The sequence below is a fragment of the Camarhynchus parvulus genome, chromosome 1A (assembly GCF_901933205.1).
Source record: "Camarhynchus parvulus chromosome 1A, STF_HiC, whole genome shotgun sequence".
NCBI classification, from domain to species: domain Eukaryota; kingdom Metazoa; phylum Chordata; class Aves; order Passeriformes; family Thraupidae; genus Camarhynchus; species Camarhynchus parvulus.
The window spans coordinates 26032509-26104597 of NC_044586.1; the positions used below are offsets into that span (position 1 = coordinate 26032509).

Sequence of the window (72089 nt, forward strand, 5' to 3'; positions counted from 1 at the left end):
GACATGACTTAATTCTTTTACCTCTTAGCAATCACTCTATCCCTTCCCTTTTTTAGAAAGGGAATTATCCTTCAGCTGCCTCTCCCTGGAGGAGATATGCTGCCAAGGGTGAGCCAGATCTTCCATGGTGTTATTATGTTAATCATATCTAGATTTGACAAGAGCTGATATTTATATGAAATTTTAGTAGAAAATAAAACCACATATACATGAAAGTAGCATGTGAAATGCATACTCACATTGCATTTGCTGACATGTGAGTAATTTCCTTTGGTTCATGTTGAGACTATAGATACACATCCAAGGACAGAGATTTGCACTCAGCCACAGAGAAGGTGCACAGCAGACCATGTCGTACAGCAGAAGAGCATATTCTCACTGCTTAGTTTCACTTAGCTGCTTTAGGAGGGCAGCCTACATAAGCTTCTCCCATAAATGAAGAGAGAAGGATAAACTGGAGTAATCTGTAGTAAGATCAAAAATCAAGCCTGGGAATAATTACTGATAAGAACTTTACTCTTATTTACCATTAAGTAACGATATAGCACAAGGAAACTAGCTAACTAATTTAGCTGGCTAAATTGGTTTCCTGAAAAAGGAAGTGTAAACCATGACCCACTGTATCCATTTTGTCATCCAGTCTCCTTCCATTTTTTTTTGGATTCAATAAGTACTTAAGAGTTTATTCTGGGGAAGCAATTCCACAAGTGTGTTGTCTGCTTCTGTGGGGAAGAGCAGTACCAGCCTCCACTATCACAGCTTGTCTTCCCCTACACAGGGGGTGCAACAAGATCAGGACAGATTACAAATCATAGGCAGATGATGGAAATCACCCTGGATCTCTACAGATCGAGGCAAAAATAAAAAATTATTAAGGACAAGGTGTTGCTTCCACCTGTCTCACTGCAGAGCGGTGGGTAGAACACCTGGCAGAGCCAGAACACACAAAGCACTAAAAGCCACAAGGGGTTTTCCCTGTCTTCTTAACTAAGGATTTTGAGATTGCTTGCTGTGGAAGGAGAAAGTGTAAATAGCAGTTTTGGAAATATCTAAAAGAAAGCAAGAAAACTTTTGCTCTGCTTACACATAGAAGGATCTATGTCACTAACAAAAGCCTAGATTTTTAGCTAGCCGCCTCAGACGGCTTATCTGTCAGATAAGTTCAATTTGATTGAGAGCCCTTGCTGTGACTTTCAATGTTAGTGCAATAGAATACACTGCTATGGATGTCCACTTCATCAGTGGTGTGGTTGACAGGACAGATTTTTTTTTTGGTTGTCTGTTTAGCTGCACAAGATGAAGTAGGACCACTGCAAATCACTGCTTTAGAAATACCACAGCAGAGGGGCTGGGGAGAGTTGGAGCATACTGCATGGGAAACAGATTTAATTCACAACAATAACTCGTATTTACACTAGGGACTGCAACATCATTAAAAATCCCCACTGCAGAAAAAGCCCAGGAGAACAATGGCTATAAACATCTTCCCTGAAAAAACTTGGTGCAAGGCACTGAATGCCAAACTCTAGCAGAAAGCATTCAGAGTGTGGAACCTAGATGACTCAAGATGAGGAGTTATGAGTTGTCTTAGTAGTGCACTATAAATTTTAATTAATTATAAATTTAATTTTTTAAAAATACATACTGGTGACATATATTGGCATTTTAATGAAAAGACAAGTAGCTCAAGAAGAGACTGGCTTGCTGCATCCTACAGCCTACACAGGAAGACGTCTTTAAGCTTAACATCTTCTCTTCCCATCAATAACTGTGATATTCCAGCTGAAAAAAAAATTAAATAAATCCTAAAAGCTTTAATTTTTACTACAGAAGTGGAGAATGAAAGATCAGACTTCACAGCAGCATGAAGTTTACCCAGTCCTCTCTATTTAACCAAGTTTTCATATCTGATAAGGAGAGTTCTGTTCAGAAAACAGCTTTGTTGCAAGTGCTGACAAATGGATAACACAGAGTTTGCTACAGACCTTGACAAAAAATAATTGAGAGCATCAATCAAAATCTATTTGAAAACCTCACTGTGTATTAGATGCAAGTTATGGATGCCTCTTCCTAACTCAAACATTCAGTCAACAGGTGTGAAGACTGAGGTGCAGAGTGCCAGCTGCCTGAAATACGTAACCCAACGTCACCATTCACCAAACAGCTCCTGTCCCAAGAGCCTTGGTGCCATAGGTTTCACCTTTGCCTAAAAGTGTGCAGGCTCAGAGACAGAGAGGGGCTTTGATTTCCACAGCAGGGTTTCCTTGTACAAGATACAAGTGACAGAAGTACAAATTAAACCTCTAAAGAGAGACCTCTGCTCTGCAAGCAAAGCAGACTAAGTAAAGCCTTCCCATTGCACAGAGTAGGACAAATCCTCTCCTCAGCTCTGCAACTTTTACCAGTTTCCTGACTTACACATACTCCACACAAACCTCCAGAGTCTCTGTTGCCTCCAAAGGCCCAGAAGGCTGAGGTATGTCTGTCCCACCTTTGCAGATGCTGACGTTGGAATGTAGGGTAACCTTGCTCCCTTGCAAGAGGAACACATTCTGAATGCAGTGGGCTCCAGCAGGTGCCACCCAGGTTTGTCAGAATAAAATGAACAATTTAATAGGCAGCAAATGGAGAAGCTTAGTTTTCATTGTCGCTGGGTAACGTAGTCTTATTGAAAACTTCAACAAAATTTGCATGACTATTCTTCTTTTCTGAACTCACTCCTGACTTCAGCACATAGCCACACAAAGACTCCTAATTGCTGTCATCTTATTGCAAAGTTCCATACCTTCTCGGGGGTTTCTCATGGACAGATCCTTGCAGCACTGACGCCTTCTTCTTCACAGCACAACCAACAAACTCCAACTCTCTCCTCACCCAGCTAACCCACTCTTTTGTAGCACTCATCCTCATTGGACACAGCTGTGGCCTGTTAAGGGCAGGCCTGTTCCTAATATTTGGTAATTAGTACAGCTGCAACTCCTCAGGGGTGAGATTGCCTTCTGCACTATCTTCTTTTTCTTACATTCTATCCCCCCCGCCTAATGTTTTTACTTCTGTTTCAAAACATGTTTCTGTCCTGCTAATTTCATTGTTTAGCCCTTAATAATTTAGTCATAAGCAATTTTCATTGTTAAAAATAATCAAAGGATTTTTTCTAGTTCTTGGAATAGGATTATGAGCAAAAGAACAGGTACAAAAATAGCTGCTTTCAATTAAACAAACTTGAATTTGTTATTACTGAATTTCACTTGATGAATTGAATGGCAAGCATAGGTTTTTACTGCATTTTATGAGGTTGCTCATTAAGGTACATTTTTGCAACCTCTTGGGCTTGGGCTTAGCTTAAGGATCCCATTGGACTGAGTACAGCTTGAGAATTCCTGCTGTATAGGAATTAAGCATGCAGATAGAGAGCCTGAGCCTTGTTTCCTTCCAAAGAGCCTCTCAAAACACCACTACATATCCAGCTCCTCTTAAAACACTGAGCTCACTTTGCTTTGAGAGACATCACTAGATCTCATGTTTGTCTTTTACTTTATGAGCTGCAGAAATCTGTGAATACCCAGGCAATGTAACAGCACATGCCCTTGAATTTTTATTAGTCTATGCAGAATCAGATTTTATAGTGAGCAGTACTTGTTCAGCTAAAACCAAATGCTTTATTGTCACAATACCACTTCATTGTTTTCAAAGACACTACAGTACTTTCCAAAACACACATTCCTAATTTGGTTTTAAAAAACTCTTTTGTGTTTATCTGTGTGTCAAGGGAAAGGCAAACTAAGCCAAACATTACCATAATTCATTTTCTACTAGAACATTTGGTGATGAGAGTTTCCCAAGAAGAGCATTTGCAGAGAAGCAAAAAGCTGAGCTAAAAACAAGAGTGAGCTCACCTGCAAACCTTGCTTCAGAGAGATCTTACTGAAGTATCCAGCACTCCAAAGGCAACATCCTGTCATCCAACACAACCTAGTCACCAGGTTGTTCTTGGTCAAAATTGCTTTATTTTTTGGAGATAGATACAGATTTTTAATCTTCCAAATGAGACAATGCTGCCTGCCCCATAATGTGGTTGTAGGTTGTGACTGGAGATCTGGGGGTAAAAAGGGAGAAGGCAAGGCCTGAACAATGATGTTATAGAAACTTCAGCAAAGGTTTTTGAGATCATAGGTATGACCTCATGACTGCTTAATATAATTTCCTTATTGAGAGATGGGAAAGCAGTAAAAGACCTAAATTAAGCTTACGTTCTTTCTTTAAAGCTTTATAAAACCCTCTCAATCCCATTCTCGGAAAATCAATCGCAATGCCTTTTTGTGCAGTCACAGCAAGAGCAACACTCTCTCGGAAATTACAGTTCTTTAGGCATCCATTTCCATTAGAATGCCCACAAGGAATTTGTTGACCAAGTTGGTAGTGACTGGCTGAGAAGATGTGTAATAAAAGATGATAGTGAAGCATCAGTTGTATGCAGTTAGTCTTCATTGTTTTCTTCCCTTCACCTTTGGCACTATACTGTTAGGTTATAGCCCAAACCCAGCTGAATAACTCAAAAAATACTGTCTGAACCCAGCTGTATCTTTCACTAGTACAAGCACCTATTTTTGCTTGATTTGAACAGGAGCACATACGGCGGTGACATGGAGCAGAATAGCTAAATTGGAATGGACCTATGCCATTCATTTTGTCCAACAATACTTACAGAACTTGTGGAATACAGAGAGACTTTCAGTTTCATTCTACAGAATGTCTTCTTCAACATACAAAATAGTCAAATAATTTCAGAGGCAGATACTATAAGTTTAGGAAATTACAGCAATAATTTGGTCAGAGCTGCTTGTAGCTCCTAACTCAGGTATGTTACATGCATTTAAGATGAGATGAGCTGTAAATTCATGAAGTTTGGTTCTGCATCCTTGGAAGAGATGATGAGGAACATATTGAAGGAATACAGGAAGGCTGCATGATTTTCTCTTGCTTCAGGTAAAAAATTTATCTCTCTATGAACAAGATTTATATGTCCTCTTTCTTCTTTCTATCTCCCTGCATGATATTAGACAACTGAGATAAGCCCACCGTTTCACAAAGAGCTACTTTACTTTCTTGTTATAAGTGTCTGACTTAAGCCCATTACTCAAATTTGCAATGCTGCTAAGCACTCCCAAGATATAAAGCCAAGTCACCTGAAATTTCAAAGTTATTCAGTCTGGTATCTTCACACTATCACACCAACTACTTTGAAGTGCAAGTTAATTGAATCAACTGAATGGATACTTTAATCTCAGCGACTTTCAGCCCTGACTTTCCTCAATTTTAAGGAGATAAGCCTCAAGAAACATTTAGGGGCTGGGATGAGATCCTGCAAATGCCCATATGACAATGATTCACTGTCTTCAGCATAGGCTAGAAAATAAGGCAAGGAGCCACACACTGATGTACAGAGAGAATCCCCAATCCTGAACAACTGCCTTTGCAGGCAGAGCTGTCTCTTCTACAGCCTGAGAGAAACAGCATTATGATGAAATCATAATTGATAATGGACATCTGTGTCAAAATGATAGAATAAGAGAATGGCTTGGGTCAGAAGACCATCTAGCTCCAATGCCCCTGTCACAGGCAGGGACACCTTCCATTAGACCAGGTATCTCAAAGCTCCATCCAGCTTGGCCTTGAACACTTCTATAGATCAGGTAACCACAACTTCTCTGAGCAACCCATGCCTCACCACTCATAGTGAAGAATTCCTTCCTAACATCCAATCTAAACCTACCTTCTTCCAGTTTAATAGTTTAATGTTATTACCCCTTATCCTATCACTCACTACATGCCCCATGAAAAGCCCCTCTTCAGCTTTCCTGAAGGCCCTCTTTAGGTACTGAAAGGCTGCAATGAACTCCCCCCAGAGCCTTCTTCAGGTTGAACAATCCCAGCTCACTGAGAATGTCTTCATAGGAGAGGTGCTCAAGCCCTCTGATCATCTTCATGGCCCTTCTTTGGACTGGCTCCAACAGGTCCATGTCCTTTTTTCCTAAGGCCCCAGAGCTCAGCACAGTACTCCAAGTGCTTCATGTATGCTAGTGAAACAGTCACACCTACCCATCTGAATCACAGCTTTCCCTAAACTGTGAATGTTTGACTTCACAGACCTATCATGTTACTTTTACACACCAGCATAAATGAACTGTGACTTAAGGACCCAAGTCTCAGGGAAACTCATGGGGTTTTAAGAAGGAAATCACAAAGAAACTTCTCAATATTTTCCATTAAACAATAAAGCCCATCCATAATCTAGCAGACATTCTTATGGCCATTGTCATGTACATCACCAAAAATGCTTCTTCATGGATCAATTTGTAAATAATTTGACCTAGCAAAATATCCTACTACAGCTAAGAGTGTTTTATACGATTGTGTACTCAGAAAAACCTCCCAAATCTAATGTATTATACAGGAGCTTAATTCCAGGGCTATAGACCCCGACAAAGATATTTAGTTTGATTTTTATATAAACTCATTCTGCTGCTCTTTTCTTTGGATGCAGAAATAAATAACATCATGGTACTTCAAGGGTCAATGCTGCAATGTGTACACAAGAGAAGCAATTTATTATAGTTTTATTTCACAGGTGTCTATAGAGCAGTGTATTCAGCAAAAAGGAAAAAAAGCTGTGAAGCAGCATATTGTTCATCAGGATGACACATCACAGTAATTATTTCTGTTCTTCTGGGAATATAGGTTCTGCTACAAGGCACTTTTTGTTACAGCAGCAGTGCTTCAGAAAAGTAAATAATAATAATGCTTATATAAAAGTTCAGCAAATTACAAGATTCTCAACCTTAATTTCAACAATTACTTTTATTTTAAAATGCAAGAGGTAAAGTATATGCTTTCACTGTAAAGATGCATGTAACTGACTTTAACATGGTTCTTATGAGGTGCCCTGTCTGAGTATTTTGACAAACACTAATATATTCCACTTTTCCTGAGTGAATACCCTAACAGGGTGTTTGAGGAAGCATGCAAGTTTGGCTTTGGACCTCAGCTTTGCACAGTACTTTCTGACTCAGCACTATAGGCCAATTTTACATCAAAGTTCTGTGCTGCAATCTTACCTTCTAAAAACTCTTAGCACAACAAATCTGTCAATACTTTCTGCCTAGCTAAATTCTTTGGAGAAACGGCCAGCTGCTCCCATCCTGTAAGGTTTTTCTTCCATCTGGAGCAAAATACTTCACACAAAATGCCATAATAGCTTTGCTTTAGACATCAGTACCCCTCCCCAAGTAGAAAGCCATCCACTGCTGGCACTCCCACCAGCTGACACACCTGAAAGATCATTTCTCAGTTAATGGGGATTGCTGGCTAGCTAGATCTGAACTGTGAGCAGATCTCACCCCTCAAATATTTTAATTTTTTTTTATTAAAATGTAGGGAAGGTATAAGTGTTGAACTTATCTACATTTCAGACAATTTAATTTTTCAAAACTTTTAATAAGGAAGTATCTTCAACTTTGGCTTTTAAAGAAAAGAATGAAAAGGAAGTTTTCAAGAATGTACTTGCACAAAATGAAAGGGTCTTATAGCATTAAATGTCTCTTGCATTACTTATTTCATGCCAAATCTGGATTTTGCTAGCTAAAGGTTTTATTTGAATCAAAGAGAAAAGTTTTGTCTGTGCATTTCTAGAAAAGTTAAGGGGTTTACATTGTCAGAGTAGTCTCTAGAAAATTAACAGACACCGGATGACCCCATAGAACTCACCTAACAGATTTCACTTTCCCTGCAGGGAAAAAGAAAAGGAGCTGCCAAGTTTGATGTTCAAAGTTATGGGTGCTTCAAGTTTTAGAAGGAAAACTGCCCTGAAATTTGCCAGATAGATAGATAGATATGATTAGGATATAAAAAATAGGGTTAGGATACTTACCTGAGAAAATCTTGGACTGCCTTTACATTTTATTGGCCAGCTGTACCAGCATCTCTTTAAAAAAAACAGCTGCAACTAACACCTATGCAGAGCTTGGTCCTGTAGGAACAAGGATGGTAGATGCCACTTGCACATGCTTACTAGACACAGCTGAAGGGGAAGGGTAAGGCTGTGTGATTAGGCACCAGCACCAGACTGCCAGGAACTGAAGACACTTTGGAAGAGCAGACAAAGGCAGGATTTAAAAGAGTTAAAAAAAACAGAATAGGGAAGGGGGAAAAAAGTTTATCAGGTGGTTCCAGCGAGAACACCCAATTCTCCACCCAACAAACCTAACAAAATTTCTGTCATTAATGGCAACAGACAGAGAGATCTTTTGTTGACAAGATATAAGCAGGGAAAATATGGCACACAGATGCTTTATATTCCAAGTAGAGCTGCAGACACAACTTTTTGGTATATCTGGAACTACTTAGGCTCATTCCTAGATGAGGATGCCCCTTCCCCACAATCAGTCACACTGACAACAGGGTCAGAGTAAAAATGTCCTGAACTCCAAACAAAGCAATGGATTAGACTCAGCTATTTATGCCAGAGATGGAATCTACTATTTATGTAGTGGCAGAGGGAAAACATGAGCCTTCTGAAATGCATTCTTTTTCCCTCTCTGCAAAAAGATGTCAGGAGAAGAAACTTGTGCACATAAAAAGGTGCAGTGTATGTTTATTTTAAATAAGTACTCATACAGAGGGTGGAGAATTCAATCAGATTATCGCTCCAAATTATCTTTGCCTCATAAAAGGTAATATAAATTGAAGATTAGACTTGCTATTTGGCAACAATCATTGTAAAAATAGTATCCATTTCCATCAGGAGGTACTTTGTTACACTTTATTCTTGGCTCACCTCATGTTACATGACTATGCAGCTGGCGACTACAATTTCCACAGAAGTTGGATCACGCTCAAATACAGTATTTTTATAATAAAACCAAACAAGTCTACCCACGTGTAACTTTAGATTAGCTTATTAAGGTTTCAACTGTAACAGTATATGCATTTTTATTTCAGTTTTGAACTTTAAAATTCAGTTTATTACATGACATTATATATGACAAAGACGAAGCCATTTGCTTAATTTTCTCTGTAGTTCAGAAAGGCAGAAATTGCCTGAGACCATGATCCAAGAGCCTCAGTGTTTAAACTGATGCTAAGAACTTTGTAAATGGTTTAAAAGGTGCTGTGGGTTGACCCCACTCAGAAGCCAAGTACCTGTGCACTCCCCTCACTCCCCTTATCTCTCCTTCACCCTCAGCAAGATAAGGAGAGTGGAGCAGCAAAAGCAAAACTCACTGGCTGGGATAAAGAGTTTAATGAATGAAGAAAAGATATGAAAAGTAAACCACCAAGTGATGCAAAGGCAATCTTTCACTACTCCCACAGACAGACTGATGCCCAGCCAGCTGGCAAACAACCACCTTAGAAGCCACACAACCTTCACACCCTTCTTTCTCTACCTCTTCCTTCTTTTTGTTGTTGAGGTGATGCTTTATGATATGGAATAGCCCTTTGGCCAGTTCAGGTTGGCCAGTTCCCAGCCATGTCACTCCCAATCTCCTGCCTACTCACTGTGGGGGCAGAGCAGGAAAAAGAAAGACTTGACCCTGGAAGGGTTGTTCAGCAACAGCACAAACAACAGCACGTTACCAACATGGGCTTAGACTTTAATCTAACACACAGCCCCATATGGGATGCTATGAAGAAAGTTAACTCCATCTCTTCCAGACCCATTACAGAAAGAAAACTCCAAGAAGTCAGCTAATCTGCATGAGATATATCACATGTAACTCATCATTTGGAAGCCCAAAAATGAAAAGCAAGCCATCTACTGTAAAATGCTTTCAGCACATGAAGCCATGTGCCAGATTTATCAAACCTGACAGGAAACCACTATAGTCAATACTCTGCCTAACAGTGTAGCAGTGGCTCTGACCAGCGTACATATAAAACAAGCAAGCCCAAGGCCTTCCCCAAACAGACAACATTGGATGGGATCCTATGGGACTTGTGTCCATGTTATCAAAACAGATCTCTTTTCCTCCTACAGTTTGGATACTGGCATCTACTGCTTACACCCAGCAGGTTGTGAACAGTATTGTACAGTAGATATGCATAAATAGAATCATAAATTAAATAAAATAAGCTAACAAGGTGCTCAGAAAAGCAGATCTATGACTCTGCCACATCGCATGAGAACTCAGTTTACGATGTTTGCTTACTCTAGTTCCAGGAAAAAAAAAAAACAACTAAAATAAAACCCCTTAACAACAGAAACTATATATTCCATGGAACTCTTCTCCTTTTAAAAAGACTTCCCAGTTCCACCATGCAGGAGCCTTTATGGCAGTGACATCCACTCCTGCCCATAAATAGACTGGGAATGGAGGGCAGAAGTGATGGTCTGTGGAAACCACCAGTGTGTCTTCGAAGACCTTCAGAGCTCCTCAGAGTCTGGAGGGACAACTGTTCATTAACTCCAAAATAACAAAAACAGCACTACTCCCAAAGACAGTAGTTCTCAATCTACCATGAAGCTCACTTCCCAAGGGTAAAGGTGTTGAGCACCACAGATGTTTAACTCACTAAAAGACTTCAGGAGCTGGGTGTAAACAGTGCATAGCTTTCTGGCACTTTAAGATGTTTAAAGGCAAATGCAGGTTATATTACTATATTCCTCTTTGGGAAACTATTTCTCACCTCCAGAGAGTGATAGAGGAGAGCCAGGAAAAAGGTGTCCACAAACAAAACAAGAAAGGCCCCTGCAGACTAGAGTCCAACAAAAATTAACCCGTAGCACTGAGAAAAGTATTTGGCAATTCAGTCTTACATGCAAAGGCCACTCCTGCAGAGCAGTAAAGCTCTGCTAGAACAGGTCAGTGCTTGCAGCTCAGTGTTGCTGCAGCAGGAGCTGTTTCGGGGCTCCAGCCCAGGAGTAGAAGCTGGTGATGGGCTCCAGCCCAGGGACAAGTGTCTTCCCTAGAACTCAGAAGCAACTCTCCATGCAGCAAGAGCTTTCTAGGAAAGCTAGTCAGGTTTGAACATGGACTAAGCAAAGTTATCTGCCCTGGTTTTAAAGGTAGTATTGTTCACTGGAGAGTTCTGTTCTGAATTTGAGAGGCTAAGGCACAATGAAAGTGAGCAATCAAGGCCATGATTATCAGTGTCCAATTTAAACCAAACCAAGCTCCACTTCCAAGTGAGCTGAAACCACTTTAAGGCATATGGGAGGGAGCACAATGAACACTGATAACAGCATCTGTCAAATCTAAACAGCACTAGAAAATTCTTCTCTTTCCAAAGAACCAGATTTGGGTTCCAGGATACCAGTGAACAAAACCCACAGTTTTGTTTGAGGTATTAGAAATTTTACAGTTGTGCACAGCTCTGTTGCTTGCCACACATCTCAATGCAGATGTGCCAGAACCACCAGAGTTCTGCTGCAAAGCATCAGCCTTAATTCCCCTTTCCTCTCCCACACTTTTTTGCAGCAAGGATATTTGCCATTCCACAGTGCCACACAGCAAGTAAGCTCAGTTCTAAACATATCCAAATAGAAGTTTCTAAACCGCAAAATAAACACAGTTCTTACAGTAAGTTAGGCAGCAAAAGGCAGGTTATACCTAATATTTCATATTAAATGTAGTGTTATTTAGCTTTTTTCCCTTGTCCTCAGTGTAGCAGTTACAAGAGGCCCTTTTGAACAAAACAGAGACTTCCGCAGAAAGTAACAAATTAGTTTACTTTCTGGGCTTTTTAGTCCCTGTCATAACAAAATAGTGATCATCTTGCCTGCTCTTCGTAAGAGGAACTTTTGATGCACCAGATGCTCCTTTTTTATATGCCTGCTCCTTTGGGAGTGCTTTCTTGGCTGCTGGGGTCAAGCTTTTGTTTGTTTGCAAATTTTTGGTTGAATGCTGACCTTTTGTGGAAGGCTGTGCTGGCTTTTTGGTCACTGCTGCTTTGGCTGAAGTTTGAGGAAGCCGTACAACAGACAAAGGTGTGCGTTCAGCAGGTTTGGATAAAGAGGCTCCAACCTGAGGGGGATTACTGGCATTTGGCTGCTTGCTGCCAGCTGATGACACATTTTTGCTTGTAGGTAACAATGGAGGTGGTGACTTTGATGTTTTGCTAACGGCAAGGGAAGGTGCAGAAGCGGAAAGTTTTAGCTCAGAAGCAGTTTTCAAGTTCCTTGCTAGGTTAGAAGTTGTTTGTGGGGCTCTCTGAGGATGCTGAGACCCAGCACCTGAGATGTGAATATCGTTTTCAGGAGGTTTTGCAAGGAGTTGCTGGGAATGTGCAAACTTGGCAACAGTGCGCAGATTTGTAACCGGCAGCCGAGCAGCCCTGGGAGCAGCTGAATTCACCTTTGTTTTAGTGACAGATACAGGTCTGCATTTAGCAGGGACACACTTCTGTTTTGGAGTGGTTGTTCCAGCTGTCCCAGACAAGAGAGACGGTTGTTTTTTAGAGGGTGAGGGGGCACGATGGAGTGCTGGTGCTGGGGAGCCCCGAGGCAGGGCAAATTTCACCTTGGTATCATCAGGGGACCGAATACGTTTGCGCAACGTTTCAGAGGGAGCAGGAGCTGTTCTTGTTCCTGCACGTGAAGAACTTTTGCTTCCAGGCTGTGAAGGAGCAGAAGCTGGTGAGTTGCATGCAGGAGACTCCAGTTTCTTTGAGGTGCCAGCTAATGGTTTGAAAGGAGACTGCACACCTATTGCTGAGGACCCTTGTAATTTGGACCTGACTGTGGATGATTTGGCAGTGGAAGATGGGGTCACTCTGGGTGATGCCAGGGCAGGGGACTGAGGACGTTTAGCTAAAGTCTTCTTGGCACTGGCCCCAAGACCTAAAACAGGAGCAGGAGGTTTTGATGGCTGCTTTTGAAACATATTGACAGCTGACATTGGATTCATAAGAGGAGGCTCCTGATTTCTAGCTGACAAGCTGGGGACACTATCACTGGTGACCCCTTTCTGAAATGCCAGGATTTTTTGTTCCAGAGTTGCAAACTGAAGCACTCGGCATGGATCATATTTGAGCAGAAAACCTTGAAGAGTGTCCCAGCCTCCACCAACACGTACCATCACATGCTTGCCATGTAGCATCTGAGAATGGGGAAGAAGGAGGGGGAGCAGAAGAACAAGAGAAATTCTTGTTTTATTTTTCTTCATCTTACATTGCCACCTATTGAAATTGACTAAAAATAGCACTTCCTTTCTTACAGAGAAACATTTTAAAACAGAAATTATGTTATAAACAAGGATTTGCTTCCCAATTATTTTATTAGATAGCTTCTCCTGCACAGGTAGTATTTCTGTGTCAGAAAATAATGGAAACATCTTTACAGAAGACATTTTAACCATTCTGTAGGAATCTTTGCTTAGTGTATGGAGTTCTGGGCATGGGTTGAATTTAAATTACGTCCTTGCAACACAAATTCTTATGATTGCTGATGAGAGTACTCAACAACCCCGAAATTATAAACCCCAAGAATCTAGATTTTGAACAAGCAACACTCTTAGGATATTCTATGTCATTATCCTTATTTATGTTGCAAGTCATTACTGAAATTTTAGAGACACCACAGAGAAACATTATCTTAGTTTACTGTGGTTGTAAAATCAATGTTTGTGGATCGGAGATCTAAAGAATGGAGTAATTACACCTATTTAGAATAAGGGATTGAATGTCAAGTTGTCCCAACCTAAATAATTCTGTAATTCTAAAACAACTCCACAAAAATGAGGTATTTCACTTAAAACCATTTCTCTCCGCAAAATAAATATAAATTGGAGTTCTAAAAAACTACTTACTCTTATGAAGAGTATTTTATCTCCCAGCCTATAACGTCCCTCTGACAAGTATTCAATTGAAAATCGATGGGAACAACTGCAGGGAGGATCTTCTGCTATATGTTTTACCTAGTTATTAAATTGAAAGCATTTGTTAGTATTTTGACAGAAGCACAAGTTTAACCATCTATTGAGTTAATCTTCTGTTAATATGGAAGACCCAAGAAGGAAACAACTGAAAAAAGGGGAAAAGGAGTCCCCAAAGAAATGCTGAGTTAGAGAAGATCTGCCTCTAAGAGCCGCTTAGAAAAGCAACAACCTGGAAGGGTGCGATTATTGCCAAGAAGGAGAAATAGTGAGTTTTCAGAGAAAGTAAGGGCCTGGTGGCTGACATTCCCAAAGAAACAGAGTTTTTACATTACAACACAGAGGACCTTTAAAACAAAAGAATTTTTAAGCAAAATAGGAAAATTGTTCATCATTTCCTCTGGATCAGTTTACAAGTTGTACAAATAATTTCCTTTTCTGGATACATATTCATTTCCAATTGGTACAGCTACAGACATTTGACTTTAAACTCTTCTTTCAAAAGATTTTCATCAAAGCCTACTTTAACAGCTGATGAAGTTTTACGAAAAGATCAAATTGAAGAGCAACATTCATTGCAGTCATAGAATAGCGACACCAGAAAAACTGAATGAGAGCATTTCTTATACTCAAAGAAGCAAGGAAAAGGAAGAGGGGAAAGGAAATCAATGTAGGTTCTATGCACTCCAAAACATATAGAACAGCGTTTTAGTTACATTTTCAAAACAAAACAAAAAAAATGATAAAAAGATACCCTTCTGTTTGAGGAGGCTCACACATATTAGATGAAAACCAGCCTGTCCTTACTAAGCTGGATCATACAAGTTCATAACTAAGAGTTTAATTTAAAGCCCATATCACATTAAGCAAGTAGCACTTACTGCCTCATGTAGCTCCCCATGGTGACAACATGACTTTGGTGTGCTAAGAGGTGATGGTGGCCCAGAGGTCATCAGCAGGGTTTCTTCTAGCTCAATTTCCTTCTCTAGTTTTACAAGTACAGGAGGTTCAACTCCATACCTCAAATACCAAAGCAGAGTGTTTAATTACTTATTTACTAAAGAAAACAAAAAGAAATTGATGATAACAAACTTGCAAAATTATAAGTGGCTTGACAGACAAGGACATCTGAATCAATCAGAGGAGTAATTGCCTTAATAATCCAAGAGAAGGACCATCTCTGAGTTTCTAGCAGAAGTCCTTCCTAAGGTAGCCTTGGTGTTACCAGAGGATGCAGTAAAAACACTGCCAAAATTACACAGTTGAGGTCACATCCAATTTAGACTATCTTAAATCTTCCAGCTCTGCACTATAAATAAAGCCTACATTTAGATAATAAAGAGATACCTTCCAAAAAGTGGAAAAATTGTAACCCTTAAAATTGTACTTAATCGTACTCAGTGAACTCTTCCAAGAAGTACATATTATCTATAAGATGAATGTATAACTTAAACACACAGCTATAGAAACCAGCATGGAACAGCACCTCTCCAAGGAAAGAGTCCAATAAATATTTGAAAAAACATTCACATTGTATGATGGTCCTAGAAAAGCTACTCATTACTTTTTGCACAGAATTAACATCACTTGACAGCTGCAAATAATGTCCTATCTTTGTCCTAGCTTTTACTTAGTAGGATGTGCCCTTCAATTTCTTGTTGGGAGCATGTGTGGATCACCTACCCGGATACAATGCGTCCAATTTCCAGCAGACAAAGATACACTTGTCTTGGATCCTTGTGCAACACTAAAAGGGAAGAGAATAAATAGGAGTTGTAGTTCGTATTTATTGCAGGAGGCCTATGCAATTTGGTACAGCCAAGAGAAGGGAAGATGAGGCATCCATGACTATAAATTTCCCATCATCCTACTCAGAGGCAAGGTACATTATCATTGACAATGCACTACGTGCTTTACAACTCTAATTTTCTATTCCATAAAATCTTTAAACCCATCCTGGCACTCCTGAAACCACTCTTCCTCCTAAGAGAAATATGTTTTATAATCTTCTTTCTTGATGAGAACAGGAAAGAAAGAGATGTGAATGCTTCCCATTCCCTACTCCCAAATGCAATATCACAGTCTTAAACATGAAGAGCACTTAACCATGACAAAAAGGAAAATACACAGATCTGTTCATGCTCATGCCAATAGACACAGCTAGGTACATGCATGGAGGTTATCTACAAGAAGATACACTGCAAAGGCCCCAGCAAACAAGAGGATGGCTACACAGCCAGGCAGCCTGAGTGGTTTTAAACCTCTGCTGGGAAAGAACAATCTGGGTGACTGTTACCAGTTCAGTAAGCAACAGATCTGTTCTTATCACTGCTTCAAAAGTGCCAGCTCTATATTTACAGATGAAATCCAACATCCCTCTGATATCAATTTGATATTTGAAATGCCTTTGCTTTAAATGTTTCCTAAAGTATAATCCAAGTATGAAGTCAGATTTTATGATGATGTTTATATCATCTACTCCAGCTTCTAAGTCTGCTTTTTAAAAGATCTGATTACAAAGGGTAAATCTAGAATAGAAAGTTGACAAAGCCATAATCTAAAGCTACTTTTAGAGGCCAATTAATCTCTTTTTTAGCGTATGTGCATATGTGTGTGTGTGTGTATTAGCCAGCTGTAACAAAAGTGTTTTAATTTGCTTGAGTCCAAAAGGGAAAAATCCAAACACATCCCTAGCAAAGATCAAGACATTTGTTTTGGCTTGATGTCAAAGGGCACCCCATGATGCCTACTCTTCATTTCTGCTGTCTCAGGAGCCTCTTGATTTATTTCCTTCCCAATCATCTACACTTTTCAGGAGGTGCTGCTATATGTCCCTGATGGGAAAAAGACAATTTTGTCACATTATCCTTCCCCTGTTTCATTCATGAAGAATGGCTTCAAAGTCTGATGAAAAACATCAGTGGAAAGAATGTTTCATCTAGGAGGCTGCAAGTCTGCTCATTTCAACTGCCAAAAAGGCTCACAGAAGATATTTATGACACAAAGCAAGCCTGTGTCAAGAGTTACAGACTTCAAAACACTTCTTTGCAATGAGTGAAAGCCACAGCACTAGGAAATCATGTCTGCTTATCACAGGGAAGCTAAACAGGTTCTAGTTACCTGTCCACTTACAGGAACTAACATGTTTAAGCAATACAATTCATACAAGGAACTAAAAAAAAATTAAAATATTCTTGTAACTCAGTTCTACTCTGTATTTCCTGGCACTGAAGAAAGATACACTCACTAGTTAATCAAAATGAAATATGTAAATGATGGAGTTTTCTCAACTGTTTTAAAAGATGACTTATCCAGTAGAGATGCATGGGCAGTCCAGCCAGTATGTAAATAGCATTTAATTAACATTAATGCTAATTAATAGCATTAATGGAACAAAGACTTTGAAATACAGTAAATATTATGACAATTTCATACAATTACTGAAAACAAAGATAGTTCTCAGTTTTTTGCTAATCTGCTGACAGGCAGATATTTTGCTTACTAAAAAAAAAAACCCAAACAACAAAAAACAGAATTTGGCTTGTCAAAGAAAGTTTTGTATTAATTCATTTTTACTGACATAATAGCTAGTAGAAGAGCATTTCCTTATTTATTATGTGATGAAAGTACAATCCTCTTAACTAGCAGACAAAAAAATTTTATTCCATCGTGCCAATCTAGAAGATGCTATACAGCACCAGTTGTGCACTGGTTCAGGCATGCTCATAGTTGGTAATATTTATTTTTATAGCTATCTTACTAAATGGGAAAATACAAATGGTTTAGAGTAATGTTGTGTCCTGAAGTAAATGTTAATTACCAACAGGCTGTTGCCACTTCACACACAATGCCCTGATGTTGTTACCAAATTTAACCATATTGAATGTATTATTCTGAGGGATTTTTGCAAGAAGAATGAGCTGTAATGCCAAATAAAGGACCTTATTGTGAGTTGACCCCATGGCCCTGTGGTCTTCCCACACACAGAAAGTGAAACCACACTTTTCTCCTGTTTCTCAGTAGTTCTTTTTACTGAAGAAAAACACAGTATTTTGTTGCACAGCTCTCAGTCCCCACTTCATCCCACACAGTAACTTTCAAAAGTTTGGAAAAGCATTTTGCAAGTTATATTAGTCACTGAACTGATTTTTCAATGCTTGTACTTGGACACTGCCTTAAAATAAATAAGAGCTTGCACGACACATGCAGAGTCAAGAGAAAAAGTTCAAAAGTCTGTAACAAGGCATCTCCCTGACCAGGTAGTGATTCACACAGAGATCAAAGCAAATCTTACAAAAAGAGAGAGTTACCTAAGCCTTCGGATTCAAAGAGGTATGTCTCATCAACTCCAATGGCTCTACACCAGTTAAGAAAGTTGGCTGTATTATCTCTGGCAAAAAAAGATCCTGATGGAGCATCCTTCTTACATGGAACTTTTCTCATAGGAAAATTCTGGCAAGGGAAGAAAACAAAAAGTACATTGTACACATCAACATTGCCAACAGATTTCAAAGCATATTTACAAAGGAAAATACACCCTAAATTCAGAGTATAGAAACAGTTGTAACTATTTTGTGTTCACCTCACTATGCATTCCATGAAAAAAGCTACACTAATATAGAAGGCATTCTACTTTATCATTGTGAATAGTCACTGAGTGAACTGTCCTTAGTTCTGCAGCCTTTGTACTCCAAAGTAACAGAGACTTGCTTGAGATTCACATTTCAACTAAGCACTGCCTCTCAATGGAAACACTGCAGCCCATCTGCAGGTCTGGATACTTTTATGCTGACCTGTACACCCGAGTTCAGCCACCACTTTCTGGCATAAAACATACCACCAACTGCCAATGGATATCTTAGTAACAACCCATATTGGTGTCAGGGGAACAAACTCCAGACTTGGACTAGATCTTCCTCTGGCAAGATTTTTACTGAAATCAAATCAAGAACCTAGTAAAGACCTTAGGGTGTGATTAACAAAGCAAGCAATTTATTGGATGAGTTTATCCATCTATAAAGCCACTTTGTTGTTAATCAGTCTCTGGATACACAGCATACAAAACACTTCTTTGGGAAGCCTCACTCACCTGCTTTCCCTGTAACTACTACTTGAAATTTAGGACCTTGTATTTAAAAAATCATTATTCAACTCACCCTTAAGTTATTTGTGCTACAACATTTTTTAACTGTGTTTTGAAGAACACCAATCAATTGGCAAAGCAGTACCCCATTATCAAGTTCTTCTAGCAGCTGTTCTGCTTTAACTTCCATTCCTTTAAGAAAAAGAAGATCAATATTACAGTTACTCCACGGAAGGTAAAGAAGTTTCATATGAACTTACAGACAACTCAAACAGCATTCCAGTGTTAAAGACTGGAAGAAAAACAGAAGAAATATATTAGTAAAATAAAATAAAATATTTAGTTCAATCAGATTTTAATTACACGAAAAAGATTCATAAATATAAATTAGAATTATTAATTGTGCAACCCTTAAGAGGTGGCAGCTAATAAAACTGAAATCAAAGCATGTGTTTTAATGCAATTCTCCCAGCCATTCAAACTCAAATACACCAGCTCTTTATAGTACTACAGATATTACACGTCAGTGCTGACTAGAATATTGCAAGTGCTTTGAAATTCATGAGAGAGTGATTTATTTTTAAGCTCACCCATCAAGCCAGACAGCCAAATGGAGAGATCTTCCTGCATGGGCACCAAAGTGGCCTCGTGTCTCACAGATATCCATTGGTCATAGAGGCACACATCTGCCAGACCCGGCCCGTGCCTCGGAGTCAGGGGACTCCGGGGACTCAAGGGAAGCTCATCTCCAAACCACACCTGCAGAGGAGTCCAGTAAGTGGAAGACAGGAGGTTCTAATATTTGCAGTCAGATGACAAAAACTTGTGCTTCTGAATTAGACTGAAGAACTATTATTCAAAGAATGTTCACTTCCCTTTCAACAGATATGGCAAACCAACAGAGCAATCAAATGGTTCTGCTCTTGTTAGTAACCCCTGCATCAATATACCACTGCATTCCTTCTCTTGACTCCCTTGGATTTAAAATTACATACTTGCCTGAATATAGAATAAAAACAACATGCATTAAATGCTTTGGGTTTTTTAAACTCAGCCTATTTTAAGTCACGAAATCAGCAAATTATCGTATAATTTATTACTGACTGCTGATTTCTTAATCAAATGTTTTAGAGCCATTTTGTGCTTAAATCATTAAAAATGATATCATCAAAAGAGGAAATGCTTCCATGCAAGGATGTAACACATTTCTTGAACACAAATACTTAGCATTTCTCTTCAGAACTGTATATATTGTAAATGAAAGGTAATTTACGCTTCAAGAAAAGGATCACACTGAAATTTTGTGAAGAAAAATTTCCAGATTTTTTTCTGAATAATTTTTGACTGAATAATACCAGAATCGTTCTGGTATTCTTAACTATTTTCCTTCAGTTCAGTGTGAATGTAAAATACATTTATTTATTTATACTTAAGTGATTAATTAGAATAAAAGGTTACTAAAAAAGCACTTCTTAATCATGATGGAAATTTTTCAATAATCTCAGGCTTTGACTTCAAAACCTTAGCTAACAGCAATAAGAAGTGAAAGGGTCATCTATCTGATAATAACAGTGGGTTATCCTTGTCACATTGCTTCTTGTAAAAGGGGAAAACAACTACTTTTTTTTAAATCAGAGGTAACTGGGGAATCTAGTATTTTATCTGCTTCAGGGTAAACTTTTGTATTAAAAAGAGAAAGTATTATACATTTATACAGGATTTAAACACTTCAAAAGGCATTTACCTGAACTGCATTCTGCATGGTCACCTGCTTTACATTAGTTTCTCCTCCTGGGGAAAAATAAAAGATTTTTATTACAGTCTCTCCTGCTTTCATGAAAATCCTGAGGAAAAACCCATCAGTGCTGTTTTGGAAAAATAAGAATGAGTCTAATAGGAAGGGAAGGGAAAAGAGGGAAATATCTTAGTAGCTAAAGTTTTGATCCAGTACTCAGTCAAATTCAGTTCTCTGCCCTTCGATAAAAATGTAGTTATTACAGCAAAAGTGGCAAATAACTTTGTATGCATAAACAATGCTCCAAAGTTGGCAAGATTTTTAGGAGCTGTATGACATTTATTTTGTCAAAGAGTAATGCACATTCAAAGCATTCTTGGATTTAACGCTGTTGGCTCTGATTTTTCCTTCCAAGTTATCACAAGTGTATCTCATACATGTGTGCAGACAGATATATGCATACTGAGTTGACATTAAATACTTGGAATACCATGAAAACCTTAAAGCAAAGAAATAATTTTGACAAATAAGATTTTCTCTAACAGAATCATAGAACGGTGAGCCTTGGAAGGAATCTTAAAGATCATCAAGTTCTAGCATAGACATGTGAGAGAAATCAATGTTTTTATAAATCTCTGTTGCAACTGTGACTTTGCAGACAGCACGCATGCACTAAGTTTTCAACAGAATGCTGCAAACTATTGCAGCAACATAGTTAGCAGTACAAATCCCTGGCAAAAGGAACATTAAGGAAACTATAGATACAATCCAGTCAATGCTTTCTCTCCTGAAGCCCACATTTTATTTTCCAGCAATACTTTCAACCATGGGAAAATCCAGCACAAGCTCTACACTGGGCTAAAGATTAGTAAGTCTTTCCTTGGAGGCTCCAGGTCTAAGGATGTGCAGCATTGCCAGGTTAGCTGCATGCATGTGTACAGAGGGTATTTCTCTATAATCGTTTTCCAGTGGTATTTTACAATGTCAAAAAGTTCCTATCTGCATCTTGAAACCTGTTAAAAACTTACTTGCTCTGTTACTCAATAGCTGCAATAAAATATCATCTTACTGGTTAAACTGAAAACCAGACTGCTGACACTATTAGACATTTTTGACTCATCTGTTTTCATTTAAAATTAGGTATTTTTCCTCTCCTGTCCCAGATATTTAGGCTTTTTATGTAGATGGCATCTTCCCTCCTGCACAACCTGGCCTTCCTATGACAAAAGACTGAACCACCCATCACAGAAAACACAATTCTCATAAAAATTCTCACCTTTCATCCTACATAGAAAGCAGAATGGTGTCATTTTCTCCCCTTTGCTCCTTCCCACTGCCTTAAACCTCACAGACTATATGGGACCACACATATCAGGCATTTCAAAAAACTTACCTCTATGACTGGCAAATGAGCAACCAGTTTGGTTTCAGGTGAAGACACTTCCTTGTACCAGGACTGCTAGCACTTCTCAGACCTTATCAGAGACACTCCAGTGATATCTTTCCCCTTCCTTTTATTTCTAGGGAAGAAAAAAAAAAAGAAGAAAGGGACATCCTCTCCTTGATGTCATTTTTCCTTCTATGAATGAACAAGAGAAGGGAAGGGTATATACCAAGCATTACTAATGAGCATGTTATGCTTCCCACAGCTTTGTCCAGGGGAATACGTTTTCCTTTGGCATAAGAAAGCTATTGTCCTAAGAGAAGCTCAATAAGAGGCTTCATTGATTAAAAAAAATAAATAAAACAACAGCAGAACAGCCAGTAGAGAAGCTGGTCTCATTAAAATAAGGAGTTCCATATAGGCTAACAAGAGCTCTAGCATATTAACTGCCAAGGGAAAACAAAGAACAGCCTAATTCACAGGGAGCACTCAAAACATGAACAAAGCAAAATATTCACACTGCAGCTATCACAGGAATGCTCAGTATCTGCAGTTTTGTGGCATGCCTAACAAAAACTAGTCTTGACAAAAAAAAAAAGAGAGGAGATTGAGGAAAATAGTGGCACTTGAACTTCAAGGGCCTGCTCTTCTAAAACAAGTTATTTTGTAAGCCCATATGTCAGAGCTCCCTAGAAAGCCAAAAGGCTTCACTTATTATCAGGGCATCTGAAAAACACTTAACAAAAACCCCCTCTGATGATGCGAGCTACAGTACATGAATTTTGAGTTGAAAAGTAATGCAGTAACAATTGCCTATTTCCAGATGCCAAACTGTTCAGCTCAGAGACTGCAGGGAATACAGATTAATGGAGCCTTATCACTTACTGCAAGAGGCATGGGATGAGAAGACCCAGATCTGCCACCTTCAAGTAGTCAGCCTGTAAATGTGCAGAAGGTGCTGTGGTGAGGTGAATACCGCAGTACCAGGCAGAGTCATAACCAAATCTGACTTCTTCTAAAACCAGTTGGGTTCCCTGCATCAAAAAGCTGTACATAATGAATGAAGTAAGTATCTGATACTGAATTTTGGCAGCTCCAGATAGGACTGCATCAGCTTCTACCCATGCCAGTTTTATCAGCTCTCATTCAACAGGCATTTGGTGTTCTGACACTGAAGTCTGTGAAAGAAAGGAGCTCAGAATAAAAGTACACTGTAACACATCCCCCACACAGCTTCAGGCCGTGCCATCATCATTTCCAGGCAGACCTTGATACCCTCAAGGTCCCTTGGGACAGAAGACTGGATAAGCCCATCACAGTAGAAACAATTCTTGTAATATTTCTTCCTCTTCCTCCTACTGTTTCTGGTGCTGTTTCTTCTCCATTTTCCCCTCCCCGCTTCACCCCTTAAAACAAGGAAAACACCAGAAACATGAGCTTTTGCCAACCAGGGGGCAACCAGCCCAGTTCCAAGCTCAGTAAGCATAGAGATCCCCCACCACCAACCCCACTTTCAGAAAACCCGTCATTTTTGCTGGTACTTCTGCTGCCAATGGCTCGAAGGAGAGGAGCTGTCACCCAGCCACACCTTACAGCTGGATCAGTCGAGAGACACTGATTTACTGAGAGACAGGTGGTCAGCCACAAATGATACACCAGGAGAGGCAAGAATTGCCTTCAGCTGGTTGAGTGCCAAACCTCCAGTGAAGGACTAGAGCTATGGATCAACACCGGGTAAGAGAGACGAGAAAAACATGCCTATCTATTGACACGTGGCATAGGGACAGGCATTCCTCAGGAAAGGGGGTGCAGACACACCCTGGACATGACCCACACAGACTTACGAGACCACAGTTTGCCTCTGCTCTCCACAGAGATGCCCAGCACTTTGCCCCCAGACACTCCGAGAAACAGCAGAGTCAGCAAATACTAAAGCACTTGACACAATACTTCAGGGTGTTAACACGTGCTCTTAGATACTCCATGAGATAGCCTGCTTAGGATCAGCTGTATCAGGATTTATAGATCACTCAGTGGGCCCCAACCAGCAAGACATGCTACAGTAATTACAATCCATTCTGTAGCACAAGATGAACCGAGTCCAAATCCCATTTTACTTGACTGAACAGCTTACATGTAAACAAACAAGCAAACAAAATCCACAACCCTACAGATAGCTAAAACATTGATGAAGCAGCCATTGACCTAGCTTAAGCGGAACCTAAAGGGATTCACTGGCTCATTAAACTGCCTGCTGTTAACAGGCTCATTAAGAAAACACTTGGGTAGAAACGCTTCTACATCTTCACCCTATATTTAAGATATATAACATCATCTTCTACTCTATCAACACCCAAAGGTAGTCACAACAGTCTAACCCAGATCAACTGGCTTAGTCTTGACAGTACCTACTGAAACACATGTTTATAAACAGACCAAAATGAAAGAAGCTGTCATGTCAGTATCTGTTGAAACCTACCACAGGATAGTCAAGATTTTTTTTACAGACACATCTACCAACATGCAAAAGAAAAGGGGTAGGCACAAGAGACTGAACGGAGCGCTACTCCATCACTACAGCAATTTCAGAGCCTTTTTGTTGCGTTACTGAGTCAGCAGGAGCTCTGCTTCCCTGGGGAGGCCTCAGAGGCATGAAAGAGAAAGAACCAGACTGGTCAGTCCGAGGTGATGGGCTTTAAGGCGGCAGCCAACTGCTTACATTAAAGCACACTGACTGTTCTCCCCAAAGACTGCCTCTCCTCACCTGTCCATGAAGTGCACACAAGCAGAGGCAGTGAGCACACTCTCCCCTACCAAATGGCAACAAAGGGCCTGGGTACACCTGTCAGAGCAGAGAAACCCACTTGAAATCAGGGAGGAGCACTTCGTCTCACCAGCTGCCATCTCCGCAGGAGACATGCAGACGGCTGCTTTCCCACAGGAGCATCCAGTTTGGGCAGAGGCTGGTTAACACCAGACACACTGCCCCTGCTGCTCCCTCACATACACAGGCAAGTTCTTCTCTCCCTCCCATTTCTAACCCACACTTCTTCCAGCAAAGCATTTTTCGATGCCCATTTAGCAGGCTGCTGGCTGGCCACAGCCAGGAGTAGTTTATTATGACTTAAATATAGAATCGTCTATTATTCTGAAAGATCCACCCGGTACAATTTCAAATGCATAGGCCCGTTAGGCCTTATAGCTCCCAAAGGAATACATGCACTTTTTCCCATGTCTTGATCTGATACCATGCCAAAGGTGACACACAGCATCCCTGGAACACGGCCAGCTTTTGGGCAAAGAAAGGAGCCAGACGCTTTTCGGCTTATTAAGCAATATGAATGAGTGTTTTAGCCAAGAGCACTGGGACAAATTTCCTACAGAAACAGCACTGCATCCTCAAACGCCTGCGTGGCGCACAGGAGAGACTGGTTGGAAGGCGGTTATGCAAAAACTCTCCCCTCTCCCTTCCCCAGGGTAAGTTTCGAGGCACTTCCCTTCTGACATCCGTGACAGAGACGCTGGATGCATGGCTGCCCCTGGACGTGTGACCGAGCCGATGGCAGCGAGCGGCTCCGCCCAGCACGGGGCTCTGCCGGGGCTCCCCGACACGCGGGACTCTCAGCGCCTTCCCAGCGCTGCCCCTGCAGCTCAGGACCCCCCGAGCGCCGCCGCTACGGAGCTGCGCGCCCGGCCCCTCAGCCCGCCTCAGCGCCCCGCTCCCCGCCGGAACCGGACCCGCTGCCCCTCAGCGCCCCGCATCTCCCCCGCGGGCCGGGGCCGGGCCGCCGCCACCCCCCGGTGCGGGCTGCCGTCACACCCACCGCTCTGCCGCGCCGTGCTTTACTCTGCCGTGCCGTCCTGTCCCGTGCTGTGCTGTTCCGCGGTCTCACGGCGCAGCGGGCGCCGCCGCGCCGGCCGCTCCTTTCGAAAGCGCCAATCGGCGCCGGGGGCGGGGCCGTGCCCGCCGCACCTGGCCCGGAGCCGCGGCACCGCCCCGCTCCCGGGACAGCGGCCGCGGGCTGGGTCACGGCCCCCGGGCTGGGACACGGCCCCCGGGCTGGGACAGCGCCTTCGGGCTGGGACACGGCCCGCCTGCAGCCCCGGGCGCTGGGAGCCGAAGGGCCCCCGGCAGCCGGCGTTCAGCCCGCAGCGCTCGGCACAGCGCTGCCCCCGCCACTGGGAGCGGAGCCCGGCACGAAGAGTCCCCCCGACCCTGCCTGCAGCCCCCGGCGGCATCCGCAACTCCGCGCACAGCATCCAGATACGCTTACCTGTCCCAGGGATGCTGCCGATGGTATTTCTGAGAGCTATTAAACACCAGCAGTCAAAGTCATAAAGCAAAATAACCTGTGACACACTTTGACAAAGTGAAGATACGCTATAATTTTTACTTCGAAATAATAAAGCAATTGAAGTTACATGTTATAGCATTAAAAGAGTTTTTGTGTGTATGTGGTTTTTCTCCATTACATAATTTTTCATCTTGTGAAGAAAGAGCATCTTGCAAACCTTAACATGAACACATTTCAGAGTTGAACAGCAAATTACTATGGCATTAACCATTTCAGCTGGTTTATTACTGTAACAATCTGGAATATATTCTTTGTCAGAGGTAAAGAACAAAAAAACACTGCAATGAAAAACTATGAATGGAAACTTGCATTTCCCCATTTCCTTACAGAGGAACAGTTACTGCAACAGCTTAATTGCAGTAGGAATTAATTGGGTTCCTCTGAAGAGCAGGTGGGCTCTTCCTGGTCAGAGGGTATAAATACAGAAAAAGTTATACTCAAATGTGAGGATCTGATAGCTATACAATATTCTGTGTATAGTGGACAAAATGACTTTTATGAATCCATGGCATGTTTCTATAAAAATGCAGTAAAGAAAATATAACGCACAGTGGGAACTTCTCTATGAAAATAAGTGCTATGTGGTCCTTTAAAAAGATATTTCTCCTAAGATAAAATAAAGAAGCATCCATCACTGCACATCCCAGATCTCACAGAGAAGAGGTGTGAATTTGTGATCATTCACTCTCCATGACATCAGCATCTCTGCATGATGATGGTTAAATGTCCGTAATTCTGTGAGACGGCCCAGAAGGCATGCAAAATGTTGAGGGTTATCTGGGTGGTGAAGTTTGCAGATTTTTTGTAGAATATCCAGCAGTGGTTCTTGAAGCCTTTCCACAGAATCTCTGTCCTTTATGTATTGTCGATCTGATTATGGTTTTAAAGAAAAGAAGTGATTAGCAAATATATGCTCTGATACATTGCAAATATTTACACTGATAGTTCAAATAAAAATATTCAAATATTTACACTGGCCACTGATGTTCATACCTTCAAAGAACATTTATTTTCAAATTAATATGAAATGAAAATGTTTAATGCTCTACTTTTGCATAAACTTAGGGTTTTCATGTAAGCTTCCCACTTCTAGCTAGAGAAAATTTTTAACCTTCTTAAAAACTGAACTGTTTTAACTCTGCAGCATTTCACTGGAGTTCTGTCATCATCCCTCCATACTCTGGTTCTGCACCAGAGTATGTCGTGCAATGCATTTCAAAAACTGAGCAACACCCTAAGTTCTTGGAGGTGTAGTACTCCTGGGGAATTTAGCCAGAAGAGAAGAGTGTAAAAGCAGGTCACGAGGGTGAAATCAAACATCTTCATCCTCCGATTAAATTTCCTTGCTAGAAAATACATGTATTTTTATTTTGTTCATGTGGAAACGTGTTTGGATACTCGGATTGGGAGGAAAAGAGAAGGATGGGATTTTTGGTGTAAAAAAATTTCCTGAGACACAGTAACTCAAAGAGTGATGGAAATGCTTCACCTTCCCATCTTTCATGAAATCTGGTTTGGAAACCTCCCAATAAAGTCTGAAGACCTCCGCTGCCATACTCTAAGTTATTCTAAGTTATAGGGTTTCCCAATTTCCCTTTAAAATAAATAGCATTCCACAGTGGTCAGTGGCAATGTGCATGTAGCCACATCTGGGCTTTTCTGAAGGAAGAAGTCTGTTTTGCTAAGCAGTGAAGAGATACCCATAATTTTTAAAAGCATGTTAATTAAGCAGTTTCTTCCTTGTATTCAAAACCAAATAGCATAGCAGGACATTTGGAGTTTGTATTTCTGTGTTTTTTTTCTGGTTTAACAACTGAATATACAGAATGAGCATGCACATTGACTTACTCCATGCAGAATGTAAGTTTTTACAAATCTCATGTCTGCTCCTCATGCTTTCTTTCCACAACCGCTAATATTTAATTCTGGATGAGAAGTTACCTGGAGACAGGATAACTATGGCTGTGAGCAGTGCATATTCTTCCTGTGTCATCTTCAGCTCTCCAATGCTTTTATAAAAATTAAACATGGGAGTTATGAATTCATCTGAGATACCTGTGAGAATGAAAAAAGTTATAGTATGTCTTAATTATTGAAGCACTCTGGTTTATTGCTACACAGCAATTATTTCATATTTCATATTGACTGTCTTGGTGGGAGAAATCTACTACAGAAATCATGATGCAAGACAATTAGTTACAGAAGTGCAAGCACATCCTTGTTTTCCAGAGCAAACTAGACACAGGCAAACACTGTTAATTTCTTTTTGCATAGTTTCAAAGTCTTTTTTTCAAACAATTCATTTCACTCTGCAGATTTGTCCATCTGGATCTTCAGGACAAGTCTCATAGGTGGTTTCCTGTCTGCTGATAATCCTCTTTGCGAAGCAGATCCTGTGTTCCCTGTCTCTGCATTAGTTATGTGGAAACCTCTCAGGGCGTATGGTTTAATTCCAGCCCAACTCTACAGCCAACTGCCTTGGGCAGTTGCTTCAGTTGTCTCCATAAAGACACTTAATTACTCCTATTATTTAGCCTGAAACTTTCATTAAGTCTAGGATTACCTGCAGTCCAAGATCAACCTGCTTGCAACTACTACTACCTTAAAGCATAAAATAATGTATTATACAATACAGAGCCAAAAATAGCTAAAATCCAGGCCAATTTAAGAATATGATCAGGTGATTCACCATCAGCAGAAGCCTTTGGGGTTTCCAAACTAAGGCATGCCAATGGGACTTCTTCTTGCTGACTTTGTCATCAGGTCACAATGTTGTTACTTAGCCTTGAATTACAGATGTACTCCATCCTGCTTTTTGGTGTAAAAGAGAAGTTCTGTGACATCAAAATTATTCCTTTTTTAAATGATATGTGAGTCACTCAGAGCAGACACTAAACTATTGACAGCAGCTGCTTGCAGCTCTGAAGCAGTGTGGACATCCAAACCAGTGGTTCTGCAGTAAGAACCTTTTGGCCTTCCTTGGCTGAAAGGATGGGAACCTCCTTGCTTCCCACAGATGAGGGCCACAGGATCTTTTGTAGATTTAATCTTAATTTTGAGTTGTTCTAGGAGAAGTCTTTGTAACTTCCTTTGGAAACCATGTGAATTAATGTGGGTTTGAGTGTTGTGTACAACACCAAGCTGAAGTCCAGGACTAGTGCGGTTTGGAGTGCCCCCAGTAGGCAAAATTCAAACTGAAACTCAGCGTGTGGAACTCAAAGAAAGGAAACATGAAGTCACTTGACTCAACTATGAAAGAGTCACATTTTGCTGTGACAGTGAATTTACTTCTAGCAGTGGAATAGTTATGTGTCTCAGCGGTGTAGGAATGGTCTTGTAGGGTGTGGTTTATTTCATGGCTGAGTCATGTATTTAAACACATGACATGAGCAACCTATGTTCACTTCAGATTACAAACCACAAATCTTGTTTCCTTGATGAGTTCAATACTACTGAGTCTAAGTAAATTAAAGGGATATATATGATGTGGGTCAGCTTGTCCTGTAAAAGTTAGTAACACAGCTGCCTCTTCTTTCAGGGCAAACAATAGTCATAGCATCTAATGCGCTGTGAGGCTTATGCTGTTAGTCATTAGCATTACCTACTTAAAATTTTGAATACCTGTTGCTGCTAACTTTTGGGGAACCCCCTGTCTCCCTCTTGGGTGGTTTGAAATGCCAATGTTCCTTATAATATGTAAGTAGCACATATATATAGAACACCAAAGTCTTAAAGTTTGCATGAAAGTAGAAAAAAAAGAAGTGAAAAGCTGGGCCCTAAAGCAGAGCAAATGAATTCCTTTCAAGGAAATGAGTAGCTCAGCAGCAACATGAGAAAAGTCTGAGACAAAGTTGACATTTTTAGAAGTCTCTGTGCAAGGTATTGTGCTGCTGGGCACAATCATCTGGACAGGAAACAAGAAATGGTAGGAAGTGGGCTGTGGCTGACTCCCATCATTTGTTTCTCATAGTCATCATTTGATGTTTTTTTCTCTTTTTTCTTTCGAAGGTCAGGCTAGCTTTCAGCTGGATTAATTTATTGCTTTTGGTGACCCCAAACTTCTCAAATCCTATTGTCTATATAGCAGAAGTAGGATGAAAATGGTGCTGGCAAACAGGATATGGAAAAGCTAGTGAGGACTTAAATTCACGTCCTCACTGCTCCAAACAATGCCTAAGCATGTAGCGAAACAATCCCTGCCCAGAGAGCTTCTAAGCTGACATTAAGTATGGAAGAGTGAAGCAAAATATGCGTATAGATGTGAAAGGAAATGAAATTACTGCAGAGAACTCTGCATTAGTGTACTGCAAACAGAACAATAAAAACCATAGAGATGAAAGGGAATTTTAAAGGGATGTTTGAGCAATGCAAGTGATTTACCACTTTTCCTAGGGAAAACATAACTTCAAAATCTTTAAACTGATATATGTCACAAGACAATTATGGAAAAAATCCGTGAAAAATTAGCAATTTTGGAACTAGGATAATGGAATCTTTTCTCTTAGTAGTTTTGCTGTCATCCCACCTATGCTGGAGTTTCCCTGCTATTAGTTAATCTTCCTGCATGCACGTTACACAAATTGTTTTTCTGTCACAAGAGGGAGCTGTTTTCTAATGTGATTGTAAACGCTTCGGTTTGGATTTAATAAACTCCAACAGAAAGAAAAAAAAAACCAAAAAAAAACCAAACCAAAAAAACAGGAAGTACAGGAAACAGATGTTTATAGTTCTTACTTATTTTTTCCTAGCTACTGTATGAGATGTTGCCACTTCAGATTATCAGAACAAGAATTAAAGGTAATTTGGTGCTTGTAACTGGAAAGGCTAGAGAAGAAGTGAGTTACATGATTTTCCTGAAGTCGTTACTACAAGTTATAGCTTAAAAAAAAAAATCACATAGTGAAAAAAAATCAAATAAATGAAATTATATTTCTGGCCTCACTGTGAACAGAAAAGTTAGTTCCTCCTTACCTTCTATATTTAGATAGATGAGAGCCCTGCACAGTGCTGTCAGGCAGGCAGAGCTTCCTGGTAACTGCTAATAGTGCCTCCTTCCTAACTTTCTTCAAAAAGGTTTCAAAAACCTTGTTTCATGCCGCATTATGGCAGGAAGAACATGCTTCTCCTTCATATGTCATTGGGCATCTTTCTGTGTTATACAAATTCCTACCTAATCCAACTCAGCCACCTGCAGAAGATGCTGCAGATCATTTTATTGTGTGTTATTTTGTTGTGTTCATGCATGTCTGGCTGTAAACCCAAGTATGGTCAGTGGGAAATATAAGCTTTACTGAGTGCAGCTTTGCAGCATCAAACTAGAGCAGATTTAAACCCATGAACATTATTCATTCAACATCCCTTATTTGCACAAGTTCATCCCCATCTGTAGTTCAAGGCACAGCATTACTTTAGATCTTGTCTTTTTTAGAGTTTTGTTGCCATGATTACTTTTTAAAGGTAAAGATGACTGATACCTGATATCATAAGGCTTGCAGTTTCAGGCCATGAATCTGTTTAACATAATCCTGGAATATGTATGCTTACTGTGATATCAGGTCAGTATTGCCAGCTTTTTGAGACAGCATTCTCTCTTCTACTTTGGCTGTGTTGCAAAACTGAATAATTAATCTATTGCAAGAAGAAAGCTTGAGAGTAAATGCTAATTAGCAGCAACTAACACTGTGTTATTAATATAGATAGAGATCATTTTTTCTTTATAAACATTTAAACACTAGTGAATATGAAACCAAGGGTATATTAGTAGCTGCTTTATGCGAATAAAATATTCTAATTACTCACAAACTTACATTTTATCTTTCACATTATTCCATCTACCAGAATTGTTTTTCATGCTGCTTATTAGCTCTCCCTTCTGAGCTATTCAAATGCATAAATGCACTTTAAACACTGACCGAATTCACCCCTGTGATGATGAGTGCCAAACCAGGGGAAAATCTAGCCAGGAGAGAAGACACACCAGAGCATGGGCACATCGTTTTCTGTCTGCCATTATCTTGTAGGGGTTAAATGGCCAACTTTACTGAGGCTTAGCATGTGTTGAGCAGAACTCACAACCAAGTACCAAACCCCCATCTTCTTTAAAGCAATCTATAGGACCTCTGTTAAGTCATAATTGCAAGCAAAGAAACCTTAGTTAAAAAAAAAAAAACCAACGAAACAAACAACAAACCAAGCCTGTAAGGAGGGTGCATATGACCTTTCCACATACCCTCCTATGGCAGTGGCCTGAGTGCCTGCAGTCAAGACAGAAATGTGGTCTGGCACACAGTATCAGCATCTGCAGTGCCTTGAGCTGGTCTTCATAGGCAGAGTTTAAAAATGCTTTTGGCCTGAAGAAACACACTTATGCAGAAGAAAAGAGATTGGGTTCCTGACATCTGTTTTGCTTTGACTGGTATAGAACTATTGTGTAGATATGATTTAAATAATTTTGGCAACTTTAATTGTGCTTCAGGTACCTAGAACTGGATGACTCAGTCTAGTAGATTGTGCAGAAAAGCTCTTTCCTATATTTTGCAATTTATAGTGGTCTAAATTGCTTAATGCTTTGGGCAGTGTGCCAGTTTTGCCTTGAGTCAGAGGCTGATGTGTCTCCTTCCACGAGGATGCACATGACCATTTGGAGGGTTAGACACTTTGGACACATCAGTGAAGATCATTTTGTTTCTCTGCACAAACCCCAGCACAAGGGGGGTTTGAAGCACCACCCTTGCTCACTATTAATAACCAAATTATAAAAGACAAGGGCAATGGAAGTAATTCAGTATCCATGTTCCAATATCAAACTTTGCTTTTGGTTGCAGGAGCCTCTTATCCAAATCAGTGGGAACTTTGTATCCCACATTCAAAGGCAAGAGGTGGCCTCTTGCCAATGCTTTGAAAGTGCGGCTATTTCTATTTTTCCTTGGATCTGAGTGTACTTCAGCACCTGTACCCCATCCAGGAAGACAACAGTGTGTTTCACAATGTCAGAGGTCCTGCTGCCAACTTAAAATTTGGGTCCAGATTCTTCCCTTTCTGTCAATATCAGTATTTTATTTCCCAATAGTCAAATTCCTAGAACTGCTCTGTAGAGTAAAGTGACGAAATAAAAATCTCTGTCTTTTCATGACTACTGAAACCTGCAATCTTTAGCAAAACAAACTACAAATCCTCACAGAGAAAAATTTCTGTATCTCAACTCTGTTTTTTAGAAATAGTGTGCTGCTCAGTAATGGGGAGAATTTGATTTGAACATAATAGAAAAACACCAAGCATTAAAATACTAGAATTACTAGCCTTTCACAGAATGAGTCAATCACAATATGGTATATGCATAGTGAAACATCAAATAAGATGAGTAAATGGCAACAAATCTCAGTAACATTAAATTTTAAAAGTCTGTATTTCTCATTAAGTCTAAATATTAGGGTGTGTAGGAGAGGATTTCAGTCACAGGAGCACCTAATGCAAGAATTTTCCTAGTGGCTTACAGAGAAAGACCATCAGGGCTCAAACAAAGGCATTCTCTGAGGTGCAGCAGGACTTGAGCAATATGCACAAGCTGAGAAATAAAAATATGCCTCATCAGCATGAGAATGAAAATGAATGCTGATAATGCTCAAAGGTCATCACCACCAGATCTCTGACTTCTTTATCAGGAAAAAAAACCCAAACATTCCATACAAGCAGACCAGAGAAGATATAAATATTAATAGATGAGAGCAGCTTCAAAGTGGAAATGGTGGCAGGTGACAGAAGGCTGGACAGCTTGTGACTTTTAGGCAGGATCACCACCACCCTCCCTGATTTTATGGATACAGGCATCAAAGCTTGACAATAGAACTTCTGTGATATTCAGACATTAGTCTGTACCTAAAAATATACAGACAGAAATTCTGACTAACAGCAATAATTTATGGCTGCTGGCATGACAATTTTTAGGACCTCACTAGGAGTCATAAACGATCCTGATCCTGTTTTTTCATTTGTTACCTGTAAACTTGATTTTTAAACTCCCACTCAGCCATCACTGAATTTCTTCTGAGGCTCTCTGTTGTCTTTGTATGTTTCAGTTTGCTGCATTTAGCCTTTTTTGTTTCTGTGTTTATTTGTTTGTTTTCCAGTGAGGCATATGGAAAAAGAGGAGTTTAATCTCTTCTGGCCATTTTTGTCTCCAGGACCAGCCTATGACATGATAATGGGCAGCTGCAGCTTTTAGTAGCATTTGTTCTTACTGGTTAAGACTGGAAGAGATTGTTTACATTTCTACTCTAATGTCACATTTGGTACGGGCTACTATGAAACCTAGAGCTGTGCTGTTGAATCCTATGACATTCAGGGGTGTGAAGTGCATAATATTTAATGTTTTAATATTTAATATTTGTAATGTTTTATTTTACTATAATTTATATTACATATTATTGAAATAACATTGAAAGCTGTATCTGTAAACAATGATAACAGAAGAATTTGGATGCTTTTCTATAATTTTGTTTAAACTTTGACACATGAAAATAATGAGTATTTAAACTGCAAAAATAAGTTATTTCTATAGTAGATATTTTAAAACAATTTCAAAGTTTAATTTATTTAAAAGTTAAATAGGTCTAGTAGCAGCAATTAAAGTAGAAATGCAAAGATTTACAAGCTGCTTTTTTTTATTTTCACAGCCCCATTAAATGCAGCAAAGGAAAATCTTTTAAAGTAGGTTTGAATTTGCACTAAGTAGAGAAATAAAATATGTGAGTTCTTTTATTCTGGCTATTAATAGAAGGAAAAAATGCAGCCAGCAGCAGTAAGCTGGATAATACATTATCCTTTTGTAATATGTGGAGGGGGAAGTTCTAACATCAGAATTTCCTCTTATGTCTTCAACTTGATCCTGGCTTGAGGGAAAATGTTTTAGAAAGCTTCTTCCAAGAGCAAGAAGATACACATTTGTATTTATACATGCATACAGGTTTAAAAAGTTATTGTGTTTTGTTTCTTGGGAACTATTCAGCCCAGGTTTTTGGTCTAACAATCTACTTTTAATTTACCCTGGAGTTTTTCCCCACAGAAAAAAAAGAATTGCAGGAAACATACCACATTTTTACTTGTCTTGAAATTTCTACACAAATTTATTCTAAATTGTTCTACACAAAATGTTTTTTTTTTAATCTGCAACATGACAGGTAAATAATACTGAGGCAGGATACAATGTAGTATTCCAGCCAGTTGTATTATCATGAAGTCAAGCACAAACTTGTAAAATATAATATTGCATCTCATCCAGATTCCATAGCTGCAGAGAATTAACAGAATATTTTAAAATTATGACTAAGGAAAATTATTGGTATGACATAAGGGCTTATGCAATGTTCTGGATTAAATTATTTCTTGCTTTTGGGTGGCTTTTTTTTTAATGAATAGTTGATACCCAGAACAAAGAAGCTTCATACTCATTCTACAGATTAGAGAAGTTTTCAGTAATCATGTTGCTATATGGATTCATTTCTCCAAAACCTTTTTTTAATCAAAAATGTGGGTTAGAATCTAGTAAAATAACCTCTTAATGAAGACATTTGGATATGTGACAACTCATTACAGTTTCCAGGAAACATATCTGGCCTTCTTGGCATACTTCTCTGCCTGCAGAACCTGGACCAGAAGCTATTCATATCACTCTGGAAGTCACTGCTTCCACGCCATCAAATAGTACCCTCTTATAGTCAATTAAAATGAAAGAAATAGAAAAAACTACTAATTATAAATGAGTGCGCCAAAATAAATACATATGTTCAGCTAGTGAATTATTTTCAATTTTCTGAACCTTTTCAGTAAATCAAATATGTAAGTATTGGCCTAATTTTGCTTACATCAATAATACTTTCTGAACTGAGTTCAAGCCCATTCCCCTGACTAATATTGAGGTTACATGTTCTTCTGTCTCCTCTCCTTCTGATCCTTAGAAAGGAAAGTCAGAAGGCAGAATGTATAGACTCACTCTCTCATTCGGAATTGTTGATCCCTTTGAATATTCATTGATACATATCTGAGGGTTGAATAAAACTTGCTGGTCAATACAGAAAAAGGCAAAACATTCAGTATTTTATAGGTAGAGCACAAAGAATACATAATAATGTACAACACAACTTCTTCTGCTCTAAGGAACAAACAATATCTAGTCCCATTTGGTTTTTCATATTTACGATTTATGTCTAGAACCAGTGGAACTTATCAGAGTCACTGAGCTTTCAATGGACCTTAAGAAGCAAAAAACATACTCAGAACATGCTGTATTTATAATTCTTCTATGCACCTTGTTCAGTGTGATTCAATAGAACAACACTAAGAATAGGTGCTTGCCTTCAGTCATCTTCAGTAACATCCTAAAATCTTTTTTTTCTTTTCTTCTTATGGGGATTGTCTTTGAAAGCATAATTACCAATACTTTATGTGAACAATTTGAAATGGTAATAGTTCTTCTTCATCATTCTTTCATTCTTATTACTAGAGACATGCACTAGGTTTATTTGATGCAGCATTATTCATAAAATTTCAAGGTACTTGTAAAGAAGCCTTTACCTTATGAACTTTAGGCTCAAGGCTCAGTTAGATTTGTTCTAGGTAATGTAAAGAACATTCAGATAAGTCTATCTCAATGCTACTAAACAATCTTACCAGCTTCCCAAGGGCCAAATACTGACACAGAAATGGAATGGTGTGGGTTGGTTTTGCCTCATTGAACACGATACCTACCACTATTGCGGATTCTTTCTTCTAGAAGGACAGTGTGTCCCGAGGGAAGTTTCCTGCTGAAGATCTCAGCTGAGCGGAGGAACATGGCTTCTACTGCTGAGCCCTTCAGCAAAGCAATCTGGTCTTCATGATCAAGGATTTGGAAGCCTGAGGAGACATTAGAGACAAATCAGACAACAATAGAAACAGTTCCCACTTCTTTCTGTCCTGCAATTCCTGCATGTGAGGCGCCACACATATGCATAACCTCGATGTTGGTGTCAGTAGGCTTGCTAACTGCTGCAGACATTCAAACCTGGACTTCAGCACATGACACTGATTTGAACCTCCCCAAAGTTTATGAGGATTACACACGTATTTCAGTGTTCATGGTATTTTAGAGGATCACCAAAGGGTGGTGGTGCATAACCAATAGTGAGAATTTCGTCTAACCTGATGCTGCTCCTTAACATCTTCTGTTGTGTTTCCACCAGAGCTCTCTGCACTCCTTTCCCACTGCCATGCTGCTTTCAGTGTTACAATGCACCTTCCTTAGTTAAGGGTGCCTACTATGTGCCCAGTGTTCAGTCTTGTGGTAACATGAACTTGAGAGTTTAAAAAATGCTAATAAACTCAGATTTTCAGCACTTGTCCATAACACACTATGCAAGGACCATAAATATTGGTGCCACCAGCTAGAGAAAGCTCTTGTGTGGGACTCACAATTCAGTGGGTGTTATAACCTAGAGGCATTGCTAGAAAGGCAGTAAAGGGAATCAAGTATAGTCTAGCAAGTGTTAGTGGTAATTTAGAGGCAGACTATTTGGCACTACAGCAATAGATAAAAATGAAATCTCTCTGCAGACACAATCCCTTCTCTGAGCATTTTCTCTGTCAATAGCTAAAGGGTGCCACATCTTGGAGTAGCAGAATTTGGATTGTTCAGTCTACTATTCTTCTGAGCACAAAGCACCTTTTCTTTATACAATATCTAAACAGTGTGTAGAAGGATCAGGCATTTTAAACGGTCTTTAAAATATACGCAAAGCTTTCCAAAAGGCAACAAAAAGGCATGTAAGCATTGTAATAACAAATATTTCCCCAACACCCTGGATGTACCTGGTAGTTTTTTAGTGAATTCCACAAGAACCTGCACATGACTGGTGGCCATTTCTGTTAAAATCAGAAAATTTCCTTCAGCACTGAATTCCTCATTCAACTGTCAAAAATCAAACCAAACAAAATCTGTTAATTTTCACTGACATTTCCTATTTAGGAGCATAAAATACAAGAACTATTAGACTGGACCAGGCAAGAGTTCCGCCAAACACTGTAATTTGTCTCCAATGTTGTCAAAACCAAGTATTTTGGAAGGTAGCGTAAGAAGTAGATAGGGTCTTTTACTCTAGAAAATATTTTCAAGATTCCAGGCTGGTGTCTTTACAGGAAAAGAAGCTTGACAGCAAGTCAAATTCAAATCACTGCCTACACTGACAATGGAAAAAACAAAGCTCCAATCAGCAAAGGTTAGATTTGGTCATAAGAGTCTTATACTAGTTGAAAGATTTTTCTTAACATTTAAGTTTCATAAAGATGTTGTCTAATTGTTGACTAAATGGGAAAGATTCTGTCCCACTTTCAGCATACTTAAAGTGTAAGCCCACAGTTTGCTCTACTTACTACACCTACTTATGCGGACTATAGATATTTTTTGCCTTGTAATACTGAACGTCATTATCAGTTTTATGTTGTCATTTTTATGTTGTCATATTATGTATGTCATATTATGTTACAAAAATGAATTTATCAATATACTTACTAGTTTTTTTGACACCTCCTGGGGTATTTGTTGTTTACTGTATGAATCCATAATATAATCAAGAAGTTTCTGCTGCTCTGGGGTAAGTTCTACCTTCTCCTATACTGGCAAAAAGAAAAAAAAAGTCCATCATGAAATGCAGTCATAGTAATGATGTAGCCTCTCCTGCTTTAGGCAAAAGCTATACATCCATTTCTCACCATTTGGAGACCAAGGAGATAAGAGGCTTGCTTGTCACTGAGTCTTTTACAGAAGTGTACAGAAGTGTACAGAAGTGTACAGAAGAGAGGTATATAATGTTTTTAAACTGCATAGGTTTGTGTGGTTAATTATCAGAAATAAGGAAATTATTAGCAGATTACTAGGTATGTTCAAGTTTTAATATCACACCTCAATGTATGCGATAAATGTACCACAGAAAAGATACTGCATGGATCTTACAGATGCTTTACAAGGTTTTGACTAAAAATATCAGAACTACATCTACACTCAAGGTATTTCCTTGACTTAGTGGAAGATAAAGTTTTAATCAACAGAGGTAGCTCCAGATGGTTTTCAATACTCTTTATTCACTGTACTAGATGCACTTAACAAAAATCACATCACCAGTAATGAACTATTACAAGAATTCTCTTACCCTATATATTTTAGTTGTAGAAGTTACTTGTTTCACATCATGGCCTTCGTTGTCTTCACTGACTGTCTGATCTGGGGGCTGCTTCACGTTTTTCCGTAGCCTTTTTGACTTGCACTGTATCTCTGTTAAGAGACCTAGGACACATAATGCAACACAAAGCAATTGGATTTATATATGCCTGAGGCACTGAAGAGGTACTTAGACATGCCCATGGAGGCCCTTTACACCAACGACCCTCTTACCTGTGCAGATCATCTCCTGAACATGTCACTGTCTTTCGGTGTGAGCCTACTGAGACAAGTTAGGCACACTCTCTGAGTAGTATACCCCACATGGAGCTTATCTGCAGAGCAAAAGAGTTGTCTCTGCTGGCCCAGAATCCACACACTGAGCGTGTCAGGGGTCTTGCTTTGGACCAGGTCTAATCTATTCTTTAAAAAGCCCATTAGTGCTGGAAGTATACTGTATTTGTTTCAGTTTTATAGAAGAGAAAAGCCTTTCTTGTGCTCCAAGACCTGAACCAAAGTGCAGAAAATAGGAACAACTGGAAGACTGTCATCAAAATAATGCTCTTTTGCTCTGATCCAAAACAGTGCTGGAGGTGCAGCTGTTCTTACACAAAGGGCATTGGATATTTTGAATAATCCTTAAGCAATACTAGGCTTGTTGTGCACAATTTTTGGAAAGAAAGCCCACACAGAGGAGGGGCTTTAGTCTTTACTAACTCGCTACACAGGTAGACCAACAGCTGAAAATGTAAACTCAGATTGGCAAAATACCTTTAAAATATATTTAAGAAGTTACCCAGCTGGTCTTGTTATTTTGCTTTTCATTGTATTAGAGGAGCACATAAAGCTCTGATTTTATTATAGAGTTTCACTTGCAAAAAAGGATTTTTGAATTTGTGGTATGGGATTGTTTCTTCCTTTTTTTTTGTTCTAGATACATTTCAGTACTTTGAACCAGGAAGCATCCTTGTTTGGATGTCCTAAAAACTATAAATTTTCTTGTTCTAACAAAAGAAGGGAACAATAGGTACCCTACACAATCTGTGGAAGACAGAAATCACAAATGAACAAGTAAACCTAAGTATTCATCTAAAAATAAACCTATTTATTTTAAGCACAGGACTCTTTCTTTCTTTCTTTCTTTCTTTCTTTCTTTCTTTCTTTCTTTCTTTCTTTCTTTCTTTCTTTCTTTCTTTCTTTCTTTCTTTCTTTCTTTCTTTCTTTCTTTCTTTCTTTCTTTCTTTCTTTCTTTCTTTCTTTCTTTCTTTCTTTCTTTCTTTCTTTCTTTCTTTCTTTCTTTCTTTTTCTTCACCTTTAAAAATGCAAAGCAGGAAAAGAGGCTTATTCAGTGAGTATATGATGTGGAGGAAGATACCATGAAACCAGTGAATCTCGTTGTGAATGTTTTTAATTTCCTGTTTAAGCCCTATATAAAATGACCTACCTGAACTGCTGAGAGAAGAGGAAATTTACATGATTAAAATAAGACCTGCAAAGAATACCTTGAAAGGAGGGAATAGGAATGATAGAGATAATAATTGGTATCGAGCCATGTAATTTGTGGTGCCATGCAGCACCATAGATTTCTTTTTCTAAATTATTCAGTGCATCCTTTGGTGCTGTTAATGGGCTTGTGCTGTTTTCCACCAGCTTAGGCTCTGGTCTATTGCCTTCCTAGGGAAAATTTGCTTTACATTTGCCTTAAGCATCAAGACAGATTTTTCTCATGCTTCTTGCTACTAAGTATTACCTTGATATCTTATTCTGGCTCCATTTAAGTCATCTGAAAAACTTGTGTGTGAGACAGGACATCACTTTTTAGCTCAGAAATAGCTAGGTTTCAATGGGTATTAAATTCCAGGAAGAGTGGCAGAACCTGGGTCTTCCCTAGGTGTGCATTTCACCCAAGTAACTTGCAGTTTAGATCCAAATGACAGCAAATGACTGAAATTGATGGGTAGTAATTTTGGTCTGTCTGTAGTTTGCACATAAAGGGCAGGAGAAAGATTGTTGAGTAGTTGTGCCATAAATATGTATAATACTTCAGCTCCTTGTTCAGACAGAAAAAAGAATCCACAGAGCTTGCAATTACAATCCTACAAAATGAGTAAGTGAAACAAAGTTCAAGGTAACCTTTTATTTCCTAGTCATATTTTTTCAAATAAATGCCCTATACTACCAGAAGTTTCATGTTTTACTGTCCTAGATTGCCTTGAACAAAAAGCAATTATACAACACACTCCTGCTTTAAAGCCATTAAATGTTGCCTTGCCAAACATCCTCATTGCAGTGCATTAGAGCACACTTATGGTTAAGTCATGAGCAACACAAGATACCCCGTGTTTCCATTGCAGAGAGGGAGTCAAATGGCAGCAGCACCCACTGGCTTTTATTTCCCCTATGCCAGCTTGTGAAAATGATAGGCCAGCATAAAAGTTTCATGTGGTCCCAGTCAGTATTGTTTACGCTGACCTGGTTTTATTTTTTCAGCAGTGGGTTGTTGGGTTTTTTGTTGCACTGAGTGACTCAAGCTATTTTGAATCCTCAAAATTTTGAAGCAATGGATCAGGGGTGAGCTCCACAGGGGAGTTATTTTCCTCTGACAATGCAGAATGCATTGAGTTCTTCCATCGAAGTGGGGTCTGCTCATATATTTATGTATTGCACAAGAATATGTCCTATCTCAGGATCTTTGCAGCCTGTTCAATTTGCAGAATGAAAGATTAATTACATTATGCTGGCAACACCTTCGAAATATTGATGGAGCTTATTGTTTCTCATATAACCAACAGTTACTATAGCATCTTCTGATCAGATTGGAGGATAGAAATATATTAAAAATTCCAAGTAGATTAATTTCCTGTATGAACCTAAATTGATTTCACACATACGTGTATGCTAAAGTGACTGGAGCCATCAAGAAGAATAAATTGTAGTCTTATTCATGGAAGGCAAAAGAGCAGATATTTACAGAATGTTTTCAGGAGCAGGCTTACAAAAATAGTGCAATAACTCAAAGAGGAGCTTTAAACAAGTTCAAAGTTGTACTTCAATATCCCCATTGTTCTATGTTATCCAGCTTGAAGCTCAGTAAAGTTTATAAACTGTCAGTCTGAATAGAATATTTCTTGTACTATGCAACATTATTAAAATCCATTGGGTTCATTTCTGAAGACCTATGTGTCTATGAGTTCTACCTATGTGCCTGTAGCACCATGAGGAAAGCTAATGAGACTATAAAAAAGGGCCAGCCCTTACCCGGCTTTGTCTGATTGCTGGGTGAGGTCTGGGAATATACATTTGGCAAGTCCACAGAAAGTTCCTGCTAGAAACACTCCCGCTCTTTTCTTGAAAATGGCATTGTGTATGTGCCAAAACTTGGACTTGGCCTGCAAGAACTTGGCTGGGGGAATCCCAGAAAGAGGAGGAAAGAAAAGCGCCAGGACTTTCCTGCTCTGGCTTCCATAACACTGCAAACCCCTGACTCCTGGGGAGTCTCCCACAGACCCACTTCCCTTGCTCCTTCCCACTCAAGCAGACTAAGAGCTGTCATCCAGTGCAGGACTGGCCTTCCTTCACCATTTGCTCACCTCTTATGCCCTCGCATCCCTAACCACCTCGTAAATCCCATTGCTTAAAAGTGCATTTGTCTTTCAACAGGGTTTGATGCACAGGCACAGCATCTTCTTTCCTACACTCTCCACCTGCCATCTGATATCTTTTTCTGACAAATGACATCTTTTATAACTTTGTCAAAACCACACCACTCAAGCAAATCCAGTATTTAATGCACTCTCTGACTGGATGATGCAAATACCTGTATACATACATTCAGCCAACATGCCCATCTGCTTGCATTTCCTTAGACGGCACTCCTGGCATTTTCTCCTCATGTACATGTCCATCTCACAATTGCCTCCATTTTTACACTTGTATACTGCATTTTTTGTGATGCTTCTTCTGAAGAATCCTGTACAAAACAGCAGTGACATAGATGAAAGAAAACACTGAGAAGCAAAGTCATCAAGGTGAAGTTCACCTCCATCTGCACTGGATTTTCCAAATGACACGTGTTCTGCCAGATCAATTTGTTTCAGTGCCTGGATGATTAAAATCTTGATACTTGTACTGACAACAGTATCCAAGTCATAGAATTTAAAAAATGAGCCCAAACACTAGACATTAGTCCAAAGTAAAATCCTGTAATTGTGAATTTTGGGAAAATTCAGACCCAAATCTGAAACCTGCCAGTAGCAGGCTGAGCACCAGCACTAGAGCCATAGGGTGGTACCATACAAATAACCAGTGAAAAAAAATGCTAGTCTGTTAAGTCTCTTGAGGTGCAGAATGTGCAGAATGTGCAGAATGTACAGAATGTGCAGAAAGAGAGATGAGTAATTCTTCACCCTTCCCCCAGCTCCTGGGAGCAGCAGAAGCTCCACATACTGCTCTGCTCATCCACCCCCAAGTTTAATAAGGAAGCTGCATTGTATCTGCCTATTGTACACGTGGCCTCCACCCCTGTTTACAAGATCCTCCAGCCTAATTCACTAAGTATTGTCCACTTGATGAGTTAAGTAGTCACCTAATTTCACCTGCACAGGCAGTTCTACTGGTATTGTCACTGGATTCACTCAAAAATTGCACAACTATAGCTGCAAATAGCAACTGATACAAAAAATTGAGAGGACCCTTCCTAAATCTGTCCAAATCTCCTATTTGGTCGCTGCCCATCTGTGAGAGCAGCACTGTGGGCAAAACATGGGGTAGACAAGATAATAAATGTGATTAAATAAGGGTCATCACAAAACAACAGAATCTTTGCTGTCAATGTTTTCTGAATTTTTAGTATTAGTCACTGTGCCATTATAATCTTCTTACATTGCCCTTCTCATGGCAGAGACTATTTAGCATTGGCTACAGTGGGAATCAGTTTTCCTCCCCATATGAGGACAGGTTTCTGAAATAAACTCCTAGGAGCTACTGCTGCCACATCACTGATTTATATTGTACTTCAAACTAGAGGTCTGTGTACATTTATATTAACCAGAGCTATTCAAGAAGCTTTTGCTTTCTTATCACCACTGCCTGGCACAATAAAACTATTGTTTTCCAACCTGACACTCTAATGCATTAAAAGAGGGACCAGATAAGAGCCAGTCTCCCATAATCAAATCACGGAGCACATTCAGTTGTGAATCTAAAGAATTGTCTGTGTGTTTGAAGAATTGTGCAATGTCAGATGACAATTTCCCGAATTTGCCCCATGGTTTTATAGTTGCCTAATCTCTTCCAAGCACCAGTGTGTAGCAACCAGTAAAACAATTCCACTACCTGGTCAAAAAAATCTGGCATTTCTCTGAATCTTCAGTAATTCCTGCTTGAAATCTCTTCCATGCTGTCTGTTTTATTGGCAGCTCTTCAAACAAATACAGTTGACTGGCATCAGTCTCTTTTGAAATGCAGATTACTTAGAGCCTCCAGAAGCCCCAGGCATTACTTTTATTCATCACTCACATGGCTTTAATACATTACCATTTACTGGTCAGGGAAGAGAAAAAAAGCCTGGATTTAAACTGTAGTTCTCACTGTCAGTTAAAGGCAACTGCCTCTGCTTTATATAATTTATTATTTTATTTGTAAATTTAAAGTCCTATAGTTTATGATACATTAATTAGTAGTAAATGCTGAAAAGCTCTGCACAAATATTTATAACATTCTAAGACTGATTGATGACTTTATCACTCAACCTATTCACCAGGTGTGCATTTACTTCTTCATGGTGGAAGAAAGAAAAAAAAATCAATAAATTTTTTAAGATGTACAAAAAAGAAAAAGGCAAAACATGGATTCAAAAGCTAGGAACCAACAATGTTCAAGCAGCCAAATACTTTCTCTTGAAAACAAAAGTTATGAAAAAGTGAAATGATCTGAAATGAAAAGCAAAATAATTTTTTTCTTTTTGGCAAACACTAGTTTTAACCCTATTCTTGCTTCAGTTTTCTGTGAAGTGACTCTTGAATCATTGTCATTTTGAACAGACTTCTTCATAACTAATTTGGAAATTAGCTTTTGGTATGAATGAAATTTCTGTATATATTATTCACTACTAATTCAAAATGAATTTACACTGCCAGAAATGTGACTCTCTATAACAGGAGGAGTTTTACTAAAATTTAAAGGTAAGTCTGAAACAGCATATGTTAAACTAACAAAGGGTTAGCAATCCCAAAAGCTGAAGGTTTTTCTGGCACAGTTTAATTTTCATCTGATCTCGCCAAATTACAAAAAGCTCATGTTGGCTGGAAATGTTGAATTTGCTTTGTTCTCAGATAGTCATGAATATGATTAATTATGGTAGAGCTGCTCCAATGTTACTGATGCTGATTTTTTCTCATGGAAATTATGAAAGTTGAAGGAGGGAAGCTGTAAAAAGATTAGATGAAAGCTTTGGAAATATCTGTGTTTGGCATCCTGATGGGTTTTAAATTTAAAAGTTTTTGAAATTCACAGTTGCTAACAAAGCACCTGCTCTGCTCTGTCAGACCATCAAGACATTTTCTGGTGTTCCTTTGCCCCATGCGCCCATGGTGGGTGTTAGTGTAAGGAGAAGATTAAAGAGGAACTATTTTTGCAAGAAGAATTCTAGTCTGGTGTGAGACACATCAAGCAGCACAGGAGTGGTTTGAATACTGCAAAAACTCCTACTGCAAGCCTGCATGGAGGGGCTGTGTAACTAGCATTTCATAGAGTCACAGAATGGCTGGGGTTTAAAGGGATCTCGAAGATGGGTGCTTTTTGTTTCAACAGAACTTATTCTGTGGCTTAATTAAACAAGCACAACATTATGTCACACTTGTTCTGTAACACCTAGCAATGGCCCTTAAAACCCAGTATAACTATCCACGCTGAGGCTGTACTAGAATGTCTTTGATGTTAGTCTGCAAAGATTGTTTCAGAAATGGTCTCCCAGGAGCAAGTTTAAACATAGTGTATTGCTCCTTGTGCTGTAAATATTATGTAAAATACCAATGAAATAGTTCATACATATTTGTTTATGGATGACAATATATTAAGAAATATATATATACATATATCAATATATGCTCCTGCCAATATCTTCAGATGAATATTCTCATAAGGACAATAGATAAGATCCTAATATTGTTTCATCTGCCCAAGAAAGAAAACCAAAGAGAATGGAAAGTGTTGCTGAATACATTACCCATGAAAGAAATAATAATAAAAAAATTAACATATTCATCACAGAGGATTGAATCCCATAAAAATATGTGCAAAGGTTCTTAGCTTCTTCCTTTGAATAAGAACATCCACTGCATCAATGGAGCAGAGGTGCTCAAAGGTGAGCATTAGTTCTACAGAAAGAGACCTGCATATTATTTTGGATACACATTGAGCATGAATTAGCAGCCTTGTTGCAAAAAAGAAGGGATAATCTCATGCTGAGGTTCAAGACACAGACACGTGAGGTGGTGTTATACTGCTCTGATAAGAGCACAACTGAAGTACCGAGCCTAATTTTGGTCTCCATGCTTTGAAGGTGATGTATACTCATGTGAAAAACTCCACAGATAACAAGAATGATCAAGAGATCTAGAAAACATAGTATCTGCTTTGCCTTGTCAGACAGAATTACTGTCCTCAGCACATCTCGGTACTGAATCAGCTGGTACTTTAGTCACCTTTAAAATTTATTGTAGAAACAGAATCCATTATCTTCAAGTAATTCAACTTTTACTATGTTTGACCAAGGGTACTATTCTTTGTAATTGATGTTGCAGTCATGAAACAGAACAAAAACGTAAAATAGATTATCCCAATAAAGCAGTAAAATTATGGTTATGTAGAGTGATTCAAACTGAATCAGTAGGGAAGTGGATGCACTTTTCCTTTCACTGTGGGCTTTAGTCTGAATATTTACCTGATAGCTTTAACCTCTCTTCTAGAAACATTCTATACAAATTTCAAAGTTTGCAATTTTAAGTCTTTGAAAAGTTTCTCACACATTAAATACAGCAGTTAAAGAGGAGGAACAGCTTACTAACACAATTAAAGTATCATTACTTGGAATCGTCACATCAAAATTGAGTTTAACTTAGTTTATAATGAGAGCAATTAATATGAGTTAATTCACAGTTTTTGGCTTGGAGACTATTCACTCAGACAGCAGAAAGAAATGTATCTCTTATTTATTGGAATTATTGAAATAAACTGCATGAGTCTTGACTGTATTCATGTTTCGAACGTTTGACTCTTGGGGTCTGTTTTTCCCTCACAAATGATTCTGTGATAGATAAAGCACACATTAGGTCCAGGTCCACTCTCTATAACAGTGAATTCCACATTAAGATATTTTAGTAATTTGGTAGGGACCATGCTTTAGTCTTTATCCATAAAACAGAGATTTTATTGAAATATTTATTCGCAGAACAGGATGAAAAAATGGGGGACTATTTTTCTGACCATAATGTACCTCAGCCCTGTCAAAGATATATTATACTTCTTCAAGTATGATAGTTGACATAACCTCTCGTCCCTCTCTGCTAAAATATCTGACAATCGGGTTTTCATGTAGAAAATCAGCAATAATTTTCTACATCACATTTGTCCTGATAATAATATCTGAATAATATTCTTCTAAGAAGCAAGATATTTGTCCTACAGATATAAACTTCTTCCTGAAGAAGCTCCCTCCCTAGTGATAGGGGCTACACTTAGAAGAAAGCATAGAACTAGAAATCCTTTAATTTCACAAACCTGAAGACACCCATCAAATCCTTTGGGAGCTGGAGGAAAGAGAGTCCCTGGGAACAGCCTGCAGGTGGGGGCTGACAGCTTTTACTTCCCTCTAATACACACTACATGAGGCACTTGGACTGGTTTTAGCTATTTTCTAGGGCAGCCTAGCCCTCAGCTCCCAGGGGCCTCCACGGGCATGTTCCTTCCAGAGGCAGAGAATGGCATGAGCAGCTTCCACAGAGAGCAGAGCCAGGCTGCCAGTCTCCAGAGAAAGCTGTCCTTCAGTTCATCAAAAGCTAATGGTGCTCAAGAGCTGGAGGTTGGCCTGTTATGCTGTATAACCATAGGGCAATGGTGGAAGACACTGCCAGTCTGCCTTGGGGGAAATACAGAACAGGGTACACAGGATCCAAATGCAAATCTCTAATATGTGTAATGATTTGGATAAAATTAACAAGAAAAGTAAAAAAAAAAACCCACAGAACAACAACAAAAACCCAAAAGAAAAACAAACAAACAAAAAAAACCCCAAAAACCAAACCCAAAAAATCTGAGTAGCCGCAGTGCCTATTAGCTGATTTCATCCTACCTTTGCATCCTTCACAAGTCAGGGCATTATAATGATACCCAGAGGCTTTGTCACCGCAGACCACACAGAGCTCTTCTCCTTTCACTCTTCCCGTGGAGTGACCCAGTCTAGGCTTTTTGGCTGCAGGGATATCCATTATCTCTGTCTCCCTCGTGAAAAAGGTCTCTGAGGGTAACCTCCTGAGTTCATACATCCCAGGGGAGTACCATTCCTCATGCTGTGGAGGGTAAAAGCCTAGGTTGGAGTAATAAGGTGGCGATGAGATCTGAGGCTGAACTTGGGGAAATGGCACATTGTTGTACTGTGCATAAGGTGACACATCTGCCTCTTGCACTGGAGAACTCATAGGTTCTGAAAGGACACCTGGAAAATAATAATGCAAAACCAATTTCTATTACTACCATGGAATTGTAGTTATCAGAGAAGTTTCTGCTTCCAGACATCTATCTCAAAAACCAGGCACAAACACAAGATTGCATTATCTAAACTCAGATTTGCTACACAAATACACTGCAAGAAGCTTTAAAAATAATTTATTCATTCTCAAACACTTTTATAACTAGTGGAAATGTCCAGCACTGGCAGTCACATAAAAGATCTTGAAAAATATTGTGCAGGTAATCATATAATTGTTTAGTTTATAAGAAAGAGCAACCACACGCCAGAGAAGTTAACAACCCAAATTAGGCCTAAAAGCAGAATGCAAGAAATCCAAACTATTGGCAAAACCTCCATGGTATTGGTGAAGGCTAAATCAAGACTCAAACATCATGCTAATTTGTATTCTGGATGAATACATAATGACAGACAAAAACTGCACTAGGGAAAAATGACAAGGGTGAGGCTTCATTCGAAGACTGAAAACATGAAATAAGTCTTCAAGAAGAGCCTGAAATAGGAAGGTGAGGTTACCAGGAAAGAACAAAAAAGATATTCCAAATGTAAATGATTAAATGCAGCCTTCTCACCATCCAGCCTCCAGTGGCCAGCCAGCCTCTGCAGCCCGGTCCCCAGCCCCTGTGCCATTCAGTGCAGCTGTGAGGCTCTCACAGGAAGCACCTCTGCAAGCCAGCATTAGTCACTTCTGAGCCACCAACAGAGCTGGCAGTGGCACAAGCAGTGGCAACCTTTCCTGTTGGGATCAACACGGTATCTCGACGTTACCTTAACCTTGCTCATTAAATACCATATTCTAAATTGCAGACAACTGAACCCTCATTTCTTTTCTGTACTCCAAGCACAGCAACATCTAGCAGTCCCTGGATGGTGTGGGTAAAATCCAGTCTACATCAAACAACTGAAAAGCTGAATTTAAAAGTTATTTGCAAACTATTTCTTATTTTCTGTTGGAGAGAGCCACATCTTGTGGTTTTGTGAAAACTCTGACTCAATTCCTTCAATAGTTCCAAGAAGAGAGTCTGAGAAAAAGAGTGCCTATTTCCAGGAAGACGATCAGTCAGGTTTATTTGAATCAACAGCAGTATTTACAAGAAAATCATAGATTAATGCTCATTGGTGACCATCACTTAAAAGTGCTTCAGAAGAACTCCAAAAACATTTTTGCTGACACAATATTGATCATGGACAAGTGTCCTTCTTTTGTGAGGAATCAAAAACAATGAAGAAATGCCAACAGTTAAGAACAGGGAACATCTGTAATGACAAAAATAATTAAAATAGTGGGGGATCCTTCCCTCTCCTTTGTCTCACTTCAGTTAGTGCCAGAAACTGACCTTTCAATTACACTGGCTTTTTCACTTTCAAGGTCTCACGCTCTTGTTCTGCAGTTTTCTGCCCTTCCTATTTTACCATGCTGCAGAAGCCATGCAAGTGTTTTGGGCTTTTGTGGCTGCTCTATTATTGCCCACAGCACATCTTTGCCAGTAACAAGTGTTGAGGTCCCAGTTCGAGAATAAGCAGTGAGATGTACGTCTGGAAAAAGGTGATACAAAACCAAATGAGAATAATGGTGCCCTTTATTACCAGCAATTAGTTTAATTATGGTTGCATTTTGTTGCTCTGGAAGAGGCCAGGGCACCAAGAGCTACAGTGGCAGAAGCAGAGCAGCAGAAGGCACTCCCTGAATCCAAGGTTATGCCATTTAAACAAAGAGTATAGACACACAGAGGGCATCTGGGGACTCTGTGAAAGAACCTGGAAGTGACATTACCGCTTCATGCATCAGATGCAAGCTGCCACCGATACCTGGCAGTCACAGCAGTGATGAAACAAGTAAAGGATGAGGACAGCAAAGATTTCATATCCTGTATAGGTTTAATGAGTGGTATTTTAGCTGTATTTACCACTTGTTGAGACTGATGCTCATGAAGACTGGTCAAGGTGCTTCAGGTACAAATATGGGGTTAATTGTGGGATACACAATCATTCAGTCTCTCTTTGGAAACGAATCGGTTCACTGTGGAAACTAGAGTTTTCATTTGGTCATTGTTAATTAGTTGAGTTTGCTAAAAGAAAGTGGGACAATCCCAAAATGAAAAGGAAGAAACTGTTGATTTTTAGCTCTCTGCCATACACAGGAAACTCCACAAAAGCTGTATACCGGCCTCTTGAACTGCCTGGGCCTCTGAAAGAGCAAGAAGAGAAGGCAACATTCCTTCCACAGAAAAAAATATCAGGGCTTGTTAAAGAACTCAGAGCTACTAAAGGAATGCAGCACATCCTGAGAAAATACTGGGGGGTTATTGAAACAACTGTAGAGCCATTTGGGTTACAAGTATGTTTAGAAAAATCTTCCCAATCATTAATTCTACTCTGCTTCCAAAGGAAACAAGAAAAAAAAAAATACTCTTAATTAAGTTTAAAAAAGGGAAAAAAGCCAAACAGCCCATATCACCTCCTTTTTCCTTCCATCAAACACAGCATTAAACAATTTAGCTGAACTGAGTCCATGCTCAGAACAAGGGAAGGGAAAAGGAAAACCAGACAGGTTTGAGAGAGACTGAGAGAACATGGCCTTGTTTTATGTAAAACAGACTCACAGCTTAAGCTCTGGGAGGTGCTCAAAGACCAGCATGATTTTTGAAGATAATTAGGTTGCAATTATGTAGGTTTTTCCAATTTAGCTTGAAGTTTTGAGGGCTTTTTTTGGTTTCGATTTTGTTTGTTTTAAGTAGACCTGAGCATGACATACCTGTAGACCTGTACATGAGAGTCTGGACTAAATAATTTCTTATCACAAAAATAAAAGTAATCTTATCTTACGAAGCAGAACATACATAAGCTGTTCTCCAGATATATATATATTACAGAGGTCTGGCATGGACTGGTCTCATGCAACTAAAGCATGAGCAGCCCAGTAAAATCATTGCAGTGGCAGTAGTATAAGCAGTGAAAGTGAAATCAGAAATGAGCTCATTGGGCTACACCGACATTTTGTTTGTGTAGTCTTAAGTATTTTGAACCACTTATCTCTTTTTCCTTTTGGAAGGATACCTTGCAGATTTTAAGGACAGACTATTTAAGCACACACAAATGTTAAGTTAATTACATCTGCATATTTTTTATATTTGCAAATCTTGAATTTTGTAAATAAGTGTTTTTCAATTAAAACCTTCTACAAAAATATTGAAATCTTATTAAAAACAAAGTGAAACCTTCACATGCATGTGATCATTGTTTTACAAATATTATTTTCTACTTGCAACTGAAACTTATTAGAAAGTTTTACTTTTGTTACTTTAAATTTTACACAGAATACTTTACAAGAAACTTCAAAAAATATTTGACTCGTAGAAATATTCCTTGCAGGAATAAAGAAACTGTTTTCAGTTTGCAGAATGGGCAAGCTAAATGCGATTTTATGCAGAATATTACAGAAATTAAAATGAGATCACATTGTAATGTAAAAGTTATTGTTCCACTAATATAAATTTCAACAAAGAGAACTAAACTCTAAGCAGGTTTAAAATATGAACCCCTGGCTCTCCTTCATTATTCATGAAGGAACATAATAAAGTAACAATATCCAGAATTAGTTAATTCGGAAGCCATGGCATAGCCATTATCAAAATCCTGGTTTAATTCCAAACAAATTATTTGCGTATCTTTTAAAGATCACTTGGTGTAAAAAGCCTACTAGCATCCTACAATTTCAAGGAAGAGTGCGAGAACAGATAACAAAAATATCCAAGGGAGAATATGGCAATGTCCTACCTCAGGCTGTATTCAGTCTGACCATTTCTTGATGAAAAATACACTCCTTAAGGTGCCACAGTTCTTATTTCTCTCTCTTTTTACCTTTTTTTACCTCCTAAAGTCTACACGTACATAAAACTTCTTAATTCTGCTTTGTCTGCGTCCTGTTCACTGTGAGAACTTTCCTTAAGATTAGAAAGGAGTGACACAGACCAGGGGTTGTATAGTTTACTAATTAACTTCATTACAAGCAACTTGTTTGTAGATGCCGGAAACAATGTCTGTTCCCAGTGTGGATTTACCTGGATAAAATTTGGCTTCCAGTTTGAGGGGATGCCTCCAAGTAGCCTAGCCATTGTATTTTTGTACCTATTGTGGTTTAGTTATAACCAATTTTTTTATCAATCAATATTTGGTAAGGTCAGGAGGTTCTGTGCAATAGATTAACCACTCCAGTATCACAGGAAGCAGGTTTTTTAGCTGGAGAAATGTTGCATTCTCAAAAAAAGGCTAAAGTGCTCACACCATACTGGATGCACCTGTATGACAAGACAGAATTGTTTGGGCTGGAAGGGACCTTAAAGATCATTTAGTTTCAAAGCCTGAAATGGGAAGGGACCTTATAAGGTTCCTTATAAGCAGGTTGCTGAAAGCCACATCCAATCTGTCCTTCTCATTAAATTTTTTATTCACATTGCCACTCTGTTTGGTTTGGCTCTCTTAATAATTATTATGCATCCAATGTTTTCTGTTTTAATTTGTGCTGGTTTGTTTCTTTTTCATTTGGGGGTCAGTTATGAGCCTAATTATCTTCTCTGCAGGGATGAAGCCAGATGTTGCATCAACTGCCAGGTGGTGCCAAAGACAAGAAGTTATTTAACATATCTTATGATCTTGAAGCTGTTTAATCAGTTTGGACACCTGACCCTAACAACTTTTTCATTACTCTTATTTATTTTAAAAGTACACACACACACAAAAACCCAAACAAAACAAAACAAACAAACAAAAAACCCACCAAACAAAAAGCAAAACTAAAAAAAAAACCACAAAATAAACCAAAAACTCCCAACAAAACAACTAAAACCCACAAATCAAACCAAACCAAACTAAGCCAAGAAAAAAGGAAGAAAAAAATTTGCAGATTTACCTAAAAGGAGTCAGTCTTTTAAGCTACTCTTAGGCACTGTTCTGTGTCCACAACAATTTTCAATGATATTTGTTGTTCTTTCATTAAGAAGTTTAGATATATTGGTTTTCCCCTCCTTTGTTACATGTAATTTTTTTTTCTTTTTGTTCCTCATCCTTTTCCATGCAGTTTTTAAGAGTGTTCATTCCACCCAAAACCTTCTTTCCCAGCTAGGGACATGTACAGTGAGGCTGGCATTTCTTGTCTTGTTATATTTTAGCATCACATTACAAGAAAACATTTTCAGGCCATCAAAAATATTTGAAATACTTGAAAATATTTGAAATGGGTCTTCATTCAAACTAAGAATTTGATTTTCTTTTCAGTTTCTTAGAAATAATTCAGTTTCTGATATCTGAAGTTTCGCACTTAGTATCCTGCATACTAGCAACATGTATATGAGGTGCTTTCACAGAAAATAAAATGGAGCTGGCTACTTATCATAGAAATGACAGTTTGAGTCACATACTGTATATATTTCAGGTGCCACACAAATATATAACCTTTCTGAATCACCTGAGTCGAGAGTTAGAAAAAAAGCAGTTTTGCAGGAAGACAGGGTGGAAGGGAAGGACCCTGACTTTAACTAGGTTAAAGATCCTTCCTCATTTGCATTTTGAGGCCCTTTCCCCAGGGACTCATAACTGCAGAAGTTAAAAACTATGGTTAAAACACACTAACTCCAAAGACATCCAGACATCCTTTACCTTGGACATATACTCTTAAAATTGCAACATACAATTTTCATCTGCTGAAAGGAAGACAACCTTTTTTCTGAAACCTGCTGCATCTTGAAGTCTTGAGGCAAAGGATGCAGAAGTGCCCCGGAACTTCTATGGTGATGAGGCTCAAAGCGCAAGCAACTCAGAATTGACAATATTTCTTTTTGAAAGACCTGAACCTGGAGTTAATGTTTGGAGAAGCAATTAGATTTTCTTCTGAATGTCTGACAACACTCTGAATGTCTAACACAGAATGAATAAAGCAGAGTGAAAACAAAATGTATTTCCAAGGATTTTTTTTACAGAATGAGAGTGTGCATCTTTGAATAAAGGAGACTGGTTTGTGTAAAGGGTAATGTCTGTAAGCCAGCAATTTTTAACTTGTGAGCTGAAATGTATGAGAAGACCTAAAAAACCCACACATTATAAGGACCATCTAAAATAAAAGCTTTCTTCCTGATTTCTGGGGTTCACAAGTCACTTCCTGCCAAAATGGAATAATTGCAAATAATTTACAAAGATAAAGAATTGAGAGACAAAGCCATTTCCTACAACTGTTTTGTGGGGATGGAGTAATATTTTCACAATGAGTAACTTTCTCTGCGCACTCAGTTGCATATTATTTCTGATAGGCTTTTTTCCAGCTATAAAAGCAAAAAAGACATCACATTAGAGAGACACTCCACAAAAGAAAGGTCAGCTTAAGTGAAACACAGCAGGAGTCCTAAGTTTTCTTCCTAATAAGACCCCTGATTCAACTCCTTAATACATTATTTCTTTCTGTTACAGAAATGTCAGTTTGAATTAAATCTCCATTGTGCTAAGCTCTGAACACCTTTAATGAGAGACACAATGCCTCTTCTGAAAGTTTCACAATTTGTAAGTAAGATTATCCTGCAGAAGGAAAGTATTTTTCATTAACATTCTTCCTTGTATTTTCAAGTAACCTTATAATTACTCCTTTAATCAATGAAATAATTAATGAAAAAGTAGATATTGGGGGGATGTCTTGATAAAAATCTGAAGTAGCTCGGGTATGCAGGAGTTTTGAAAGATGACTGGATATAAAATTTGACACCCTAAATTTGAACATCATTCTCCTCTCTGTATATCATGGCCTGACATTGGAATTAAGAGGTAGCAAAGGAGTGTTTTAGCTGTTAGCATATTTTTTTTTCAACAACTCCAAAACATTTCTCCAACCAAACCCCAAAACAAAGAGGGATAAAAACTGGTAACACACAATAATGGAGTGGCTTCTGCCTACCATTAATGATAATGCTTTAGTTTAATTGTATGGAGCCAGGACACTGCAAGCGGTCTGACTTGTAGAGATGGTCCTGACTCCTGGGAGCTCTGCAGCTGGAGTGGCTCTGGGTGCCAGAGCCCTTCCTTCCAGGCCCCAGGCACTACTCTTGTTTCAGACAGATGAAACTGGAATGTGTTTTGTTTTTCCAGCACTCAAAAAGGCAGAATTCTGGTCTTATTTGGACTGCAAACTTCTGAAGTGTAGCAGCATTTTGTGGGGGTTTGTATTGTGTGTGAGGCCCTCAATGTATCACAACTTACTCAATGTTTGTCAAATAAAAGGCTAAAACAGGTTTTTTTGTTTTTGTTTTTTTTTTCTTGGTGGTACATATACCAGAAAACAACTTACCCATGCTTATAAAATACTGACCAAGAATTTTTCACTTATTAACAAACTCATGCTTAGCCTTGAAAAATTCAGTGAAACTGGAGCAAGGAGAATCTTCCAGCCTGCTTTATAAATTTTCTTGTGCACTGAAGTTAATAGGATATGTTTTTAATGGTCATAATAAGACAGAGATTTTAATTTAGGTGAAATTACTTTTATAAATTTACATAATATGGCAATGCAAATACATTGCACTATAATTTCGTTACAGATTAACTGGAAATATATCTGCTCAGCTTGATTTAAGTGACTCACATGAAGGTAACATCCAGCCTGCATACAAAGGTCTGTTTTTCCCAAATGATCTCCAGTATCAGAAGCGTCACAAAAACAACCTACAGGTTCTGCTGTAAGCAGTGATGAGAGCAATAACGTGCAGGATTGCATTAACACCACAGATCTATTGTTTGTTACTCCTCTCATAGGTACTGAAGATTCAAGAAGGTTGATATGTTTCAGCCTAATATCCTTGACTTGAATTTTCAGTCCATTTTCTTCTAGGTTTCTGAGTATAGGACAGCTTGCTATTTCAACCCAGTTTGGTGACTTACCAAACAAATGAGGACCTTCAGCAAGAGGAAATCCATCAGCAGAGGCTAGCTGATGGTGTCCTATTAAATTCATTTCAGATGCCATTTATTCCTCAGTTCAGGAGGAATATGCTGATTAAACAGGAGGTTGAAAAGACACCCTGAAAAATATGAAGCAAAAAAGAATATTTAAAACAAGGTAATTAACTTTTGTGTACCTAGTGTAAAGCAGAATGCAGGAGGTTGTCTCAATATTTGCTGTAAGAAACATTGTCTTGAAATTACAAAACCTAATTCAGCCTTTAAATAAAAAGCTACATCCAGCCTGTTTGTTTCTTCCTTGCTGTGGCATATTTTATTTGCTCTCTTTCTGGTTATTTTAAATTAATAGCAGTTCATGCCCAAATTTATTCAAATATTCAGACTGAAGCACTGACCTGACCTCCTGAGGGCATGCTGCCCAGCCCCCCTACCATGCAATACCAATTGTTTGCATTATTTCTCACCACCCTTTCCTCATTTAATTGTTTTCACTTACTGAAAAAGTGTAAGTTTATGGTTAGATCAGGAGAACACAGATGGGAAACTTGAGTTTAATTTCTAGGGAGCAGCCCTTTATCTTGTCTTCAGTAATTACTGAACAAGATAGATGGGAAAAAGCCACAGAAGCACAGAAACAGCAGAAAGCAAAACCTTGCTCTGATAACCAGGCTCGCCCACCCTCTCTCTCTGGTCTCGAGCAGCCACACAACTCTCACTTGGGAAGGCTGGGAGGGGTGTGAAAGGGGCTCCCCTGCCCAGCTCACCTAGGTGCACTGGGCCAACTCTAGATTGCATTTGAGACAGGACCAGCAGGAGAATATAGAGCTCCAACAAGGAGATGTCTCACTAAGAGGACACCAAGAGGATTCTGCGCAAAGTTGTCAGCAATCTGTTTTACTTTGTTTTACAGTCTTAATTCTTTATTTGGTTTTCTTACAGTGGGATTGTCCCTGGGACTGCATTTCCACTCACTGAAGGCATTTGAGAGTTCTAGCCCAGTCTGCTTCCCAGTGAGGGCTCAGCATGTTTCTTGAGGAGAAATGAAATCATCTGACAAAAACGTGAATGCTGCAGGAGGCCCCAGTGCTGAGCAGGCTGGGAAGTAGCTTGTGAGAGTGAGTGACAAGCACACTCTGTAATTATGTTCAGATTTGTCTGTAAGGATTCATTAAGTTCTTTTTTAACATAAACAGAGGCCCTCTAATTAGACAGATGCATTTTAAATGTCTGCCCACAGATAATTTAAACAGTTTACTTAGAAATGTCAAAAGCTACTTGTATCACTGACCAGATAGGCTTCTTGAGGCAAATCACATATAAACACAGTCTCAAATCTAGCACAGAAACATAGTTTTGCAACAGCAAAAAAACTCCATGTATCTTGGATGGGGTTTGGCAACCAGCCCAGCCACCCCACTACGTCCATGTTTAATTCCAACCATTTTATTGCCTTGATGCCTCATTTTCCAGGGAAGTTATCTGCTGAAATCAAGATGTGGGGCTACTCACATGGCTTTAAGGTCTTAAAATTCCCAACAGACAGATTTCTCATGAAATACCCACGACAAACCCTTAGGATGGGATTCCTCTTACAGCCCATTAGAGGTGTTCTGTGATGGGAGAAGGCAGTGCCATAGTCAGGACCATTTTAATGGCCAGCAAGAAAAACATCAAAATGAGGTATTTTCAGAGGGCGAATGAGTATTTTTCTGGACTTTCTTGTTGAAGACTAGAGAAGAGAGGCCATCAGAGCCCTTTCCTCATGTCCCAACCCTTTACTATCTTCCTTACAGCCCATGGGAATGCATCCCTTAGAGCTCCTTGCAGGATCAGCTCTCCTGACAGCCAGACATGAAGACTGCTCCACCACTGCCACTTCTACTTCTCATGTCTCCTCATCAGCCCCTGTTTGAGGGCCTAACACTTCAACACCCAACATCAGCACTGGGATTGAGAATTCCTGTATGTTAATACAGAGCCTAGAATTTATCTTCTCAGGGAATATTGGAAGCTATATCAAAATACTTTAAATACAGTCCCAAGAAGATATCTATTTAAAAGTATTTACTGCCAGTATATCCTCAGACTATCAATGCATAGATTCTTAGCTTGTAAGTTTTATATTCTGCATCCTGCTAGTTCAAGCTGCAAATAAGAAGAAAGAGGGCAAGCTATGTTTCTAAAGGCTTATTAGGTATCTCTGTTTTTATAGGCTCTTTGATATGATTATAACTTCTTTCTTGTTTCTTTGAGGACATTCCATTTTTCAACATATCATTGTATAATGCCCCTCTTTAACCTAAAGATGGACTCCTTAGAATCTATTATTCTTTGCATACACAGAAAAAAAGACCCAACCCTCATGTTATTAATACTGCCTTGTTGATAGTAAGAATCTTGAGGACATATTTGTAATAATCTGCACTATCGTAGGACATTACAGGTTTTGTAACTCAATGCCTCCTGCCACACATATTTTTGTCTGGATGGACTCAGTTCAAGCCAAATGTTCATGATGATTTTACAATTCCCATCATTATAACACTTAATTTTCTTTAATATATCCAGCTGATGTAGACCATTTACTAGATTTCATGGAAGAGATTACTCCTATCTTCTTGGGGTTTCTGCAAGCCACAAGATCACCATAAAAAAGACCAGAAATATATTTTCCAATGCATCTAGCTTTGATATTGGAGATTTCACTGAACACCAAATTCTTCATTAAATACTGATTGATATTTGGCTTTGAATTTCTCCTGAGTCCAGCCTTCTGTGAGCTATCTAGCCTACACTGGATTTATCCATATAATTAATTTCACATGTATTTAAAAGCAGCAGGTGCTGGTTTCCAGCTCTAAGACCTACACCAGGTACCCAGTACAGAGCATTGAAGCTACACTTACTCCATAACTGTTCAGTTCTGGGAAAAAATGTAGGTCACTATATTGGATTAATACTCCATCCTGAGGTGTAACAACAAAAACAAAGAGCATCTGACATGCAAAAGCTGAAATGAAGGCAATAGAAGCACAGGAAATCAATGTTGCTCTCCAAAATAAGAGCCCTTCAAGAAAAAAGAAAAGGCATGTGAAAAATTAGGAAGATAGGAAGATTCTTTTTTTCCAAATAATTTTTGGTTAACTGTTTAAATAAACCAATTTACTCCACCACCTTTGGAGATTATTTCATAGGCCAAAATATACAGCAAAGGAAAACAGAGATCAGTATGTATAAAAAAAATATGTGCCCAACTCCTTGAAATTATTGTCTTCAACTGCACGTTAAGAGCTCAGAATTGCATAAAACTTTATCACATGTAACCTTTAACATACTTCAAAACAATCAGTGTGTGTTTACTGGTTCTATGTTTAACTAAGAAAATTTACATGTATATTATTATATATGGGGCTTGGTTTTCCACTGTATGAGTGTATATACCTATTTATTCAGATTTCTTATGGGATACATGTTCATTGAGGTATACAAATACGTATGTAGAGACAATTGGGCTTACCACTGACTTCTATGTTTCAGATGTATTTTGGGCTCTTATCTGTGTACTACCCTGACCTTGCTATGGTCAATAATAAAGCTTTCCCTGGCTTCTGTGTCAGCAAAGCCAGGTCTCTTGCTGAAATGATTAAAGTTGAATCAACTGGCTTCACTGAAAACGAAAGCATAATGGCCCCACATTTTCAAGTAAATGTAAAAATACATTTGATCATCAGACAGCTCTAATTGTGGTTTACCTTCAGAAGAATGGTTGAATCTATTTCAATTACTCAGCAAAGAAAGATGTATCAAAGCACATGCAAAATCTTTCACGAATATTAGTGAAGTACATTTCCTTCCATCTGTCCCATAATATTTTCCTATTCTTCACACATCTGACTGCCTATTGCTCAAAGAGAAATTTCAGTAACATCATTCATCTATGGCCCAATCCAAACATTGTTAACATCAATGGGAAGATAGATTCCCATCTCATTCCCAGGCTTTTGATGTGGCCTCATAGCCTTTCTGTAGAATATTTAATGCAGTGCCTCAGTTATTTGAGAAGCTATTTTATTTGCTTACCTGTTTGTTTTAAAGTGTATCAAAGGGACCTGAAAGCATTAGGAAGATTCATGCTCTGTATTTCCAGCCTGCTGCTCTCAGGTCATTTTGGCAAGCACAGCACTACAGGCAACTACACAGCAGCACTTTCAAAATGTGAGCAAGCATACGAGCAAGTTTGAGAAGCAGACGCAGGACGAGCGTTATTGGGCTTATTTGAAATTTTCTGTTACATTTCTTAATATGGAGTTTAAAAGCAGAGCAGGAAAGAGAAACAGGACGCAAGAGAAGAAAAAATAGAATATTCCTACTTCTTAATTCTGAAGCAAAGGCATTAGAACTGAAAACTCTATGAGAAGTATCAATGACATTTCTGTAAGCAGGTAAGTAACTTCAAAGAGTGGGGCCAGCTTCTGACTGCCTGGGATTACCTCCTAAATACCATTTGTGTGTTTCTTGCTTTCTCCAGCATGTTTTTCATGTCTCACCTGAAAAACCTGCAAGCCCTTCACTTCTAACTTGTTTTGGGATTGCTATTTAGACTAGGGCAATTCCAATATGCTATTTAGACTAGGGCAATTCCAATATAATTCCCAATCTTTAGGTTCCCTGTAACACAAGCAATAGCAATAAAAATAACAGAAGTGAAATGTGTTCCGCCACAGTTATAGTTTTCTGAAGATAAATGAGTAGCAGAAACACTCAGAGTAGAATTACATTTCTTAAAAACTAGCAATGGATTCAAATCATTTGAAATTTGAAACCCTCTTTTACTTTTCCTAGTTATGTGAAATATGAGCTAAAATCTTCAACTTTGGAAGATGCGCTTGAAATATGTACACAGAGCTGTCAAAGCAAAAATGTATGAAACAAATATAATTTTCCCTTTCTGTATTTTTCTCTGTTCTCCCATTAATCACATTGGAAATATTTCCTGTTGCTAAAAGGAGAAAAAAATTCAAAGCTAATGCACACATTTAACTAGATACTGCTGTTGCAAGAAAGTCTCAATATCAAACTTACACCTTCTGTTCCAGTGACACACAGAAGACAGCTTCTAAAGAAAAATTTCAACATGACCTTATTTTTCACCTTTTCATTTTTCCCAAAGGGAATTCCTACTGTTGAGACAGTTTTGTGGATGAAATGACTTCTTAAATTATTCTTCACTTTAATTTTTGTTTCTGATCAAAAAATCCACTAACATCTACTAAATAATTCAGGTGATAAAGTTACTTTTATACTACACAACAGCAAGAAGCTATCAGTTTAAGGAATTATTACTCACTGTTCTTTTCTGGAAGACTGCAGATGGCAGGATGTAAGACAGTTCTGCACTCAGTTCAGTATCCTAATGATTCTCACATAGGAACATTTTTGTTTTGTTTTTCTTTCATGTTTAGCAGAAGCCTGTAGTGATAACACAATGAATCAAAGCTTGGATTTATTGGCTCAGTGCCCTAATGGACAAGGATTACTCATTAACAATTCTTTCTTTGCGAAACTCTCCAAACATGGGCTGTATTAAAATGTTGTGAATTCCAGCTTGACCATCAGCAGAGAGATGTGAGATGCTCGTTAATACTCTGATCGAGTGCAGAGGGGAAGTTAACTCAGACACTGGGGTGATAGTACCTTGTTGCTAATTGTAACACTTTCCTTGCACGTGTACATTTTTATGACATCTTCAGCCTCCTTGTCTTTCACATCCAAAGAGCCCAGATGTTTTTCCAAGACATAAACTTGGTTTTTAAATCTTTATGTTATTTTTTCATACTTCTTATGGAGACTGAGCATTACACCGAATACTGAAGCAGAATAGGCTACAAATTTCACCATCACAGGGATGTGAGGACATTAAAGTTTAATTCCTATATCTGCAACAATCTCCAAAAATTGCATCATTTTGATTTGGGCTCCTCACATAAAGCTTTAGACAAGAAACTGAGGCCCCTAATTTTAAATCTATCAGACTCATGCACTAGGTGTGCACAGGGGGAAGAAATTGGTACCTGTAGATGGAAAACCACATCCTTGAGTGGGTTGCACTGTATCTGAAAATGCTGATGTGTTGTCACTGACAGAAAGGGGACCTTGAACTACCACATCCCAGTTTACCCTGCAGAGGGAATCAAAGTGAAGACAAATGGATTGAGGCTGTTTTATTTCAACATCCCAGCTACACAGGAAGCATAATAATTCCCTGGTTTGCATTGCTAAATATACCCAGTGAGCATGAGTTGATCTGACAGTGGTACTGAGACAAATTTCAGTCAGAGGAGACTACTGACAGCATCACTCATGGTGAGTTCATGATTGCCACGCAGTATATGATGTCCATCCTTCCCTACATATTTACACTGCCTGAGTAAGACTGAATACACAGAGACACAGGCTGTGCCTCCCACATGAGCAAAGAGAGGCACTGGGCAGCAAATATGGTCCTTTCTCTGAGAAAAGTGAGAGCTGCTGGCCCTAAGATTACCAAGAATAAAATTCCTTAAATTTCCCTCATTTTAAGAGAAAAAAATAATACTTTAAAAAGGTATATATATATCCTCAAGCTTTTATCAGGGCAACTCAAATTTTCTATAAATTCTCTATACTGCTTATGAAAATATTATTAATAATGAGTCTCTTATGTGTTCTATCCCTTGCAAATTCACCTGGTAGCCACCCACACACTCCTGGTCTGACAGACTTCTGAAGAGAGCAGTGGGAGAATGATGCCATAAGGCTGTCACCGGACACTAACTCCCAAGGGACTACTGTTTCCAGGGATTTATGCCTACAACTCGTTCCAGCAGGCACTGGACACATGATAAATGCATTTAAGACTAAGCCTCTCTCAGTCCTCATGTCTGACTCTCTGAATACCATCTCATTCCTGTAAACAATGAGATTTCTCTTTGACAAATTAATATTTAGCAAAATCGACAAAGTACTTTCAAGTAAGAGAATTCTTCCAAACAACCCTACCCACAGGAGACAGGTGGTCTCTTCAACCAAGCATGCCAACAGTCCATCTGACACTCTTCACTATATGTCCACTCCAGTGGTGCCTAGAAAGCACATGCCATTTTAGTATGCCAAAAACCCCAATTTCTTTGGTCATACTGAGGCCAGTGATGGGTTTTGTCCCACACCAAGACAAAAAGCAGAAGCAGAGGCAAGAAATCTCATATTATGTGCCATGGAGCTTTCAGTCTTTTGGTAGGTATCAAAGATCTGAAATTTCTTTTTCATCATTCAGCTTCCCCCAGCATTGGTTTGATATAGTTGGTGGCACAGAGCAATTACCTTTTAGAAGTCCATAGAGACTAACTTTCAATAAGTATTCTTTCCCAAAAAGCCTTTTCCTCTGTTTGTCAGACAGCTAAGAGTTTAGCACAAAGGAAATGAAATTTAATGCCCCTATCCACCAACACATTTGTTGCATTAAAACATTTTTCCTTTCCTTACAATAATAGACAAGTGCCAAAATGGTGTTTTGTCCTCTAATCAATATATTCAAGATATTAATGGAAAAAGCAAAGAAATCATCCACATGATCAAAAGAGGAGATGTTGCCTGTAGCAATGACATGTGGCATTACTGGTTAAAGCCAGGTGTTCATATTTATTGTGGTTCATGTACAAATAAGAATTGAAGAGAAAGGAATTGGAGCAAATTAAATATATCTTCTGTGGTGTTTCAAGAGATTACATACACAGCACCGAGGGAGAGAATAGAAGGAGGAAATATTCAAACACAGATACTTACAAATGGTATATTTTCTCTAAGATAGCATTGCATTCTAAAATTTTTAAAATTTCAGGATATCATTTGACATCCTGAAACTTTTCCAGACAATAGTAACATTACTTCTGTAACTGTCAGAGTATGTGTTCTACGCTACATCAATGTCATGAGCAGTCCAAATACATGCTCAGCAACAAAACCAGGGATATAAATAACACTCAGAGCTAGAAATCTGTCTGCCTAGAAAATACCACTTCACAGACTTCACACTCCATGAAAGAAAGGGGGTGTTTGCCATAGCTCATTTGCTCCTCCTCTTGCTACTCTCTCTTTTCTCCACTGAAATAAATGCCATTCCACATTTTCACTGACAAGGTACCTCATGGAAAGGCAAGACAAATCCTGGCAACAAAGTAGTTTGCCATCAATAGTGTGGGTGGGAAAAATGTAGTACAGAAAGAGATAGGGGAAAAGAAGAAAAAAGTAGGCTGGGTGTTCACCTTCAACATTTCCTTCTCTCCACATCCAAATGAATGCATCATCACACATTAAAAAAAAATACAAAAATGATACACCCACAAATAACCAGTACCTGCTCCTTTTGTTCAGAATTTTCTTCCAGCAGCTGAAAGGCTTACTGACTACTCACAGCCAGTTTTCTGGAGCTCCAGCATTGTACACATGAGAACTGTAGAACTGTTCAGGTTGAACCTCTAAGATCATTGAGTCCAACCATTAACCCAACACCACCAAGTCCACCAGTAAACCATGTCCGTAAGTGCCACATCTGCACAACTTCTTAATACCTCCAGGGTTGGTGACTCAACCACTTATCTGAGCAGACAGTTCTAATGCTTGATAACCCTGTTGGTGAGGAAAGTTTTCCTAATATTCAATCTCAATCACCCCTGGCACAACTGGAGGCAGATTCTTTCCTGCATTAGACAGTCATTACCACAGGGAAGGTAAGGATGAGGAGCTAAAGCCAGATAGATCTCTGCTAATGGATTAATTTCTCTGTTCCCCAAAATGCAAAGGGAGAAACTTCCTGTCTTACCAGTGGGAAAACACACCTTCTTGGCCTAGGGATTCCTGGAAACATCTTGGGACAGATGGGACTTGCAACAAGGGGTAGGTCTGGTCTGGCTGAAAGATAAATCAGCTTTCCCCACTGGCACCTGGAGCTGTCAATACCCTTAAATCACCTGGGCATTTCTGACAAAAGTTCTAATTTGCAGCGGTCACAATGAGTGAGATATCTTTGTGTTTGTTTCATAGGCCAAGGGACAGGTGTCTTGACCAAGATCTACTTGTGCTCAAGGACCTCTTTTTCCCTATTCTTACATCTCCCGGAATGAATGGTACTGCAGACACCTGAGAAATCATGCAAACGAAATTGTGCCTCAGCACAAACCATCAGTTTCAGCTCAGAAAGTGTTCACAACACGACCATAAACAGTTGCACTAAGCTGCAGTCACCCTCAGCTCCTTTTTCATCCCTGTGGCACATCTTATTTATCATTGCTATCCAGAGGATTCACATCCTCTACAACACTTTGGTCTGTCTCCTCAAACCAGCCATTTCTTGTGCTCAAGCACCCTCACTTTTTCATTTCTGGAAAGAGGCCCAAGATTATCACATGCTTAGAATTAATTTTATCATCTGGAGATAATTAGGCAATCTTAATAGCTACAGTTGTTTCTGTACAGGTTAAAAATTTGGTAAGGAATGGCTGCAAATTTCAGTAAGTTAACTCTTATGTCTGTTAATCTTTTTTTTACCTCCTGCATTTCAAAAGTGGAGGAATTACTGCTTTTAGGATTAGTTAAGTTTGTTGAATAAGTATTTCATTAATCAGAGCTTCTTCATTATAAGTTGCTCTCTGATTATTCAGTTTCTGAGCAGGGCAAAACTTATTGAATAATCTTACATTTTGCCCTGATGAAATTATCTGTCTTTGCCAGTCACATAGTTTAAGTGGAATGTCATGAAGGGTAAAATGACCACAGAACAATCTGTCCTAAGAGGGGGAATTCCTCCCTGGTGACAGGCAGTTAATTGTTAGCCAGCAAGCTCTAGTGAGGCCATATATGTAAGATACCATCTTACAGCTGCCTGGGTGCAAGAGGAGAGCTGACTATATGTGGAATCAGCTACAGCATCAAAAATTAAGTTTCAGTAGGGGAAACTTGGTCTGCTTCCCTCCAGCTAACTTAACTGAAAATTAGGATGTGTTTTTCTATTAATAAGTTCTGGTATTCCACATTAGATTATCTCTCATTATTTTAAATTTTAATTAACACACTGATATTACATGTTCTTCCCCACCCTTATCCCCTTCTAGAGGTTACAAGTTTACAAGTTCCTAAAGAAATCACAGCTATAAATTAAACATGTTGGTACAGTATTAGCTGATAAGAAGTTCTCCGAGAAGCCTTGGGCTAAATATATACTGTATTCTTACAATTTTTTTTCTCTTGACATTTTGATGTTTTACAGTGTGATAGTGATTGAGTTCAATATGGGTTAGCCCTCATTTATGTAAATATTTGGAGAGATAAAATTTTTAAGAAATGTTGATCTATTCCAGTAAATGAAAGCACTGTCCTTTCATTAATAAGTAGTTCTCTTACACTAAATGTCAAAGGTGACAAGTGAAGTATTTATTAATAAATAAATATAAGAATATTTTTAGATGGGTTTTTGAATTGTTAAAATAATCACACCAAGTAAATTCATTCTGCAAACTTTTAAACCTCTCCTTTTTTCTCATACTTTGTCTAGTGTCAAGAAAAAGACAGATGTTTAAAAGGACTAGTTCAGTAGCTAGCGAAAAACCATTTCTTTCAGGAGGGAAGTGTAGACTAGACAGCATATGAATGGACAGTGTAAAGCAGTGGAGGTGCAGGATGAGCTCTGCTGATGCTATCTGGCAAGGCAGAGTCACTGTTAACCTTTTAAACCCTCAGGTGTATAATTTATTGTTCTAGAGGAGGCTCTACCATGCCCTGAAGCATTGCAGGCAGATGTCTGCTCTCACTCATTGAGAAGGAAGGCTGCAGAGCTGGCATCAGATGCACAAGACGTCCCCAGGACAAAGCCTGGGTGAATCTCCCTATCCTGTCCCAAGAAGTCCATGATCAACCAGGCAAAAATGGGAATATTGCACACTCAGCAGCTGATGGAGATATCATCACATCTGCCTTGACATCTAAGAGGAAAGAGAACATCAGATTCCACTGTAAGTAATGCTGCAGTGCTCAGTTTGGGAGAGGCTGCCTTCTTCCTTTGGCAAGGAGGCACTTGTACATCAGGAAGGAGCAGGAGCAGAGCTGTTCCATGAGGGGATAAAACTGGAGCTCAGGACAGCTCCACACTACCTGAGTGCCCAGGTTGCTGATAGCAACAGGCCCAGGGGACACAACATGGTGAACCAGGATGAGGGGCCATCCAGGGATCAACCAAGAGCAGCAGGAAGAGGTGGGGCCAGGTGCATGGCTGGGAGCGCACTGCTTGCAGCCTCAGCCCAAGGTCCTTCCAGGAAGCAGAGCAGAGACAGGACTGCAGATATTGCAGGCTACAGCTTAGCCCTGCATTCCACCTGGGGAAAAATCCACTCGTTAGCCAGGGCATGAGGAGACAATACCAAACACACTTCCAGAAACTTAACACAAACCAGGACTAGAAGGCCAGGCTTGAACTTAAACAGCACCCTCAACCCACAGGCAAGGTATGTGGGAGACTCCAGATGAGGCTGTTTTAAAGCTTAGTAGTACCTCAGGACCTTATTGTAGAGCAGCTCTCCAAGCTTTTTTTGACTCTTCCTTGTTCCCTAAGAGAATTTAGACAAAAAATGAACTTCTGATCACTTGTGGCAGGCAAGAGGAGTAGCAGCAGTACTAGACTTTCAGTGTCCAATTAGCCCAGAAAATACTGAGATATGTCACAAGTTTAGCTGAAGAGTACTCATGACTCCACTCAGCTAAGAAAAGATGAAAGGGACTGGAAATTAGATACTGCTGGGTCCTGGATACAGCTGAGATCTTTTCAAACTTAGAAAAGTAGTTTCATGTACTAGGGCAGGTCAATCTGATCATGCTCTTAGTTTCCACCAAGTAAAGAGCTGGTACTAAAGAAAGAAAGGGATTTGAAGATCAAGGAAAAGTATGGTCATTGAAGGGAAAGTTAAAGGGATATTGAACAATAGATCTTGGAAGAATTAGTTTATTTTCCTTTCTTTCCTAATCTTCAGTTGACATCATTGCATTCTGAAATTCTGAAAAATTTAATAAGCTTTATACCACATTTAGTTTCTTTCTTTTTAGAAGAAAGAAACGAAACGTGGTAAAAAGCTTATTAAATTTATATAAAGCATATCAGGAAATTGAGAAGTTACTTATCTCATAGCACTATTAGCTTGGGCTCAATCTGAACAAAATCTTCATTTATCAATATCTAATCTGAATTCAATTTTTGTCCAAAATTTGGTCTCATCCCAAAATATGGGATCATTTGCATTGGCAGATCCCTCATTTATGCCAAATCTCACTTGGCTGATGTATTCCATCTCACCATCTCACCTTCAAACACAAAACATATAACAAAACTGTGTTATCTAGAGTAGATTGCATGCATGGAAAGTTTGTCTAGCTCTGTTTTTTGTCTTTTGTGACCCCCCTCCTGTAAAACCTTTGTAAGCGACTCAATCTTACAATTAATTTTAGGCATTAACTCTTTCTCTAAGTAGGTGCGTAATATAAGAAAATTTATGAGGAAAAGGGAAAAAAGAAAATCAACTCAAAGTATGGCAGCTCACCTCCTCAGCAACTTAAGCCATTGTTCCTCCCTATGCACTGGCTCTTCACAAGTATGGAGCCAAATTACAGGTTTCTATCCTTTCCCTCGAGGTTTCCTCAAAATTGCCTCAAGTTAGTGGGGGACTGTGCCTGCAGCTCTCTGAATTTAGAAGCCTTCCACCAAAACTTGTATTTCCCTTGGTCAGTGGAGCTGCCTATCCAGAGGATGTGCTGTGCTCATAAGGAGATGTCCTTTTCTCAGCTGATAATCCATGGTGGAATAAATCCTTGAGAGCCTGAAGGATTAATTTCTATGTATCACAGCCAATTGCAGCCATATTTGTATGCAATGAAACTGGTTACCACCAAGGAAATGGGGAAAGGAAGGTGTTATCATTACAGAAGTACCAGCTAGGAAGTTCTTCAGAGAAGTGACTGGATTGAGCATCCAGCCCTGGTGTTAACTCTTTTGTCCAGCAGGAACTAGCAAGGAAATATGCTCCAGGAGGATTCAGGAGGCTTTCTACCAACCCATTTGATGTACAGAACTGCTTAACAAAAACATCCCCAGTCCACATGAACCAGCCACCACACAGAATGGAGAGTACAGTTCCAGTTTCTCATCTATTAAATTTGAGTGAAAAATTGAAACAAGATAGTACCAATAATGGGAGCTGCTGTTCTCGTTATCACGAGGATGACAGATAAGTCTCAGCTGCAGCAAAATTACACATGAATTTTTTGGGAGGTGAAGCATGTATATGTCCATGTGTAAGTGTTGTTATTTCTACTCAAAGGAAGGAGAATCTTTACATGTGATTAAATTGACATCACCAACAACTGAGGGGCAAAAGTCATACCCTATTCTTTTTCTGGTTGTCTTTCCCCATAATAGCTGCTGCTGATAAACTCAGCAGCAGAAGTTGATGGAAACATCAATGGTACCAAATACGGGAATAATAGTGTGATTATTAGAGGCAATCTTGTTCTAATATTAATAAACTGATTACTTCCTGTATGTAATATATACCTCCAGAAAGTCATCCTTATGTAACACAACAGCAAAAGGGATTCCTTCCTGTAAGCATGAAAATTACCCAGATACAGGCAGAGATTCTGTTTCAGATTGTGTCTCACTAATGTGCAGCTGCTAAACATGCACATATACACACGCCAAATAAAAGATTAATAGAGGAGGAAAAAAATGCAGGTAGCAACATTATTCAGAAAACATTTTTCAACTGGATATGTGATATCAATCTGGAAATGTTTATAAACCCTGAAATTGCATTCTTTTTTTCTCCACATCCAGTTCATTCCAGAGAGAGCAAAAGAAGAATATACCTGGGTCTTACCACTTTCAATTTAGTTCAGGGGTGCTAAGTCAAAGTTAGAAAATGTGAGGGAACTGCTATTTTCCCAATGACAGAACTGCTGCTCAAATAAATGATGAACTGTAACCTTAAACTGTGCAAGACCTTTATGTCACTGCTATTGCATGATACTGTCTATATTCCAAGACATTTGCTCTGAAAAAGACTTATATCTTTTTAGAAAACTGACAAAGCATAACTTTTCTGTATTGTAAAGCTGATCTATAAAAGGAATATGCCAAAAATATGCCTCTCCCCAAATATTAAAAATGATAACAAAAATTAGCTGCCTGAGAAAGAGGATAATTAATAAATGTCAGAGACTTTAAGCAGAACAGAAAAATTTTAGTACTTCAAATTCCTTACAACTCAGAGAACTGGGGTTTTTTCTTCATACTTTCTAAATATCTTTTTAAACTAGCAGAGTTGATATCCATCTTATCCGTTTAATCATTGACTTGTTGCTTAACTTGTCTTGTTACCTAGGCCTTTTAAAGTCAACAGATAATAATATGAAATAAACAAAACCTTTGTCACTTATTCCTACACCAAGCTTTATGTAACTCCCCTAAATATGGGTTGCAATAGAAACCTTTGAACACCATGCCAGTAAAATGGACTGTATTGCAAAGAAGCTGATAAAATCTTGTTTGGAATACCATCAATTTATTCCAGGAATTAACTATAATTAACCAGATATTTTAGGCTTCTTGAATGTAATAAATCTCTGTTCTGTTAATATACTGTTCCTTGCTTCTTCAGGTGAAAAATCCTTATCCATAATTGCCTGGATAGAGTTTTTTGAGATTGTCATTTAAAGTGGGC

The 72089-nt window shown here is 39.0% G+C and overlaps 2 protein-coding genes across 5 annotated transcripts; both read right to left on the reverse strand.

Moving 5' to 3' along the window:
* Positions 1-8553: 8553 nt before the first annotated feature.
* On the reverse strand, positions 8554-25979 carry GAS2L3 (growth arrest specific 2 like 3). 2 transcript variants are annotated; one of them, XM_030960995.1, is made up of 11 exons: positions 25895-25979; positions 22956-23117; positions 22080-22206; positions 20696-20742; positions 19542-19710; positions 19025-19143; positions 18179-18320; positions 15552-15615; positions 14750-14888; positions 13803-13910; positions 8554-13094 (listed from the first exon to the last, which is right to left on the reverse strand). In XM_030960995.1, exons 4-11 carry the CDS (start codon positions 20711-20713, stop codon positions 11724-11726), a joined length of 2130 nt encoding a protein of 709 aa, XP_030816855.1. In that variant the 5' UTR covers positions 20714-20742; positions 22080-22206; positions 22956-23117; positions 25895-25979; the 3' UTR covers positions 8554-11723. The 2 variants fall into 2 exon arrangements, with proteins under 2 accessions (XP_030816855.1, XP_030816856.1); XM_030960996.1 differs by having other exon boundaries at positions 22956-23008; positions 25895-25923.
* A 714-nt stretch (positions 25980-26693) lies between these two features.
* On the reverse strand, positions 26694-57413 carry NR1H4 (nuclear receptor subfamily 1 group H member 4). Of its 3 annotated transcripts, none has more exons than XM_030960374.1 (9): positions 57274-57413; positions 48961-49323; positions 43441-43581; positions 39604-39737; positions 38967-39065; positions 38267-38366; positions 37169-37315; positions 28367-28480; positions 26694-27295 (listed from the first exon to the last, which is right to left on the reverse strand). In XM_030960374.1, exons 1-9 carry the CDS (start codon positions 57356-57358, stop codon positions 27057-27059), a joined length of 1422 nt encoding a protein of 473 aa, XP_030816234.1. In that variant the 5' UTR covers positions 57359-57413; the 3' UTR covers positions 26694-27056. The 3 variants fall into 3 exon arrangements, with proteins under 3 accessions (XP_030816234.1, XP_030816236.1, XP_030816237.1); XM_030960376.1 differs by having other exon boundaries at positions 27057-27295; positions 43429-43581; XM_030960377.1 differs by lacking the exon at positions 43441-43581 and having other exon boundaries at positions 27057-27295.
* Positions 57414-72089: the final 14676 nt, after the last annotated feature.

What these genes read in the sequence shown, in the direction of transcription:
- NR1H4 (XM_030960376.1), bottom strand. Translation starts at nt 57,358, where the DNA reads ATGGCATCTGAAATGAATTTAATAGGACACCATCAGCTAGCCTCTGCT. An exon ending in GGCTGAATGTATGTATACAG is followed by an intron (nt 39,738 to 43,428) that starts GTATTTGCATCA and finishes TATGTGTCCTAG; the next exon opens with GTCTCTTAACAGAGATACAG. An exon ending in AGGAGGTGTCAAAAAAACTA is followed by an intron (nt 38,367 to 38,966) that starts GTAAGTATATTG and finishes GATTTTTGACAG; the next exon opens with TTGAATGAGGAATTCAGTGC.
- GAS2L3 (XM_030960995.1), bottom strand. An exon ending in ATTGGACGCATTGTATCCGG is followed by an intron (nt 14,889 to 15,551) that starts GTAGGTGATCCA and finishes TTGGTATTTGAG; the next exon opens with GTATGGAGTTGAACCTCCTG. An exon ending in ATGGGGAGCTACATGAGGCA is followed by an intron (nt 13,911 to 14,749) that starts GTAAGTGCTACT and finishes TTTAATAACTAG; the next exon opens with GTAAAACATATAGCAGAAGA.